This window comes from Triticum aestivum, chromosome 7A (genome assembly GCF_018294505.1).
Source record: "Triticum aestivum cultivar Chinese Spring chromosome 7A, IWGSC CS RefSeq v2.1, whole genome shotgun sequence".
NCBI lineage: Eukaryota > Viridiplantae > Streptophyta > Magnoliopsida > Poales > Poaceae > Triticum > Triticum aestivum.
Window position 1 is genome coordinate 52,870,607 of NC_057812.1, and position 72,089 is coordinate 52,942,695.

A 72,089-nucleotide genomic window follows, 5' to 3' on the forward strand; every position below is an offset into this window, starting at 1 on the left:
GCCCAGAATTGCTGTTTTTTGCCTATTTCAGTATTTCGAGGAAACAGAATATCAAACGGAGTCCAAACGGAATGAAACCTTCGGGAACGTGATCTTCTCACCAAACGTGATCCAGGAGACTTGGACCCTACTCCAAGAAGTTTCCGGGGAGGTCACGAGGGTGGAGGGCGCCCCCCTGGGCGCGCCCCTGCCTCCTGGGCCCCTCGGAGCTCCACCGACGTACTCCTTCCTCCTATATATACCTACGTACCCCCATTAGACTAGAGAGGGGAGCCAAAAAACTAATTCCACCGCCGCAACTTCCTGTATCCACGAGATCCCATCTTGGGGCCTGTTCCGGAGCTCCGCCGGAGAGGGCATCCATCACGGAGGGCTTCTACATCAACACCATAGCCCTTCCAATGAAGTGTGAGTAGTTTACTTCAGACCTTCGGGTCCGTAGCTAGTAGCTAGATGGCTTCTTCTCTCTTTTTGGATCTCAATACAATGTTCTCCCCCTCTCTCGTGGAGATCTATTCGATGTAATCTTCTTTTTGCGGTGTGTTTGTTGAGACCGATGAATTGTGGGTTTATGATCCAACTTATCTATGAATAATATTTGAATCTTCTCTGAATTCTTTTATGTAAGATTGAGTTATCTTTGCAAGTCTCTTCGAATTATCCGTTTGGTTTGGCCAACTAGATTGGTAGTTCTTGCAATGGGAGAAGTGCTTAGCTTTGGGTTCAATCTTGCCGTGTCCTTACTCAGTGACAGAAAGAGTTGCAAGGCACGTATTGTATTGTTGCCATTGAGGATAACAGGATGGGGTATTTATCATATTGCATGAATTTATTCCTCTACATCATGTCATCTTGCTTAAGGTGTTACTCTGTTTTTAACTTAATACTCTAGATGCATGCTGGATAGCGGTCGATGAGTGGAGTAATAGTAGTAGATGCAGGCAGGAGTCGGTCTACTTGTCACGGACGTGATGCCTATATACATGATCATACCTAGATAACCTCATAAGTATGCTCAATTCTATTAATTGCTCAACAGTAATTTGTTCACCCACCGTAGAATATCTATGCTCTTGAGAGAAGCCACTAGTGAAACCTATGGCCCCCGGGTCTATTCTCATCATATCAATCTCCATTACTTTATTTTACTTGTTTTGCTTTTACTTTTCACTTTGCATCTTTATACCAAAAATACCAAAAATATTATCTCTATCAGATCTCACTCTCGTAAGTGACCGTGAAGGGATTGACAACCCCTAAGCGTTGGTTGCAAGTTGCTACCATTTTGTGCAGGTACGAGGGACTTGCGCGTGACCTCCTACTGGATTGATACATTGGTTCTCAAAAACTGAGGGCAATACTTACACTACTGTGCTGAATCACCCCCTCCTCTTCGGGGAAAACCAACGCTAGCTCGAGACGTAGCAAGAAGGATTTCTGGCGCCGTTGCCGGGGAGGCCTACGCCAAGTCAAGTCAAGATTTACTCTCCCGTCAACGAGCCATTTCTGGCGCCGTTGCCGGGGAAACCTACGCAAAAGTCAACATACCAAGTACCCATCACAATCTCTATCACTCGCATTACATTATTTGCCATTTGCCTCTCGTTTTCCTATCCCCCACTTCACCCTTGCCGTTTTATTCTCCCTCTCTTTCCCTTTGCCTTTTGTTTGCTCGTGTGTTAGTTTGCTTGCTTGTCGTGATGGCCCAAGATGCAACCAAATTGTGTGACTTCACCAATACCAATAACAATGATTTCCTTAGCACTCCGATTGCTCCTCTTGCCAATACTGAATCTTGTGAAATCAATACTGCTTTGTTGAATCTTGTTATGAAAGATCAATTCGCCGGCCTTCCTAGTGAAGATGCCGCTACTCATCTAAATGGTGTGATATGCAAAAGAAAAGGGATGTCAATAATGATGTCGTTAAATTGAAGCTATTTCCTTTTTCGCTTAGAGATCGTGCTAAAGCGTGGTTTTCATCTTTGCCTAAAAATAGTATTGATTCTTGGAACAAGTGCAAAGATGCTTTTATCTCTAAGTATTTTCCTCCCGCTAAGATTATCTCTCTTAGGAATGATATTATGAATTTTAAGCAACTTTATCATGAACATGTTGCACAAGCTTGGGAGAGAATGAAATTAATGCTATGTAATTGTCCTACTCATGGTTTGAACTTATGGATGATTATACAAAATTTTTATGCTGGATTGAATTTTGCTTCTAGAAATCTTTTAGATTCGGCCGCGGGAGGCACTTTTATGGAAATCACTTTAGGAGATGCTACTAAACTCCTAGATAATATTATGGTCAATTATTCTCAATGGCATACTGAAAGATCTACTAATAAAAAAGTGCATGCTAAAGAAGAAATCAATGTTTTGAGTGAAAAGATGGATGAACTTAGGAATTTATTTGTTAAGAGTGTTTCTTCTGATCCCAATAATGTGCCTTTATCTACTTTGCTTCAGAATAATAATGAATCTATGGATGTGAATTTTGTTGGTAGGAATAGTTTTGGTAGCAACGCGTATAGAGGGAATTTTAATTCTAGGCCTTATCCTAGTAATCCTTCTAATAATTATGGAAATTCCTACAACAACTCTTATGGAAATTTTAATAAGATGCCCTGTGAATTTGAGAGTAGTGTTAAAGAGTTTATGAATTTGCAAAAGAATTCCAATGCTTTGCTTGAAGAGAAATTGCTTAAAGTTGATGATTTGGCTAGGAACGTTGATAGAATTTCAAAGAAAGAACCGCTAGGATGCGTGCTTACAAAGATGCCTTTATTAAAGCGTGTTCTTCTAAATCCTATGAAAATCAAGATGAAGATCTGAAAGTTATTGATGTGTCCCCTATTAAATCTTTATTTTGCAATGTGAATCTTGATGAATCTGATTATGATATGCCCTTACCTAGAAGGCATTCTAAGAATTCTGAGTTTTTAGATCCTGATGATGAAATTGATAAAAAAGGGATTGAAAGAAATAAAAATCTAGATATTGCTAAACCCATTATTTTGGATCTCAAGGAATTTAACTATGAAAATTGCTCCTTAATTGATTGTATTTCCTTGTTGCAATCTGTGTTAAATTCTCCTCATGCTTATAGTCGAAATAAGGCCTTTACCGAACACATTGTTGACGCCTTAATGCAATCTTATGAAGAAAAGCTTGAGTTGAAAGTTTCTATCCCTAGAAAACTCCATGATGAGTGGGAACCTACAATTAAGATTAAAATTAAAAATTATGAGTTTCATGCTTTGTGTGATTTGGGTGCTAGTGTCTCTACTATCCCCAGAGCTTTGTGTGATTTGTTAGATTTCCGTGACTTTGATGATTTCTCTCTAGACTTGCATCTTGCGGATTCCACTATTAAAAAGCCTATGGGAAGAATTAATGATGTTCTTATTGTTGCAAATAGGAATTATGTGCCCGTAGATTTTATCCTTCTTGATATAGATTGCAATCCTTCATGTCTAATTATTCTTGGTAGACCTTTCCTTAGAACGATTGGTGCAATTATTCATATGAAGGAAGGGAATATTAAATTCCAATTTCCCTTAAAGAAGGGCATGGAACACTTTCCTAGAAAGAAAATAAAATTACCATATGAATCTATCATGAGAGCCACTTATGGATTGCCTACCAAAGATGGCAATACCTAGATCTATCCTTGCTTTTATGCCTAGCTAGGGGCGTTAAACGATAGCGCTTGTTGGGAGGCAACCCAATTTTATTTTGTGTTTTTTGTTTTTGGTTCTGTTTAGTAATAAATAATCCATCTAGATTCTGTTTAGATGTGGTTTTATCTTTTAATTAGTGTTTGTGCCAAGTTAAACCTATTAGATCTTCTTGGAAGATAGTTATTTGATCTTGCTGTAATTTCCAGAATCTTTGCGCTCAGTGCCCGAATTGTCAAAAATCACCAGAACGTGATAAAATAGTGATTCCAATTTCTGCTGATCAATAAACAAATTTCCCAGGTCGTCTAATTTTGGTAGAAGTTTTGGGTTCCAGAAGTTTGCGTTAGTATCAGATTACTACAAACTGTTCTGTTTTTGATAGATTCTGTTTTGCGTGTGTTGTTTGCTTATTTTGATGAATCTATGGCTAGTAAAATAGTTTATAAACCATAGGGAAGTTGGAATACAGTAGGTTTAACACCAATACAAATAAATAACAAGTTCACTACAGTACCTTAAAGTAGTCTTTTGTTTTCTTTCTCTAACGGAGCTCACGAGATTCCTATTGAGTTTTGTGTTGTAAAGTTTTCAAGTTTTGGGTGAATTCTTTTGATGGATTATGGAACAAGGAGTGGCAAGAGCCTAAGCTTGGGGATGCCCATGGCACCCCCAAGATAATCCAAGTACACCAAAAAGTCAAAGCTTGGGATGCCCCGGAAGGCATCCCCTCTTTTGTCCACTTCCATCGGTAATTTACTTGGAGCTATATTTTTATTCACCACATGATATGTGTTTTCCTTGGAGCGTCTTGTATTATTTGTGTATTTGCTTGTTAGTCTACCACAATCATCCTTGCTGTACGCACCTTTTGAGAGATCCATGTATGAATTGAAATTTGTTAGAATACTCTATGTGCATCACTTATATCTTTTGAGCTTGATAGTTTACTCTATGTGCTTCACTTATATCTTTTTGAGCGTGATAATTTTTGCTCTAGTGCTTCACTTAGATCTTTTAGAGCACGGTGGTGGTTTGTTTTAAAGAAACTTGATCTCTCATGCTTCACTTAGATTATTTTGAGAGTCGTTAATAGCATGGTAATTTGCTTAATGTTAATATACTTGGTATTCAAGATATGTGAAACTTTCTTTTTAGTGGGTTGAATACTAAGATAAGTTTGATGCTTGATAATTGTTTTGAGATATGGAGGTGATAATATCATAGTCGTGCTAGTTGAGTAGTTGTGAATTTGAGAAATACTTATGTTGAAGTTAGCAAGTCCCGTAGCATGCACGTATGGTTAAAGTTGTGTACCAAATTTGAAGCATGAAGTGTACCTGGCTTGTGCATCCTTATGAGTGGCGGTCAGGGACGAGCGGTGGTCTTTTCCTACCAATCTATCCCCCTAGGAGCATACGCGTAGTACTTGATTTTTGATGACTTCTAAATTTTTGCAATAAGTATATGAGTTCTTTTGACTAATGTTGAGTCCATGGATTATACGCACTTTTACCTTTCCGCCATTTGCTAGCCTCTTCGGTACCGTGTATTGCCCTTTCTCACATTGAGAGTTGGTGCAAACTTCGCCGGTGCATCCAAACCCCGTGATATGATACGCTCTTTCACACATAAACCTCCCATATCTTCCTTAAAACAGCCACCATACCTACCTATCATGGCATTTCCATAGCCATTCCGAGATATATTGCCATGCAACTTCCATCATCATCATCATCATCATCATCATCATGACATGCTTTACTTTTGTCATATTGCCATTGCATGATCTTGTAATTGACATCGTATTTGTGGCAAAGCCACCATGCATTATTTTTCATACATGTCACTCTTGATTCATTGCACCATCCCGGTACACCGCTGGAGGCATTCATATAGAGTCATATCTTGTTCTAGTATCGAGTTGTAATCATTATGTTGTAATCAATAGAAGTGTGATGATCATCATTATTAGAGCATTGCCCAAAAAAAGAGAGAGAAAGGCCAAAAAGAAAAAAGAAAGGCCCAAAAAAAGAGAAAATAAAAAGGGCAATGCTACTATCTCTTTTTCCACACTTGTGCTTCAAAGTAGCACCTTGTTCTTCATGTAGTGAGTCTCATATATTGTGCTTCAAAGTAGCACCATGATTTTCATATAGTGAGTCTCATAAGTTTTCTTGTTCATACTAGTGGGAATTTTTCATTATAGAACTTGGCTTGTATATTCCAAGATGGGCTTCCTCAAAATGCCCTAGGTCTTCATGAGCAAGCAAGTTGGATGCACACCCACTAGTTTTCTTTTGTTGAGCATTCTTAGCTCTAGTGCATCCGTTGCATGGCAATCCCTACTCCTTGCATTAACATCAATTGATGGGCATCTCCATAGCTCATTGATTAGCCTCGTTGATGTGAGACTTTCTCCTTTTTTGTCTTCTCCACACAATCCCCATCATCATATTCTATACCACCCATAGTGCTATGTCCATGGCTCGCGCTCATGTATTGCGTGAAGGTTGAAAACGTTTGAGATTATTTGAGTATGAAACAATTGCTTGGCTTGTCATCGGGGGTATAGAAGTTGGGAACATCTTTGTGTGACGAAAATGAAGCATAGCCTAACTATATGATTTTGTAGGGATGAACTTCCTTTGGCCATGTTATTTTGAGATGACATAATTGTTTGATTAGTATGCTTGAAGTATTATCATTTTTATGTCAATATGAACTTTTGTCTTGAACCTTTCAGATCTGAATATTCATACCATGATTAAGAAGATTTACATTGAAATTATGCCAAAGTATCACTCCGCATCAAAAATTCTCTTTTTATCATTTACCTACTCGAGGACGAGCAGGAATTAAGCTTGGGGATGCCTGATACGTCTCCAACGTATCTATAATTTTTGATTGCTCCATGCTACTTTATCTACTGTTTTGGACTATATTGGGCTTTATTTTCCACTTTTATATTATTTTTGGGACTAACCTATTAACCGGAGGCCCAGCCCAGAATTGTTGTTTTTTGCCTATTTCAGTATTTCGAGGAAACAGAATATCAAACGGAGTCCAAACGGAATGAAACCTTCGGGAACGTGATCTTCTCACCGAACGTGATCCAGGAGACTTGGACCCTACTCCAAGAAGTTTCCAGGGAGGTCACAAGGGTGGAGAGCGCCCCCCTGGGCGCGCCCCCCTGCCTCGTGGGCCCCTCGGAGCTCCACCGACGTGCTCCTTCCTCCTATATATACCTACGTACCCCCATTAGACTAGAGAGGGGAGACAAAAACCTAATTCCACCACCGCAACTTCCTGTATCCACGAGATCCCATCTTGGGGCCTGTTCCGGAGCTCTGCCGGAGAGGGCATCCATCACGGAGGGCTTCTACATCAACACCATAGCCCTTCCGATGAAGTGTGAGTAGTTTACTTCAGACCTTTGGGTCCATAGCTAGTAGCTAGATGGCTTCTTCTCTCCTTTTGGATCTCAATACAATGTTCTCCCCCTCTCTCGTGGAGATCTATTCGATGTAATCTTGTTTTTGCGGTGTGTTTGTTGAGACCGATGAATTGTGGGTTTATGATCCAACTTATCTATGAATAATATTTGAATCTTCTCTGAATTCTTTTATGTATGATTGAGTTATCTTTGCAAGTCTCTTCGAATTATCCGTTTGGTTTGGCCAACTAGATTGGTAGTTCTTGCAATGGGAGAAGTGCTTAGCTTTGGGTTCAATCTTGCCGTGTCCTTACTCAGTGACAGAAAGAGTTGCAAGGCACGTATTGTATTGTTGCCATCGAGGATAACAAGATGGGGTATTTATCATATTGCATGAATTTATTCCTCTACATCATGTCATCTTGCTTAAGGCGTTACTCTGTTTTTAACTTAATACTCTAGATGCATGCTGGATAGCGGTCGATGAGTGGAGTAATAGTAGTAGATGCAGGCAGGAGTCGGTCTACTTGTCACGGACGTGATGCCTATATACATGATCATACCTAGATAACCTCATAACTATGCTCAATTCTATTAATTGCTCAACAGTAATTTGTTCACCCACCGTAGAATATCTATGCTCTTGAGAGAAGCCACTAGTGAAACCTATGGCCCCCGGGTCTATTCTCATCATATCAATCTCCATTACTTTATTTTACTTGTTTTGCTTTTACTTTTCACTTTGCATCTTTATACCAAAAATACCAAAAATATTATCTCTATCAGATCTCACTCTCGTAAGTGACCGTGAAGGGATTGACAACCCCTAAGCGTTGGTTGCAAGTTGCTACCGTTTTGTGCAGGTACGAGGGACTTGCGCGTGACCTCCTACTGGATTGATAGCTTGGTTCTCAAAAACCGAGGGAAATACTTACGCTACTGTGCTGCATCACCCCTCCTCTTCGGGGAAAACCAACGCTAGCTCGAGACGTAGCAGCCGGATGGATTTTCCTTTCTATTTTATCAACAATTCTGGGACCTTATTAAAGGAGACCTGTTTGCTTTATTCCGTGATTGGGAGAGTGATGAGTTAGATTTATATAGACTCAACTTCTCTTTATTAACCCTAGTTCCTAAAGAAGTTGATGCTAGCAAGATAGAGAAGTTTAGACCTCTTGCCATGATCAATTGCCGCTTCAAAATCTTTGCTAAGTGTGCCACTAATAAGTTTGGCCCTATCTGTAGAGATTTAATTTCTTTAAACTAGACTGCCTTCATTAAAGGCAGATATATTGCTGAGAGTATAATCACAGCTCATGAAATTATTCACTCTGTATACTCCAGTAAACAATCTGGTTTTATTTTTAAACTAGATTATGAGAAAGCTTATGACATGATCAACAGGGATTTCCTGCTTGACATGATGAGCAAGAGAGGATTTAGCCCCAGGTGGGTGAAGAAAGTTTCTTCTCTACTTAATAAAGGTTCTGTTGGGGTTAATATAAATAATACCAACAGTGATTTCTTTTTAACTGGTAAAGGAGTCAGACAGGGGGACCCTTATTCCCCCTTCTGTTTAATCTAGTAGCTGATGTCTTTACCAAAATTCTTGCTAAAGCTGCTAGCAATAACATCCTAGAAGGACTGTTCCCTAGCTCCAATCCAGCCGGTGTCATTAGTATGCAATATGCTGATGACACTCTCCTACTCCTGAGTAATAACTCTGCTCAAGCCAAAAACCTTAAATGGTTATTATCCTTCTTTGAGCAAATTTCTGGGATGCGCATAAACTTTCATAAATGTGAACTAGTTCCTATCAATGTAGATAGAGAGGAGGCAAACATATTTGCTCAAATTCTGGGATGTAAAATTAGTTATTTCCCCATTAAATATTTAGGAGCCCCTCTCCATCATAGAAAGCTGAAGAAATGTGAACTTCAGCCTACTGTGGACAAGATCATTAAAAAAGGAGCTGGGTGGAGGGGCAGACTACTGTCCTCTGGAAAGAGACTCACTTTAGTGAAAACTTGCTTGGCCACTATACCTAGTTACCTTATGAGTATTTTTAAATTTCCCAAGTGGGCTATTAAGTTGATTAACTCTCAGCTGGCTCATTGCTTCTGGGATAACTATGAGGGTCACCACAAATATCACCTGGCTTCCTGGGGGTGTGTGGCTCAACAAAAACAGCATGGGGGCCTTGGTGTCCCTAATATTGCTGATATGAACTTGTGCTTATTAGCTTCATGGGTTAAGAGATATTTTAGATCAGGGCAAGATTTGGCAACAAGTCATTGATGCCAAGTACAACACTCATAACCCTAATATTTTCGCTTGCTCTAATCTTGGTGCTTCCCCCTTTTGGAAAGGAATCCTATGGGCTGCTAAAGCTGCAAAAATAGGCTATTCCTGGACAATAGGAGATGGAAAAAGTAGCAGGTTTTGGAGAGACCATTGGATAGGGCATACCACCCTAGCCACGAAGTATTGGAATCTATATAGTATTGCCAACGAGCAGAACATCACTATATATGAGGCCTGGGATGGTACAAACCTGAAAATCACTTTTAGGAGATGTTTTTCTCCGGATATGTTAGCTGAGTGGAACGATCTTTTCAATGATGTCAAAAATACTGTCCTGGTGGACAAGAGAGACACTGTTTGTTGGGATTTTGACTCTAAAGGTGTATACACTGTCAAATCCTTTTACAATATTATCAACTTTAGAGGGGTCTCTCCTGGGAATAGTGTAGCCATCTGGAATATCAAAGTTCCTCTTCGCATTCATATTTTTCTTTGGCTCGTGTCTAATAACAAATTATTGACTAGGGATAATCTGCAGAAAAGACAAACAGTAGATAATACTTCCTGTCTTTTCTATAGTGATCCTGAAACTGTAGAGCATTTGTTTTTTGATTGTGTTGTTTCTCTGGAGCTCTGGAGAGTGATTGGGGACATTTCAAACAACCATTCTGGGTTGTCCGTGAATGACATGCTAAAATGGTGGTCCCTAAATAAAAATCACCCAGCAGATTGTCTATTACACTCTGCTGTCCTATGGGCTTTATGAAAATATCGTAATGATATGTGTTTCAATCATACCTCCTGGTCTGGGATGCAGGTATTGTGGAGGAGGATAGCTGCTACCTTAGACAGCTGGGCAGTTCGATGCTCATATCCTGTCAAAGGAAAAGTGCTGATCATGGTGCGGAAGCTAGAACAGATGGCAAGATCCCCGCCCCTCCTACTATGGCCGGACCCTGGCTAGGACTGAAGAAGTGCTCAAAAGGGTCTGCGAGCGAGTGATTGCTTAGTATTAGCTTGCAGCTCCACTGTGTTTATCTTTACTTCGTAAACATTCAGTTCTATAGCGACAGAGGCCCTATGGGCTCAGTCTGGTGCTTTTGCTGGGGCAGCGCGTGTGCTGCCCCCCCCCCCCCCCCCCCCCCGTGTTCTTGTAATCGTACTGAATCTTGTCTGCTTTCTTTTGGCAATCCAATTGGAACCGGGGCTTTGAGCCCTTTTCCTCTAAAAAAATGCATTTCGATGCATTCTACAAAATTAGGGCATTATTTAAATTAGTTTATTGAGTTATGGGTATTATTAAATAATATTTTGTTCCCGTTGCAACGCACGAGCCATTTTGCTAGTTTAACATAACTTGTACAATACTAGGTCAAGTGACGAGCTCGCTGAGCTAAGGTAGGTAAGCGACTTTCCACCACACCAAGGTCGTTTTTCTTCATTTTGACACTATCTCCATGTTTAAATACAAATTCTTCCTGATTTTCTTAACGGTATCATGGTTTCCAAGGGACAACAAGATTTCTGGTAACGTCAGTTATCAGAAATTCCATCTAGAAAATGTAAATCTCCCGTCGGCGAGATTGTGGAGACGGTGCCCGTTATGGTCCTGTAGCCGAAGCTAAAGCTAGAATCTGGATTGTGACAACTTAGGACGGATTTGGTGCTGCAAAGAGGACAATGTTGTCATCTCGTCACCCTGCAATGGAGCCAACATGTGGCACGTTGCACCGCCGGAGCATATTGATTCAACCTAGGCTTTCGCGGAGGGGATTGCTGGATCAACTGGCTTGGACAGCAGAGTGTAGCAATTGGTCGTGGCTCCCTACCATTCGTGATACTACTGCTCCTTGTTTTTCCTTTATCTTCTTCCTATTCATGTTGGCTTGTGCTGGTGCTGATTCTTGTGCCTCTATGGCGTCTTGTGTTCTGGCTGATTGGGTAGAACATTTACCTGGAGAGGTCGAGGCGGCACAGGGAATATATGCGGTGGCTGTAATCATGCTATTGTGTACGACATGATTCTGAACCGTTGAGGACTCATCCTGTCTAGCCAAATGTAAAAGCGGCGACGGTGGGATTATGATCTAATTAAACCCTAGTTACAAATAACTATTTATTTCCTTATTTGTGCATGGCTTGCCTTTTTGGAGCTTGGATCATGTATAATCGTTTAGATTCGGGTTTGCAAATTCACACTAGAACACAATAATGATCAAGATCATCATAAGAAGTTCAAACTACTTACATGCAATGTTTTAAATAGAGGGCTATGAAAAATAGTGGCGGGCCTTCAAATCAGCTATAAACTCACACCCAACCCAATAACGGTACAAGTATAAAGTTGGCTTGCCATAGGCAAGAGTGAGTCTAGTGCGAGAGAGGATATGAGGAAGGAAAAAAGCTAAAATTAATCACCATATCTTGACCAATATTTGGATGGGAGCCAAAAATGTTACCAGGCTGTGAGCTTGAGAGCATCTAAAACTCAATGATCTGTTGCATGAGGCACATCATAGGTTGGATTGGTGATGCCTGTAGTGTTTGGCTATCACCTTTGGCTCACGAAAAACCATAAAACTTTGACTCGTCATTGGAGAGGATGGATCTGACCTCGTCATGGCTCACCGCTCAGGGCATATGGCAAGGTGCACTGGGTGTCTCATGAGTTGGCAAATGATTTCACACTCTGATTGGTTCATGAGCGGGGCCTTTTCTCTCCAGTTTTCAAAACACCAGTTGATGGCACAGTTGCAACCGTCAATCTCGTATGTGTTTCACTATAGATGAGGGCTTTCCTTCAGTCGGTACCTACAAGGCTTCTAGTGGCAACAATAAGATATCCATGACATGCATGTTGCTACGATGTTACAATCCTCCAGAGATTTTGTGTTGACTAATTCGAGATACGATGGCTGCAGCCCAATTGTTTTTTATAAGTTTGCTACTTATAAGTTTCAAATAAGTATTGTGTTGCGTGCAAATGGGACGAATAAATAATTGACTACAGGTCCACGTTAGAAGCAAGCAAAACCTTTTGTATGGGACATGAATGATAGGAAAAACATTCTTTTGATGATTATAAATCTTCCGAGATATATCAAGACAAGAACAACTCTCTCGTTATGCACTGGTGAAAACAATTGTTCGCTGGCCCTGATGGGCCCTTCACACATTTCACACAGGTGCCCTCTCCCTGTGTTGTTGCTCTTGGCATCGATGGCTCATGCTCAGCCGCTAGCTTCCAAGCCCTTCCTCCCCCGGTTGCACCGGGCTACAAATCTGAAGATGGCGACCTTTGCCCTACAGACTCTACTGGTGGCCACCGATCCATTTCTCTCCATCCCCCACCATCTCATTGGTGGTGCCGCCTTCCCTGGATCCTCGCCCATTGGTAGTGCTAGCTCGTGGAGGAACGGGGCGCGAAAGAGAAAACCAAAGACCCACTTTGGGTTATAGGTATGATTGGAATATTAGAGATGTGTAGGACTGAATATGCATTGTGATGGAATGCTAAATCCCGTGTTTATAGACAGGATACACCAATATTAAAGACAATAAGTTTACAGATGATTTTTCACTCGATAAAAAGTCAGATCATGAGTTTTGTTAGGTGGGTCAGCCCAACAACCTCACTCTTTTGTGACTCTACATCCCATACAAAAATAAAAATAGCCCGGTCACTCGGGCATGCCTATATGTCACTTATCTTACAGCGCCTCGCTTTAGTAGGTCGACATAGGGGTGTTTCCTATATGGCGCCCGTTGTGCCCGTTATAGACACCCGCAAACGGGGACACACCCCCCACCTTTCATAAATGCTATTTCCATTTACCTTTTCTGTTAATTTTCAAGAAAGGGTGTGGCCGAAGGATTCAAACTCCAGACCTTATCAAGGACATCACCAGTAACAACAAGGCTACCTAGCGGTTTGTGCCTATTTACTTTGTTTCTCCCTTTTATTATTTATTCAGTTCGGCAGAAGCTATGTTCCTAACCGGTTTCTTTTCCTTTTTTTGATCTGTTTTTTTGGACCAGTGTTATTTGTTTTTCTTTCTTTTTCTACTCTATTCCTTTCTTTTCCTTTTATTTTTTTTTCTTTTCTCAAAATGCACATTTTTTTTCAAAATCAATGAACTTTTTAAAAATTTGGTGAATTTTTTAAAATGTTTGAAATTTTCTCGAAATCAATGCTGTTTTTTCAAATTTTATGAACTTTTTCAAATTCAGTGAACTTTTTAAAGTTCGATGAACCATTTTGTAATTTGATGAAATTTTTCCTGAATCAGTGAACTTTTTATCAAATTTGATGAACCTTTTTCAAATTTAATGAACTTTATTTCAAGTTTGATGAAATTTTATTCAGAATTGATGATTTTAAAAAATCATTAACTTTGCTGAAGTTTGCAAACATTTTTTTCAAAATCCATGAACTTTTTTGAATTCATGGTTTTCTTTTTCTTTTGAATTTCCTTTTTCTCACTCTTACCATATCTTTTAAAGTCAACGATTCACCGGTCAATTGGTCAAACGGGCCCAGTGAAATTGCGGTTGAGTAGGGGAAACCGAGCGCTCGCCTTACATGCGTTGGCTCAGCGCGGAGGCGCAGTGTTCCTCCAAGTGGCGCTCCCGATATAGGAGCCCTGATCTCCTATACTATGCACCCTCACCTCGATGTATCATATGTTGGTCATTTTTTTATGAAAAGCTTCAGATCTATTATAAATATTCACCGGAAAATAGAAAGCTTCTCAAATATATTAAAAATTAAATTGAGACTTCCCGCTCGATCACTATTGCTCCCAGAACAAGCCGCCAACTTGCCGCTCCCCTATCGGCAATGACATCCCTCACCTCCTATACCGTACACCCTCACCTCGATGTACCACGTGTTGGTCTTTTTGTGTCCATGCAGTTTTTTGTTGTCATTTTTGTACGAGACTTGCTCCTTAGACTGGTCGAGCATGCCCATTTTCACTTCCATTTTCGTCTCTTTTACTTCACTTTCTTATTTTTATTTTTATAGCTTTAATATTATTTTTCCCTCTTCCTTGCACTTTTTTTCTATTTTCTATTTATTTTATTTCTCTTTTTCTTGTATTTTTTCGATTTTCCATGTTAAATGTTGCCGCTTTCCTTTCCTTTCCTTATTTATTTACTTCTTCTTTTGTTTTTTTCTGTTATGTTTATTGTCCATATTATTTTTACTTTTACCCTTTTATGTTTCCTTTTTTATTGTTTCTACTATTCTCTATTTTTTTTCCTTTTCTAAATATATGTTGGACATTTTCCAAAGTAAGTTTTGAAAAATTGTTAAATATACGTTAGGCACTTCCTAAATACATGGTGAACAATAAAATATTTTTATCACTTTTTTCAACTTCAAAAAATGCACTTTGAACTCTATTAGATAGACATCGCACATTTTTAAATACATAAATACACGTTGAAAATTTTCTGAACATAAGATGAACATTTTTAAGTTGCACATCTTTTAAATTACTGTTAATTTTATTTTTAAATATGCCACATCTTTGTAAATAAATGTTGAATTTTTTGATAAACGTTGAATATATTTAGGTAAACAATAATCATTTTTTAAATGCATGGTAAAATTATTTTAATACATGATAATAATTTTCTAAACACATGATGAACATTTATGAAATAAACCTTCAACGTTTTCTATATATAGTAAAATAAAAATATGTTTCTGAAGTAACTTTTAGTATAGTTTGTGAAAATATTTACCCATAAATAGAAAAAAATTGTCCATATCTTCTGTGTGGCCGAGCACCGAGTAGCCCAATAAGGAAAAAAAAGTCTAACTGGCATTTCTAGAAGGAAATTTGTCGATGCATCCTCTCAATTGGAGATGATCATTTAAAATGTGAGTAATGGAAAATGGGCAACCTAGCTTGAAAATAAGAATACATATACATGTAACATACGACTAGTCTCCGCATGATGAAGGCAGTTGTACTAGTTGTTCAGTGCTGAAACAATAAGTCGTGGAACTAAAGGAAATTTATTAAGTGGACATAAAAATTAAGGAAACAACAAAAGCACCCACAAATTAATGTGAGAACTATTTAATGTACATGCATTTGTTAAACAACAAGCAGATTGCAGAACAATTCTATCATGTATAGACTACAAGCATGACTATCGGGGGTAGCTTGCTGAGAACATGACCTCTTCTTCCTGGGTATATTGCCTGCTCGCGTTCTCCAAGCTTGATCTTCTTATAGGATATGAATATCTTTTTGTGGAATAACTCCCCTCATGTGTTTCTACTGGTAGATCATCCCTAACCCGAACATACTCCTTAGGTCCTCGGAGGGCTTCTAGTGTCATCTCTACTAATGTCATGGTCGGTCGCTCCTCTGCTATAAGTTTTGTGCATGATACAGCTAGAGCAGCTAATTCTTCCACTTGGCTCCCTCCCTCCTCCATGACCTGCTGATCTAGTATTTCTACCAATTTACCTTCTCCAAGTAGTTCAATGAAATGTGCAACAAGCCCGTCATCTTTGGGGGATCTATATATAATTGGCATCTTCCTCGTTAGCAACTCAACAAGAATTACTCCAAAGCTATAAACATCACTTTTTTCTGTTAGCCGGCCACAATAAAAGTATGTAGGGTCTAAATATCCTAAAGTTCCTTGCACCGCTGTTGTTATCCCCGTTAGATCCTTAGGGATGTGTCTTGAAGCTCCAAAGTCAGACACCTTTGTAGTCAAGGCATCATCAAGAAGTATATTAGTAGACTTGATATCTCTGTGTATTACAGGGACAGAAACACGTGAGTGAAGGTAAGCAATAGCTTTGCCAATTTCATTTGCAATCCTTAATATGTCTTTCCAAGGTATTGATCTTAGTGGTTTCTTGTGAAGATAATCACATAAGGTTCCATTAGAAATGAACTCATAAGCCAACAACGGGACTTCTGTCTCAAGACAACATCCAAAAAGCTTTACGATGTTCCTATGGTTGATCTGTGAAAGCATAGCAACTTCATTTATAAACTCTTTAATCTCACAATTGACCACAATATTTGACTTTTTGATGGCCACAACATGCAAGTCTGACAAAATCCCTTTGTACACGGTACCTTGCCCTCCACCACCAAGTTCACGAGTTGGATGAAAGTTGTTTGTAGCCTTTTCCAGCTCCTTTAAAGGAATAATCATCCTCTCTGCAATGTCTGACCTATGAGATACCAATTGTTGCAACAATTGTCCACGATTTTGATGGAAGAACTTTTGCCTCACTTTTTGTTCCTTTTGACGCTTAAGCTTGCTGATTATTATCTTTGAGCTGATAAACAAAAGTATAATAGTTGGTCCACTAGAAACTGATAGACCAATCATTAAACCTGCAAGAAATAGATCAATTTGGTAGGAAATTAGGGTCTCATATGACATAACTCAAATAGATGAGGGTAAAGATACAAGGTTGAATTTAGGGCTTAAATTCTTGGTAACGGGAGAGATACAGTCGTGGGGTCATGATACCTACTAAATATGTGTATAATTTTTTACATGTTTCATGTTATAATCTTTTTTAAATGTGCATGTTTTATTTTTATTTTTGGACTAACATATCTACCAAGTGCTGGGAAGGAAACTTTCTTCTTTGTGGATTTAAGGGAGACAAGTATTTTCCGTAATTTAGAAAAATATGATAAATCGGGACATATTTTTAGGTTGAAAGCACATATTCACTAGAAAGAGGCACTTGAGAATGGTCCGAGGGGCCCAAATGTCCTCGCCAGGTGCCTTGGGTATATAGTACATGAGCCAAGCTTGTGGGGCCATTAGGTCCTCCCTCTAATAATTTCTTCCCGCTGGCTTATATATACCCAAAAAGTCTGTCAGAATAATATCACAATTTTAGTCGCCGCCACTTCGTGACTCGAGGCGAAAACTGTTGCTGGAGGCGGGAACTATTGCCTTAGCCATCTCCACCAATATTTGCTTCTCCCATGATGATGTGGGAGTTTTCCACCCTCTAAAGTGTGGGTTTGCATTAATAGATATGCAACAATCTCTCCCTTGCTGTTCAATATAAATATCACATGAGCCGCCTTACATGATTGATTGTGATCAATCTGACGTAGTTCTTGCAATTACCTTTGATATGAGAGAAATTATTACTTTCTGATCATATTATGTGTGGTGTTTTGCAAGGCTTATAGATCCATATTTACTCTTCCATTTGTTAGTATAATCATTGCCCAGTTTAGATTAAAGATCAATAGTAGAAGTGGATTGCATCATATGGGGTAAATCTTTATAAGGAAAGTATTTTGGTAACGGTACTAGAGAAAAGGTTTATAATTGTCTTTGCGCCATTAAGGGTGTAACATAGTTGAATTGTTTTCTCGGTCATGAGTTGAAGGTGAGGTCACATGGTGACCCGCACATTCGCGCGGCTAGATCTGTCATGTATTACCATATACTATGTTAATTATCTCATGTCAATTGTGTTTATCTCCCATCTACTTATTAATTGATTTTATTTTTCTATGGAGTTAAATCTTCAGCTTTTTAGTACCACAACCAGATTTAAGTTTAACTGTTAAAAAATAGCCAACATGCATAGCTGGGGAACTCATGATTTGTTGTTTAGGCAGAAAATATAGCAGAAAGCCTCATATATTTTTAATCGTGTGTATTCATATGTTCTCTTTTACTCGTGTCTACATCAGTAGTACATTATTTGGTTAGACATTGACTATTATAGGGAAGTTTATATTATAAGTATATGATGCATAACTTATTCTGCACGACTTCTTAGTTGGTTACTGAACCCACGCAAATGTATTAATTGAATTGGGAATCCACTTTTGAACCTCGACCTATTGTTTCCCAAGTTAGCATCTTAATAAAAGAAATACAGAAGATCGGGACAATTATTACTGGATGGAGAAAATGTAACACTTATGTACATTACTAAAATTATTTCTTTTTTCTTCATTTGACTATTATAAATTGCCTAAAAGTTATAATAATTTTATTCACTAAAATTATTTATCAGCATTAAATTTATCTTGTCCTATCCTTCTCCATTTTTTCATTTATTACTACTTTACTTAAGTTACTAACGTGTATCAATCATGCCACATATTGTATGAATCGGAAGAAAACACCTAGTGATTGAGCTAAATGCCTATTTTTTGGTTCCTTGGTCTATGTCCAGGGTGGCATGAGGAAAAATATGGTGAAACTGAGGGACTGCCTTTATGTCTCTTCCACTCATTCATTGAGTTATTTCCGTACACATTTTATTAGGAGATTTTCAGCACAAGTTAAATCTTACTATTTTCTTCTTCTACGTCTTACAATAGTCGCATCTACATGTACATCCCGAGTCGCCCCCCGCGTGGGCGGCCGGGAGGCCCCCCAGATCCCGTCGGCCGGCCCTCCCCCACTCCTCCTCCTCCTCCCTCGCCGCCGCCCAAGGGCGCGTCCAGGCGAAGCCTAGTCGTTGCCGGCGGCGGCGGGGACCCGAGCCCTCTCGCTCGCGTGGGGCTGGCGCGGGCCGGCGCCCCCGGGCCGGAGCGGGGCGGCGGGCCGGACGCCACGGCGGGTGGTGGCGGCGCCTCGGCGACTTCGCTCCCCCGTGGCAGGAGGCCTCACGATCTGGTGCGTCGCGGTCGCCAGGGACGTCGGTGGCGTGACTAGATCGGGTCGCGGCGGCGCGGCCGGATCTATGCCCAAGCGTGGGCCTTGATCGCTTGTCTGCTATCGGCACGGTGGTGGGTGCGACTCGTCGGCAGCTGGGCAGATCCGCCGGGATTCTACCCTTGTCTGATCCTTGACAGCGCAGGCATCTCCGGGGGAAACCCTAGATCTGCTTGGGATCGAGCGATGACGGCGATTTTGCGTCGTAGTCCCTCTTTAGGGCATCGTTTTGGAGTTTACTCCGGTTGAAGGGACCAGCGACGTCGGTGGCGCACGTCTGGTGGAGCAACTGCATATGAAAATCGCGCCGACTACGGTCATGGCAGACGATGACAGCGTGTTAGATGGTGTTCCCTTGTCGAGGCAACGTCGTTGCAGTCTGCGTCATCAGGCTCGGGATGCTCCGGGGGAAACCCTAGATCTGGGTCTTCCAGATCGGACGATGGTGGCGTTTTATCGCTTTCCCTCCTGGGGGCATCGTTTTGGAGCAAGTGATGGCTAGGGGGATGGTGGAGCAGTACTTCATCTCACACATTGATGGTGGCGGAGATCGGCGGCATGGCGCTGTCGAGGCTCGGCATCCGATGCGCGGAGATGGATTCGCGCAGGAGGAGGTAGCTGTCTGGTCTCATGGTGACGTCAATGGCAGAGTGGCCAGACAAGGTAGAAGCCTCAATATGATCTGAAGACGGATCTGTGGAAGATGGCGGCGACGACACACGAGTGCGTCTGACCGGATTGTGCCCCAGACCAGGTATGTGGCTCGGCTGGGGCTTCCGCCTTTTGATGTTAGTCTTAGGTGAGTGGTTTGGGTAGTGACCCAGCTAGCATCCCTTCATCATATGGATAGGAGTAGCGGCATATGTTGCCAAGATGGTGGATTCAGGTATATTGTTTGTAATACTTTGTAAGGTCCTCGAGAATAATCAATAAAATGGCTGTATGCATCTCCCAGATGCAGAGGCCGGGGGTCATCCTCCTTTTCTAAAAAAAATAAACCTTGTTTTCCTGTGTTCTCCAACACTATCCTCATTTGCCGTACTGTACTCATGGATTTTATTTATTCTATTTCATGTCAAGCGTACTTTTCACTGTGATCATCTTCTTAGGATGAGCTTTGTTGCTTAGCTATCTAAGTCACATGGAATATCTATATTTAAAAAATGCTAAAATATTATATTTCATTCACTCTTCTGACATGTTTGTATTGAATGATGATGTGCATGTGGATGTGCATACGCGAGATAAATAGGCCGGAAGGCTGGAAATAAAAAGTACGGAAGCGTTCATAAGTATGTATGTAGCCATAGATGTGTAATAGATGGAAGAAACATATATATAATGTCCTGTGTGTGTCAGATCCATTGTTCAAATATGCTTGGTTCCACCTATCTATATTAACTTGCTTTTGTTTGATTCTAACCTTCAGTAATATTCATGAAATCGTTCTTTTTGTGTATGTGAAGTGCATGCTTACACATTTACATAGTGAAAATATAGTTTAAAACAATCTTATAGAAGTTCTACTTCCTTGTTTTGAAGCTAATTCTTATTTTCAGAAGCATCTTTTTAGAAAGATGAGAAAATACGTACACATGTCAAACATACCTTGTGCATTCGGCTCCATGCAGCTGGACGGATGATGTACGTAATCATAAGGCTTATTTGACGCGACAGATGTTATATGTATTTTCATCTTTTAATCTCGATCATTCTAATTAGACACATTGTAAAATATTTTGTACATGTATCTATTTTCCAGCAAAACATATATGTATGTATTACTGGTGTCCAGTCCAACCGATATTATTCTTCTAGAATAGTCTGGGTGATATTCTTTTTATATTAGTGCAAGGACATATGTCTTTTTTTAGATCAATGCAAGGACGTATGTGTAGTGAAGTTTTAAGAGAGGCTCTCTTTAAGGGAGACACTAACTTAGATATGGCCCATCAGGACTGTCCAATCAATTTAAAGAGAAAATTTCCTCGGAAATGCTAAAAATTCGACATCAGTTTTTTAGGCATGGAAAATCAAACATTTTTCATTGCAATTTATGTTGGACGAGGACGGAAAATTTAGTAGACAAGCACGGCGATTTTCTGACAAAAAAAATAAACCGGTGTGGATTCGCCGTGCTCATCAACTAAACCTGCTGCCTTCAGCAAACATAATTTTTCATAAAAACGTCAATTTTCCATGCCTAAAAATCTGATGTTCGCCAGAATACCGGGTCCAATTTCTTTGGAGCAATTGCCTTTGATTAACACATATACATTAAGCGGTATTGATTTTTCCCTTCCAAAACAAAGCATGTACGCGAACCAACCTGTGGTTGGATGGTTAGAAGGACGGTGGTTTCCCCAGCACACCAGGGTTAAAGTACTGGTGCTCGCATTTATCCTATATTTATTTCAGGATTTTCGGCGATGCGCGTTTAGTGGGAGGAGACATTTCAGTCGACTACGAGGCGCCTGCGGTGACTTCATAAAATCTCAAAATAATATGTCGGCTTAGTCTCTCGAAGGTGCTCATAGGGATATGATGAGCGTGTGTGCATTCATATGGTGAGTGTATGCATGTATTTATGAGCGCTTGCGTCTGTATTATGTTAAAGAAAACAAAGCATGTACGTCCAAAAGTGGAGTGTTTTTTCAAAAGGCATGTATATGTAGCACCTTTGGAAAGCCACCTTGTTGGTGCACCCTGTTTCTGTACTTGTCCGAGCCAATACGTGTGTGTTTGTCCAAACTAAATGTATTTTATACAGATCTAGTTCTAAATCTCGACTGTTAATTTCATTGGTTAACGGAGATTTAGCAGATTAGATAATTTAGCCTATGTGAAAGAATATGATGACTAATTTGTCTTTTGTTTTAATTATATAATAGATTGCTAATTGATCTTACTTGTTGTAGACTATTTAATAGTTGTATTGTGCGTAGACATCGGGATCAAATAGTGGAATATTAGCTATACATGTTTGCAGACGGATGTCGGTCTATAGACACGCTACCTATACAATATCGTCACACTATATCTTAGGATTTGACATATTTCTATCAATCATTCACTACACATAATTATGCTTACATTTTTACAATGTTTTTACTTGGGCAGATGTTATTAGTGAACCTCTGAACCCCATTCCAGTCCTCATCATAAAAACCATCAATTTAGTTTTACATGCAATTTTACTTTCTAAATGTTTTTGTTGCAGAAAAAAAAACACTTCCAAACATATGAGACACTCATAACTTGTTGCAACTAGCAAAACTTGGAACATTAACAACCTCACTGAAACCATTAGAGACAGAAATAAGTTATTAATTGTGTGGAAGGGCTAGTCATTGAATCAAAAACCTTTGTTTCATAGATTGATAATATTGGTTTCTTAATCGAGGGAAAACATGTTGCATACTTCAAACCCTTGTAATTGGGGCCCAACAGTTGCTATCTAGTGTGACAATTGTAGCACCAAGTAGCCCAGTACAATAATAGTGAATTGGCTATACTGAATTCTAATTGATAAATTTCGAAAGAATGAGCTAAATTTATCTCATATTCTGATAACCAACGAGTCACCAAAATAATAGGTAGATCACAAGAGAAAGGATGCAAATAAGGGTGTGGCATGCGAAAGGGAGTGTCGAGTTCTATTTCAAAAATTTGGACATGAATTTTGTATATTGTTGTGGCATATTCAATCATACATATATTATAGTACCTATGCTTGTTTCTTCTATACTGATCCAAAAAACCTGCTTATTTATCTTGGATCCTCTTCTTATTTCATTTTTTTCTACATAAGATGGTGGCATTCCATTCTTATATAACTAGGTGATACCACACACACTGTCGCAAAAATGTTTTGCAGAATATTGCAATGAAATTTTTTGAACGGAACATGAATATTTGAAGTAGTAACATATGATTTATTCTGTTTGATTATTGTATAATATAAATATCATAACAGAATGAAAATTCCCATGCATGTTTCATGTTGAGGTGGCCTTTTCTTATGCATGGTTGCATGTTGAGGTCAGCCTTTTCCTATACAAGTTGAGCGTTGATTTGACATGCTTGCATGTTGAGATAAATATGTTAGTGTAAATTAGCTATTGAGATATAAAAGATTGTGTGGCAGGATGCATGGTTTATTTAGGGATTGTTGGCACTTGCAATAACATATTTAAAATCTAAATTTCATAACAATCTATATTGCATAACAGATTAGATTTTTTTCATGCAATATACTCATATAGAGCTAAATCATGTGAGCACATTGATCACGTTTACAACAACAAAGGAGTCTATAAATAGGATTGAGAAGAAACAAATATTGTCACAAAAAATGTTACTTGCTGTTTACCATGGCTATTGAGAAATATACCAGCATCTTTGACACAAAATAAATACACCATGTTAGCCTATTTCATAGTTGTTGTGATGGAGCTAATTTGTTGTTATAGATATTGGTCTATTTTTATAGACTTGGTCAGACTCATAGATGTTTTACTAAGGAAAAAAACAAATATTTGCTCCATAACAAAATGTAAGATGTTTTTGATGCCTTGTGCAAAACCAAAAAACGTCTTACATTTTGGTACAGCGGGAGTAGCATTTTGGAACGAAAATGAGAACTTGCTTTAAGCCAGTTGTGCTTGACATTAAGAGAGTTTATATACATTCTGATCTGATCCTAAAGAAGGTAAAAGCTACTCAGTTGTTATGGTGCTCACTTGTGTTTATGGACTTCACACATCCATTAGGTTCACTGGCATCGCCGTTGTATCCTCGTGGGCACCTGCACTCGAAAGATCCATCCATGTTGGTACATTTGCCGAAGCATGGATATAATTGTGGCTGTTTGCAATCATCGATATCTACATAAAACACAGAAGCATTAAGCCAAGTTGGGCATAGAAATATATACTTTTTATGCGATGAATATGAATAACCCTTTGATAGCAATAACATTGGGTCGGTCCGTGTCCCTTACCTGTGCATCCACTATGAAGGTATGGGTTCCCCTGGTAGCCTTTCGTGAATATGCAGAAATATCCCATCCCATTGGTTGAATTCGCGCACTCGCTGGACTTACTCACGCAAGCGTATCCCAGCGTCTCTTTCGCCCGGGGGCACGACAGGGAGTTACTGTGGTTGCGGATGGCCCAGTCAAGCCAAAGCGGCATGGTCCAGCGCCTGGCTGGGTCTGACTCTGGGTTCCTCCTCAGGTCGGCGGCCTTGAAGACGTAGTGGCCCCTCTCGACGATGAAGGCGTAGTTGCAAGGGCTGAACTCCACGCCGGCGTGCGGCCACTTGCCGAACCTCATCCTAGTGTTGGTGAGCGCCGGCGGGATGTCGACGCGGCAGCATCCGATGCTGTCACATATGCCATCCCGCGCGCTCTTGGCGCTGTCGCAGTAGGCCACGCACCCGCTGAAGTAGGCATAGGTTGTCACGTTCTTTCGCCGGAGCGCCGGCCTCCCTCTTCCGGCGTATATGAAGGTACTGCAGCCCAGGACAAAGAGCTCATTGGCGGTGCTGGAGATGCGGTACACACCGACCGGGTTGACCGTCAGCCTGCGGTCGAAGCTGCCGGTCGTCTCGTTGCCGGCGGCGTCGAAGCACTGGTACGCCACAGGCAGCAGCACCCGGACCTGCGCTTGCGGCATGACGGTCAGATTGAGCACGGGCACGGGCTCGGGGCGCGAGTGGCCGACGGTGGCATCCGGCAGAAATGGTATCATGTTGTCGCAGGTGATCTCAAAGCCCGGGCGGAAGCAGCCAGCCCCGATGCCAAACGGGTAGGGGATGTCGACGCCGCCGCATCGCGCCGGGCAGCCTGCCTTCGCCAGGGAGCTAGATGCAGTGGATGCCCATGTAGCTAATGGCAAGAGAACCAACAACCATGCCATGGCCACCATTGTTTGTTGATAATCTACAGCTTTGCTTGTTTGTTCGTTCAATATTGGTGGTTAAGCCTCTGTACACTCTACACTCTATTAAATACACAAAGGGCGAGCCCTGCACTTACCATTAGCAACTGGGTAAATTGAAAATTGTATTTCTCTTCTGAAAAAAAACCCGAAAACAGTGACATGTACTCCACCCAGAAATCAACATGTCATGTTCATCCAAAAATTTGCAATCATAACGTATATTTTATTAACTACGTACAGCAGGGAGTTGATATATAGCTTGTTGCCCTCGAGGGAGGACTTAAATTCGAAAATGCTAAACGCTACGGGCTGAATCCTGCGGGTTGCTATCTACGGACGTGGCTTCCAAACTCGGAAGTCTCCGAGACAATGATACATTTCTAGTTCTATTCTATACTTGACCTCATTACCTAACTCGGAAGTAACTTGCATTGGTCCGTGAACATATTTTAACAATCCCGGACTGCAGGCCAAGGCGAACGATTCAACGATGATACTATGATCTTTGGATGATTGTGACCGAAATTATTCATACATCAAATGATAATATTTGGAGCAGACATCGTTTCAAGGACTGTGCATATCTAGACGTGGAGGAATAAAAATGCTCACACATCAGCAGTTTCTTACGTGTGTCGATTATTTTCAACGGCCTCAGTTGTGTGGATAAGCATGTGTCGTGCAGATGAAGCACATACCGTCGCAGGTTCATATGGTACCAGAGAAACAGCCGAGTCCTCGCTCAGTACATTCCCCAAGATAGATAAATGCACAAACTATTCATGCATAGAGACGTTGTGTGAAGCCAACGCTGCGTATCAACGATCAGCAAACGGGCATCGCACGACAGAGCAAACGGTTCCATCTTATCAATCCGTTGCGCCGGTGGCACCTACACCTACACACATCCTCCCGACAAGCCCAACAAGCGCAGGCTTACCATCGCCGGCGACACCCCCATAGGCACCAACGGAGCACCGAGACCACGCGGTTGATCTGGTGGTCAGTGTTGCTTTCCGTTGCTCTGGGTTAACAAGAACTGAAGCCAACCAACAGCACCTACGCAGTCTACAAACCGCCGAAAGAACAAAGGAGGCTCAACGTAAGAACCAGTGGATAGGCATGCCCATGTAAAGCATTCTAAGCACCCATCCTAATACACACATACACGGACAATATTAATCGGATTTAAAAGACACCCTTATTTAGGAGAACATCATACATGAACAGACGTATCCTTTTCCTATACATTAGATATCACAACTGCCTAAAGAACAATAAATAAAAAAGATAAGGCCAGGGGCCTGTGACATGTCACCGAGGAGCACCTCTGAATGTTGCTGGCAGTCGGCAGGATGAAAAGGCTTCGTCCGCGCCACATCCTCCACGCCAGCTTAGACCTTGGTTCGAGGAGGACGCCATCACCTTCCTGGACAAGCTCCAGCCCACGCGCCAGGCAGCGCGACACACACCAGCCTCACCAGGCTTCACGGTGATAGCCTCCTACACATCCTCAAGGCCCTGCGTCTGGCCACCGTTACGCCGGAGAGCGTCAAACTTGAGGCTGCGTTCTGACACCGGTGGTACCAAAACAAAGCGAGAGAAAGGCACTAACCAACGTGCAGCATAACACAACGAACTTATATGAAAACAGAACAACCTCAAGGAAAAGAAATAAATGCCCATGAAGAATCCTGACACTGCCTTGACCCGATATGTGGACGGTCCCCGAAAAAACCCTCAGGGATCTCGCACGAGCGAAACAACCCTGCTGGCGCCGTGTGAGACCACGTGCCCGGCCTTGTGGTATTGCTACCCTTGTCCGGATAGACCCGGTGGCCGTCTGTTGTAATTGATTAAGCCAACACCGGTTGTAAAAAAATGCATGCATGGATGTATATTTGCAGCATATCTTGTCCGATAGACCCTTGTGGTATCGCTACCCTTGTCCAGATCAGTATCAAAACTTGCATCAATGTAACCATTTACGATGAGCTCTTTGTCACCTCCATAAACGAGAAACATATCCTTAGTCCTTTTCAGGTATTTCAGGATGTTCTTGACCGCTGTCCAGTGATCCACTCCTGGATTACTTTGGTACCTTCCTGCTAGACTTATAGCAAGACAGACATCAGGTCTGGTACACAGCATTGCATACATGATAAAGCCTATGGCTGAAGCATAGGGAACATCTTTCATCTTCTCTCTATCTTCTGCTGTGGTCAGGCATTGAGTCTTACTCAATTTCACACCTTGTAACACAGGCAAGAACTCTTTCTTTCCTTGATCCATTTTGAACTTCTTCAAAACTTTGTCAAGGTATGTGCTTTGTGAAAGTCCAATTAAGCATCTTGATCTATCTCTATAGATCTTAATGCCCAATATGTAAGCAGCTTCACCGAGGTCTTTCATTGAAAAACTCAAGTATCCCTTTATGCTATTCAGAAATTCTATACCATTTCCGATCAGCAATATGTCATCAACATATAATATCAGAAATGCTACAGTGCTCCCACTCACTTTCTTGTAAATACAGGCTTCTCCAGAAGTCTGTACAAAACCAAATGCTTTGATCACACTATCAAAGCGTTTATTCCAACTTCAAGAGGCTTGCACCAGTCCATAAATGATCGCTGGAGCTTGCACACTTTGTTATCTCCCTTTGGATCGACAAAACCTTCTGGTTGCATCATATACAACTCTTCTTTCAGAAACCCGTTCAGGAATGCAGTTTTTACATCCATCTGCCATATTTCATAATCATAAAATACGGCAATTGCTAACATGATTCAGACAGACTTAAGCATCGCTACGGGTGAGAAGGTCTCATCATAGTCAATCCCTTGAACTTGTCGAAAACCTTCCGCGACAAGTCAAGCTTTATAGACCGTAACATTACCGCCATCGTCAGTCTTCTTCTTGAAGATCTATTTATTTTCAATTGCTTGCCGATCATCGGGCAAGTCAACCAAAGTCCATACTTTGTTCTCATACATGGATCCCATCTCAGATTTCATGGCCTCAAGCCATTTTGCGGAATCTGGGCTCACCATCGCTTCTTCATAGTTCGTAGGTTCATCATGATCTAGTAGCATGACTTCCAGAACAGGATTACCGTACCACTCTGGTGCGGATCTTACTCTGGTTGATCTACGAGGTTCAGTAACAACCTGATCTGAAGTTCCATGATCATCATCACTATCTTCCTCACTAATTGGTGTAGGTGTCACAGAAACCGGTTTTTGTGATGTGCTACTTTCCAATAAGGGAGCAGGTACAGTTACCTCATCAAGTTCTACTTTCCTCCCACTCACTTCTTTCGAGAGAAACTCCTTCTCTAGAAAGGATCCATTCTTAGCAACGAATGTCTTGCCTTCGGATCTGTGATAGAAGGTGTACCCAACAGTCTCCTTTGGGTATCCTATGAAGACACATTTCTCCAATTTGGGTTCAAGCTTATCAGGTTGAAGCTTATTCACATAAGCATCATAGCCCCAAACTTTAAGAAACGACAACTTTGGTTTCTTGCCAAACCATAGTTCATAAGGCGTCGTCTCAACGAATTTTGATGGTGCCCTATTTAACGTGAATGCACCCGTCTCTAAAGCATAACCCCAAAACGATAGCGGTAAATCAGTAAGAGACATCATAGATCGCACCATATCTAGTAAAGTACAATTACAACGTTCGGACACACCATTACGCTGTGGTGTTCCGGGTGGCGTTAGTTGCGAAACTATTCTGCGTTGTTTCAAATGTAGACCAAACTCATAACTCAAATATTCTCCTCCACGATCAGATCGTAGAAACTTTATTTTCTTGTTACTATGATTTTCAACTTCAGTCTGAAATTCTTTGAACTTTTCAAATGTTTCAGACTTATGCTTCATCAAGTAGATATACCCATATCTGCTCAAATCATCTGTGAAGGTGAGAAAATAACGATATCCGCCACGAGCCTCAACATTCATTGGACCACATACATCTGTATGTGTGATTTCCAACAAATCTGTTGCTCTCTCCATAGTTCTGGAGAACGGCGTTTTAGTCATCTTGCCCATGAGGCACGGTTCGCAAGTACCAAGTGATTTATAATCAAGTGGTTCCAAAAGTCCATCAGTATGGAGTTTCTTCATGCGCTTTACACCGATATGACCTAAACGGCAGTGCCACAAATAAGTTGCACTATCATTATCAACTATGCATCTTTTGGCTTCAACATTATGAATATGTGTATCACTACTATCGAGATTCATCAAAAATAGACCACTATTCAAGGGTGCATGACCATAAAAGATATTACTCATATAAATAGAACATCCATTATTCTCTGATTTAAATGAATAACCGTCTCGCATCAAACAAGATCCAGATATAATGTTCTGTCGTGACGCTTATATCTATCCTGTTGTGGCATTTGCGATCTTTATCTTAGCCACGCAACAACTTCTGAGATTGATGATGCCATCTATATTTGAACTTGTATCCTGTATTTTCACAACTTATCGGGCACGGTTGTGCATGTGGGATGAGGCAGATATCTCTCTCCATTGATTGTTTCAACTTTGAAATTTTAAGTCCTTGCATGGCAGTCACATGTTGATGTTCAGGTCCATGTGAGTTCAGGAGCCAAAAAAAGTCAAGTCGTCAACAAGGGCCAAGGTTCAGGCCTTGCCTACACAAAAGAAGGCCCCTTTACTTCTGGTGGCATCTTTTCAGAAGGAAGAATTTTCTATCTCCCATCTCACTATAGCAACCAACAAAACAGTACGCTGGTACAATTTCCCTCTCGTTAGGGTTTGTGTTTCTCCCGGGGCGACTCCACCATGCCGATGTCGAGATCGTCTTCCCCTACCCCTGTTTCTGCCTTCCTCGACCCATGCGCTGGTACGGGAGGGGCTAGGACGGCGGGGGATTAGGGATCCATCAGGAAGGTCCGATATGTATGCACATCTAGTGCCGGCACTTGCGGCCAAGATCGGAGAAGTACTCTTTGCTGAACCACCTTCACAGGACTTTGCAGGAAACTTTTACCGAGTTTGGGTGAGAATCGATGTGGTGAAACCACTGAAGAATGCAGTATCAATGATACGCGACGGAAAGCGCCAGATTTATCGGGTCAAGTATGAGAAATTGCCCGATTGGGGTGTGGTGTGTGGCTTGCTGGGGCACCTTTTCAAGGAACACGACACTGGGATTCACCCACCGTCATCGTTGATCTTTAAGGACCTGCGTGCAACATGGACAATGAGAACCGGGAGCGGACCTGGGAACGGGCGTGGCCGCAGAGGAGGACGCAGAGGAGGGCGTGGTGCAGGTCGTGGAAGGAAGCACCAGAGAGTTCGCGCTATGAAGGCAATGAGGATGACCTGGAACATGGAGAGGATCTTGATGTTGATATGCATGATGCTGAAAATAACAGGAAGAGAGCGTCCGAACTAGCTGCTAGAACAAGGTTACCAGCGCCAGAATCAGGTAGCAGTGAACGGACGGGGCCATTGGCACTACCTTCCTCACAAGTGCCACCTAGCCCAAGTGGCAAACAGGATCCGAAGAGGGCAAAGATGATTCGGGAGATAGAGAAGAATGCCTTGGCAAAAAAACAGTGTACAAGGGAAAGGAGACCTAAAGTTGGCGGGCCCGAACGACGGGCGCCGCCGAGGCCAATGAGTGCTTTCTGCTGGAACTGTCGCGGTGCGGGCAAAGCCGCGATAGTCCGAGAACTTCGCGATTTCGCAAAAAAAATTTGTCCCAACCCTACTATGCATAGTTGAAACACAAATAGAGGGGTCTAGGGTAGAAGCATTGGCAATTACTTTAGGGTTTGATAATTCATATGCTGTTAGTAGTCAAGGTCGAAGTGGTGGTATTGGTCTTTTTTGGAATAATGCAATAAAAGTTGAGATTCTTGGTTACTCTTGCTATCATCTGGATGTTTCGGTGGAGGAAGGTAACGATGATATATGGAGGTTAACGTGTGTTTACGGTGAAGCTCAGACGCATTTGAGGCATCACACTTGGACAGTTTTAAAGAATATTAGCACTTTGAGTACCCTCCCATGGTTATGCATGGGGGATTTTAACAAAATATTACGTCCGGAAGAACATGAAGGAGTGGGGGAGCGTAGTAACGCCCAAATACAGGCTTTCGGAGACACCACGGATATTTGCATGTTGCTAGACTTGGGCTTTAAGGGTAATTTTTGGACTTTTGAGAAGAAAGTCACAGGGGGAAGCTATACAAGGTGCAGGCTTGATAGAGCTTTGGTTAACACTGCGTGGATGGCCAAATTCCCTCTGGCTTCTGTCACACACCTAACAGGTTCCACGTCAGACCACACCTTTATTAATTGAGTTTGGAGGTCGTGAGGATGCGCGTATACAGCGACCTTTCAAATACGAACTGATGTGGGAATCACATGAGGGGTTCAAAGACCAGCTCACATCCGGCTGGTGCTCGGGTCAACCATGCTTATCAGTACAAGAGATGCGCCAGAAGTTAGATAACCTGTCTAAAGGTCTGAATACTTGGAGCAGGGATACTTTTGGCAATGTTCGGAAAGAAATCAAGAAACTGAAGAGTTTGCTGGAAGAACTCCGGAGCGATCCAGCAAGGACAGGGCCAAATCATGTGGAACTAAAAATCAATGAAAAGTTGATTGAGATGTATCATCGGGAGGAAATCATGTGGGAACAACGGGCAAGAGTTGAGTGGTTTTCAGCGGGGGACCTGAATACAAGATTTTTTTTCATTTACGAGCTAGCATACGCAGGAAGAAAAACATGATAAAGGCTCTTCAGAACTCCCTTGGAGCGGTGATAGCTGATCCTGCGGAGTTAAAGGCGATGGCTAATGAATTTTATCAAACCTTATATTCATCTGAGGGGGTACAGGATATGGGGGCTGTTTTGCAGCACGTGCCACGGAAGGTGACTGATGAGATGAACACAGCTTGGTGCGCCCCATACACTAAAGACGAAGTTAAAAATGCTTTGTTCCAGATGTTCCCAACGAAAGCGCCGGGCCCTGACGGCTTTCCAGCTCACTTTTATCAGCGTCATTGGGACATATGCGGGAACAAAGTCATGGATATCGTTCTAAGGATCGTACGAGGGGAAGAAAGCCCAGAGTGCATCAATGACACTGTTTTAGTGCTAATCCCAAAGGTAACAAGCCCAACGATTTTATCCCAGTTCCGGCCAATAATTCTTTGCAACGTCTTATACAAGATAGCCTCAAAGGTGATAGCAAACAGGTTGAAAATTATCTTACCTGATATAATCTCAGAGGAACAGTCAGCTTTCGTCCCGGGAAGATTGATAACTGACAACATCATATGTGCCTATGAGTGTCTACATTTCATGAAGAGGTCTAGGTCAAAAGCAAATTCCTTCTGTGCATTAAAACTCGATATGATGAAGGCCTATAACAGGTTGGAATGGACATATTTGAGAGACATTATGGAGAAGCTTGGCTTTGCAGGGCAATGGATAAATATTGTAATGAGCATGGTGTCTTCGGTAAGTTTCTCGGTGCTTTTCAATGGTGAGAAACTAGAATCATTTAGACCAACAAGAGGTATTCGGCAGGGAGACCCTATCTCCCCCTACTTATTCTTGATTGCAGCAGAGGGCCTTTCGTGCCTCCTCAAATCCAGTTCTTCGTCATCGTTTGTAGGCATTAAGGTGGCTCCGACGGCACCCGATGTTAAACACCTTCTGTTTGCAGATGACAGCCTGTTGCTTTTCAAGGCGAGTGTAGAGGGGTCTGGAGTGGTGTCAAACCTACTTGGTACTTATTGCGGTGCATCAGGTCAGAGGATAAATCATGACAAGTCATCCATATATTTCAGCGGCAGGATATCTGGCTGGCCATCGCGACAATTGTCCGGAGAGTGAAGTCTGATTTAAACATTGAGTTTATAGAGCTCGTTGCAAATGAACCCTCACCTCTAAGTCCCTGAAGTTTACACCATGTCCTCTCTAATCCCGGTCGTTTTCAACCCTAAACGAAGCCTAGACCTGTTTGGAAGCATAATCCCGGTCAAAATCATTCGTTTCCCTCACTGACAACCCAGGCCTACATGTCATCTCCATCTTCTTCATCTATCTCTCCTATTCTCCTTCTCTCTTGGCATGAGTCCATACCAACCGTGCAGCAAGGCAGCATACGTAGGTCATGTGTGAACTGGGTGAGTGCGCCGGCCACACGCAACCACATGGGAGCGAAGTGAGCCGGACACCTCGCCCTACACGAACTGCGGCATCCATGGAGGGCTATCCTCGCGGACGGTAGGATGCCACAAGGAGCACGGTAAGCCTCCCTTTGGTCGGATACGGGAGCACAGGATACGGTGGACAACTCACTGTACATCAACGGCGGCCGCGCGCGTCGATGGTGGAAAACCTGCTGCAATTGCCGCTCCACATGTTCCCCCTCCACTCTACATCCGCCTCCAGGGGCCATAGCAAGGCGGCAGTGCCGCCGGTGGTCCCGAAAACCATCGCCCAACAACCGGCCCGCACAAGCAGAGGTGCCAAGGGAAAGTTAGCACTTAGCAGGATCAATTTCATGAAACAATCTACAGATTCAATCTACTGAAAGAAATTGGAGACGGACGAAGAGAAAAATATGTCAAATTCAGTCCTGCACTTATCATATGAAGTGTTGTTTGCCTCGTGGGAGACCATAGCCGAGATTTCATAATGATCAACAAGATGGGTTCATGATAGGCATGAGCAACTAAATTCAATGCATGATTGGGAGAACATTCTGTCACAGTAGCGTCTATGAGTTTGTATAGGTGTCAGCCATACTAGTGAATTTGATGAGCTGAGTTGAATTCGTTTTATTTTAAAGTTAATGTAAGTTATGTAGTGGTTTTAGTGTACGAGGTTTCAAGTGCCGAGAATAACTACGCATGTCTTGGATGTGCAAAATGATCTTTAAGAAAAAAGAAAATATATGTACTTGGGCAAGAATGGAAGACAACAGAAGCAATCAATCATGTGCTTTGTGGCCATATAAGCAATCAAACATGTGCTTTGTGGCATATTTCCGACAATGGAACAAACAATTAAGACATGTTTGGTTTTTTACATATGCTTTTGAGAATCAATTGCATTTATTTGTGAATCATTATACACTCTCAGCCAACCCAACAGTAGTAGGAGTATAAAAGGGGGCTTAGCACAGAGAACTATAAACCTAGTGCGGAAGAGAAGAAGAGGAAGAAAGAGGGGTTGACATCTATCACCATGTTTCGAACATTATTTGGATGGGAGCCAAAAATGTCACAAAGTTGTGAGCTTGAGAGACATTGGGAACTCAATGATCAATTGCATGAAGGCTATCCTAAGTCGCACCGTTGGAAGGCGTAGTCTAGCACTATCGTCTTTTGTCGTTATTTTTCATCCTATCAATATTGGTGAGGATGCACATCCTGGCTCGCAGTAACCAACTGCTTTGTTGTCGTTATCGTCTAAGTTTCAACTGAGGGAGCGTTAACCCTAACGTTTAGTACCTAAGAGATTTTTATTTTGGGATATCCATGGAATGTATGTTGCTACCACATTATGCTACCTTGTAGAGATTTGTGCTATCTAGTTTGAGTTGCAAAGGTCATTGTCAATTGTTTCTTGTTCACATGTGTGGTTGCTACTTAGTTTCATATACTGATTCATTGGTGCTTCCAAGCAAATGGAACTAATTTATAAACAATGGGTCCATGGTGGAATCATGGGAAACCTCTTGCGTTGGACATGACCTCGATGGGATGAATTGTTTTGGCTGATTGTAAATGTACGGATCGTATATCACACAAATTTTTTTTCCGTTATGCACCGGTGAAACATTTATGATGTTGATGTACCTTTTTCGCATTTCATGTGGGTACCCGCTCCCTGCGTTGTCATGTTAGGCCTTGTACAATGTGAGTTACTGAGAGAAACAAATCACTTACTTGGTAAGCATTGAAGCTTCTTGTAGAAGGTAGACGTATAATTAAGTACCCCACCGGTTGAGAGAAGAACTAGTGGTTAAAAGGATTAGGTTTATTTTACGAAGCACAATGCATTGTACAAGGCCTTACTTAGGAACCTTTCCTAGCTAACGCATCCATACATGGGAATGCCGTTTGGTCCAGCACATCGACTAAGGAAAAAGGCGAGGCTATATGTGAAAGACCTACCGCTGCCACATACGAATACCCAGGAGAAGGAAATAGCTATGCATCCGACCGCGACTGAAATGGCAGCCGTCTCTTATCTCTTCCACCTTGTCTCTAATCTTCTTCCTTCTCAGGTTCCCCCCTTTAGCTCACCGGTGCTTGTCATCAAACTACCAATTACCTTTCATCTAGTGCATTTGAGTGAATCATAGATCGGGACTCTAACATGCTGCTTCGGGCATCGGCGGGAGATGTTTGACCGCTAACTTCAGATCTAACCACCCTAATAGTAAGGGTGACCCTTCCCTGCACCCTCTCTCCTAGTGGGCACCAGTAGTTTTCCCTCCATCCGCACTACCTTGTTGGTCGCGTCGCCCTTCGCGTGTCCTCGCCCACTAGTAGTGATCGTGGAACCGAATTCATTGTTGACAATGTGTAGCTGTGTTGAGTGCCTACCTGAGAAGCATGCATGCGGTAGCTGGGCTAGACATAGGTGTCGGGGTTAGCAACATAGCGCCGTGGTGATGTGTTCGTTCCACCACGGTGGCATTCTAGACTTGTGATCCCCATTAAGAAAAGTTTCCCTGAGATTGTGTTTGGGCCGATCACAATAGCGTTCCGAGCATCGTAAACCTCCTTGGAGGCCTAGCTATGGAGTTTTACCTACACTCTAACTCTCGGGTTGGATGATTTCCGAGTGAAACCCTGATATCTGATCATCCAAATCAGACAAAGTCGGTTTCTTTGACACCACTATCTTGATGGATGTGTTGCCTTTGAGTTATCGCATGGTCTTGGTTTGTATCATCCTTTCACGCTCTGGACCTCTATGTGTCTACAAGGCGATTCCAGTAGTGGTTCCTTACACAGTCACAGAGCTGCATCTGCACCCTCCCCCCCTTCCTTCATGGTGTTTGTGAGGTGCCTTCAACTACGTGTCTCTGTTGACGATTACCTTCACCTCTGTCCGATGTTGATTGAAGCATTTAGTATTGTGTCAACTTCTTGTTCCCGAAGCTTACACCATTCAGTGGCACTCTTTGACGGTGTACGTGGCGGAACTTAGCAGCAATGTTTTGAGGATCATCCTTGTGGCCGAGGTTCTAGTCAATGTTCGTGTTGGCTAGGCCGATGCTACCTGTTGACTCAAATAGCTCCTGATTGCTGGCTAATAGAAGGCCGCCAAACAAGTGGGTGTTGTGGCTGCAATCTCCCGGCTCTCGGTATCGAGGCATCCATTGATGGCGTGAATGACACCCCGTGGTGTTGATCGTTATCTTTGCAGGATAGTTGGAGCTTCATCAAGTGTCTACGACACATACTTTTTATTTCATTGGGCTTGCTTTTATTTTCATTTGATTTCAATTCTTGTTGTGATGCCAATATTTCTTGCAATTACTCAAAATAAAAGACTCCTGTAAGTCTTCACTCCTCCTTTGCTGATGGCAACCTAAAGTCTTTTATGTCGTCGGTGATTCCGGTGGGTAGAAACATTATAGATGGGATGATCACGCCATTGGTGCTTGCTCCCCTGCCATCTTCAGCATGGTTTTTCCCTGTCAAAGTATAACTCCTCGCCCAGCCTGCTTGCTGGCTTGTCCAGTGCTTCCTAATGGAAACTAAATATAACCCACCACTATGTAAAGTTCTCGGCTTCAAACATTCCTTGTGTCTTTGATTATATGCATTCTGGTCTACTGACATATCATATATTATTTGAGTGTATTCTGTCACACTGGCGAGGTGTGCCACCGCCGTGTGCGACAAAGGGACCAGGTCCAAGTGTAGCGAATGCGTTGGGTCCACTTGTAACGCCAGCTGGCCAAGGGCCGCGCGAGTGAGTCGTGTACTTAAGCTCATGGTGGGCGCGTGTGTTGGACATGCTGTGTAAAACTGAATTCTGAAATCCTCACCTAACCTGTTCCTCCTGCTCAGCCCCTTCCCCACGCATCTCATCCCCTTTCTTTGCTACTCCACCTACTCTAGATCGGCCATCTGATTTAGATCGGGGTGTGACAATTGGTAATCAGAGCCGCCGAATCCCGCCCCAAAAGTTTTTCTCCGCTGCTCCGAGATCCTCTTGGCCTCGATCTATAACATCCACCACCGCGGGTGCGAATTGCTCCGGCGACTTGCCCAAAATCCCCGGTGGGGTTTGATCAGTTCGAAGAGGAGCAACGACGCCTTCCAAGCCATCGGTCCAGACGCGACAACTGCTGTCCGCCATGGACGACAACAAAAGGACTCTCAAGTCCCTCATGGAGAGCATCATCGCCCGCCTCGACGAGCGGAAGGCTGACAACGACAAGCGGCTTGAAGCCCAGGCCGCCTTCAACGCCCAAGTTTCGCAAGATCTGCGGGCTCTTTCCAAGCAGGTGGATCTCACCGAAGCCGATGTCGACGACACGCGCATGACGCTCAAGCGGTCGCCGTCTCCGCACGGATCGGGATCCGCCACCGTCATCAACCCCTTCCCACCACCACCACCGCCACCACCCCTGCGTCCAGCTCCCATACCATAGCATCATCAATAAGGGCCACCGCCCTCGCCTCGCCTCGAGGACCAACGACCCCCTCTACTGCATTCGCCGCATCACCAGCCGGCGGAGGTGCATCACCACCAACATACCGACGGCTACATCAAGCCGCCCAAGCACAACTTCCCCCGATTCGACGACAGCACCCCCTACTTGTGGTTGGATCGTTGCCGTGCATACAATGTCACACCGGCGAGGTGTGCCACCGCCGTGTGACGACAAAGGGACCAAGTCCAAGTGTAGCGAGTGGGTTGGGTCCGCTTGTATGGCCAGCTGGCCAAGGGCCGCGTGAGTGAGTCGTGTACTTAAGCTCATGGTTGGCGTGTGTGTTGGACAGGCTGTGTAAAAACGAATTATGAAATCCTCACCTAACCTGTTCCTCCTGCTCATCCCCTTCCCCATGCATCTCATCCCCTTTCTCTGCTACTCCACCTACTCTGGATCGGCCCTCTGATTTAGATCGGGGTGTGACAATTGGTAATCAGAGCCACCGAATCCTACCCCCAATTTTTTTTCTCCGTTGCTCCGAGATCCTCTTAGCCTCGATCTGTAGCATCCACCACCGCGGGTGCGAATTGCTCTGGCGACTCGCCCAAAATCCCCGGTGGGGTTTGATCGGTTCGCAGAGGAGCAACGGCGCCTTCCAAGCCCTCGGTCCAGACGCGACAACTGCTGTCCGCCATGGACGACAATACAAGCACTCCCTAGTCACTCATGGAGAGCATCATCGCTCGCCTCGACGAGCGGAAGGCGGACAGCGACAAGAGGCTTGAAGCCCAGGCCGCCTTCAATGCTCAAGTTTTGCAAGATCTGTGGGCTCTTTCCAAACAGGTGGATCTCACCCAAGCTGATGTCGTCGATACGCACAAGGCGCTCGAGCGGTCCCCATCTCCGCGCGGATCGGGATCCGCCACCGTCATCAACCCCTTCCCACCACCACCACCGCCACCACCCCTGCGTCCAGCTTCCATACCACAACATCATCAACAAGGGCCACCGCCCTCGCCTCACCTCGAGGACCAGTGACCCCCTCTGCTGCATACGCCGCATCACCACCCGGCAGAGGTGCATCACCACCAACATACCGACGGCTACATCAAGCCGCCCAAGCACGACTTCCCCCGATTCGACCGCAGCACCCCCTACTTGTGGTTGGATCATTACAGCGCATACTTCGACCTCTACCACGTCCCACCGTCCACCTGGGTGACCACGATGATGTTGTACATCGAGGGGCAAGCGGCGCATTGGCTGTAGGCATTTCGACAAACACATAGCGGCCTGGCATGGGAGGCGTTCTGCGCCGCGATCACCGAGTATTCCGGCGTCGATGAGTTTGAGCTTGAGATGCACAAGCTGCTCCAGCTAAAACAGAGTGGTACCGTGGGCGAATTCCGCCAGGCGTTCGACACCCACATGTATCGCCTGCTCGCACTCGACCTGTCAATCTCCCCCAAGTTCATCGTCACGTAGTTCCTTTTGGGACTCAAGGACGAGCTGCGAGCTGCCGTTCGTCTGCAGGCACCGACAAGTATCACGCTGGCGTCAATCCTAGCGAGGATTCAGGAGGAGGAGTTGAACACACCACGGGCGCGCCCACGCCCACAACCTCAAGGCCGACCTCCGCCAGCGCCCCCAACACGCCCTGGAGCGGCACCTAGGCAGCAGCCTGACAATTACAACCGCGAACGGCAACTGAAGGAATTTCGTCGCGCCAATGGGCTCTGCTTCAAGTGTGGCGATCGGTACAGCCGGGAGCATCGCTGCAACCAACAGGCGCAGCTGCCCACGATCCAATTGGGGGCCTACGGGGAAATGCTCTCCGATGACACCGTCCGCGAGCTCGACCTGCTCAACGCCCCGGAGCAACCAGTTCCGCCACCTGAGTGTTGTACCATCTCCGCGCATGTGTTGGACGGCTCCGAGGTGCGCGGTACCATCCGACTTCGGGCCCTGGTTGGCAACCAGGTCATGTTGCTGTTGCTCGACTCCGGCATCACACATAGCTTCGTGGACTAGGTCGGCGCATCCACTCAGGAAATTGTGCCACTCGATATGCGTGTGGTCAACGGGGATCACCTTATCTGCTCGCGTCAAGTCCCAGAGCTCAAGTGGTGGATGCAAGGGCACGCATTCTCGAAGCCCATGTACGAGCTCGACACCGAAGCATATGATGGCGTCCTCGGCATGGACTGGCTTGCTAAGCACAACCCCATGACATGCCACTGGCAGGACAAGTTCATCTCCTTCATCCACGAAAGCGAAATGGTGACCCTAAAAGTTGTTCGACCCAAGATGTCGACCACCACCCTTGCCGCAGTGCAACCAGCCGAACTATGCAAGCTCAACGCCGGCAACGATATCTGAGCCATGGCCATGGTATATATGCAACCATCGGCACCAAAGTCTCGCAAGCCCTCCCTGACACCGATCAGCGATCTTCTGGAAGAGTTCGCCGACGTCTTCGCCGCGCCCAATGGCCTTCCTCCGCATCGACAGTATGACCACGTGGTCACTCCGGAGGACGGGGTGCAGCCAACGAACACTCGTCCGTACCGTTACTCACCTCTCTAGAAGGATGAAATTGTGCGGCATGTTAAAGAGATGCTCGATGCCGGCGTGATCACTCATTCGGTCAGTCCGTACGCCGCGCCTGTGCTGCTCGTGAAGAAGAAGGACGGCACCTGGCGGTTTTGCGTTGACTACAGACGCCTCAACAACGTCACAGTGAAAAACAAGTTTCCCTTGTCGGTCGTCGATGAGCTCCTGGATGAGCTGGCCGGCGCGGCCTACTTCTCCAAACTTGACCTGCGCGCCGACTACCATCAAATTCGCATGCGCGAGGAAGATGAACACAAGACAACGTTCAAGACTCACCACGGCCACTTTCAGTTTCGAGTCATGTTGTTCGGGTTAACCAACACCCTGGCAACCTTCCAGTGCTTGATGAACACCATCTTTGCCAAGTATACATGTAAGTTTGTCATCATATTCCTTGACGACGTCCTTGTTTTTAGTGAGACCTTGGAGGAACACATCGAGCACCAACGACTCGTCCTCAACCCGCTCCGCGAGCACCAGCTTTATGCCAAGACGTCCAAGTGCTCGTTCGCCCAGGACCACATCGACTACCTGGGTCACGTCATCTCCAAGCAAGGTGTGGCTACCGATTCAGAGAAGACAGACGCCATGGTGCAGTGGCCCACGCCAACCAACACCACCGAGCTCCGCGACTTCTTGGGGCTTACCGGCTACTACCGCAAGTTCGTGCCTCATTACGGGATCATCACCAAGCCCCTCACACAACAACTCACCAAGAAGGGCTTTGTGTGGCCAGAGTCCGCACAGCTCGCGTTCGACACGCTCAAGAAGGCGATGGTGACCACGTCGGTGCTGGAACTTCCCGATTTCGACAAGCCATTCTCCATCGAGACTGATGCTTGCGATACGGGCATTGACGTCGTGCTCGTCCAAGAGGGCCACCCCATTGCCTACTACAACAAGGCATTGGGCGTGAAGAATCAGAAGCTATCGACCTACCAGAAGGAATTCTTGGCCATGATGATGGCGGTGGACAAGTGGCGCTCATATCTTCAACGCGGACCATTTATGACCGTCACAGACCACAAGAGCTTGTGCACGCTCGGTGATCAGCAGCTTGTGACCGATGTCCAGTGCTGCGCCATGTCCAAGCTCGTCGGCTTGCAATTCAAGTTTGAGTACAAGCGCATTATCGACAATGGCGCCGCGGATGCCCTGTCCTGCGTGGGCAGCCATTTCAGCACCAACGCCCTGTCACTCTGCCATCCGGCGTGGATCCAGGAGGTGGCCAACTCCTACGCGATGGATCCTGACGCCCAGGAGCACCTACAGCAGCTCGCCCTGCACAGCCCCGACGCCGACGGGTACAAACTGTACCGCGGGGTTATCCGGCGCAATGGGCGGCTATGGATCGGCGCTAACATGGAGCTCCACACCAAGTTGATCAGCGTCATGCATGACAGCGCAATTGGTGGCCATTCCGACGCAACGGCCACCTACCACCGCATCAAGAAGCTCTTCTAGTTGAAAGGACTGAAGCTGGCCGTCGACGACTATGTGCAGCAGTGCCAAGTTTGCCAGCAAGCCAAGCACGAGCTGCGCAAGCCCGCGGGCAAGTTGGCACCCCTTCCCATTCCCACGGCGCCGTGGCAAGACCTGACGATGGATTTCGTCGAGGGTCTACCCAAATCTGAAGGTCATGATACGATCATGGTGGTGGTCGATCGATTCACCAAGTTCGCGCACTTCGTTCCCCTGTGGCATCCGTTCATAGCTCCACGCGTGGCCAAGGCGTTCTGGGACAACATCATCAAACTCCACGGCATCCCCTCCGCCATCGTCTCCGACCGCGACAAGGTGTTCACCAGCGTGCTCTGGCGCGAGCTGCTGGCCGGCGTGGACACCAGGCTGCTCTACTCCACTGCCTACCGCCCCAGACGGACGGACAAAGAAAGCACGTCAACCAGTCCATGGAAATGCACCTGCGCTGCGCTGTCCATGACACTCTGCAGCAATGGCGTCGCCGGCTGCCCGCGGCAGAGTTCTGGTACAATTCCTCTTTCCATTCCTTGCTGGGTTGTTCTCCATTCAAGGCACTGTATGGCGTTGAAGCAAATGAGGGGAACATGGCGACCTGGCAAGCAGCCCCTCCTACCCTGCTGAACGGCGAGCAATGGGACTGGGCAATACACAAGGAAAACTTAGGAGCTCAACTGACGCGGGCTCAAACCAAGTACAAGAAATTCACAGACTTGCAGCGAACCGAGCGCAGTTTCCAGGTGGGTGATCAAGTTCTTCTGAAACTGCAACCCTATGTGCAGAAATCAGTGATCAGCCGCCCCTGCCCCAAGTTGGTGTTCAAGTTCTTCGGGCCCTTCTCGATCCTCGCCAAGATAGGCCCTGCAGCTTACAAGTTGGATCTGCCAGCTGACAGACGCATCCACCCCGTCTTTCATCTGTCACAGCTGAAGCCGTTTACACCCAATTACAGTCCAGTCTTCTCTGAGTTACCTGCTACCACCGACATGACGACAGTGAACACCATGCCAGTGGAGATTCTGGACAGTAAGATGTCGAAACGAGGCGATGCACCAGTGATTCAGATACAAGTGGTTTGGGACACAACACCACCATCAACTACCTGGGAAGATTATGAAGTGCTCTGTCAGCGCTATCCGCAGGCAACAATCTGGGAAGTCGCCACCGCCGAAGAGGAGGCTCATTCTCAAGAGGGGGAGAATGTCACACCGGCGAGGTGTGCCACCGCCGTGTGACGACAAAGGGACCAGGTCTAAGTGTAGCGAGTGTGTTGGGTCCACTTGTAAAGCCAGCTGACCAAGGGCCGCGTGAGTGAGTCGTGTACTTAATCTCATGGTGGGCGCGTGTGTTGGACAGGCTGTGTAAAACTGAATTCTGAAATCCTCACCTAACCTGTTCCTCCTGCTCATCCCCTTCCCCACGCATCTCATCCCCTTTCTCTGCTACTCTACCTACTCTGGATTGGCCCTCTGGTTTAGATCGGGGTGTGACAAAACAACATTACACGTGGTGATCCTTAGAAGTTCATGAAAGATTGTAATCCATATTTGCTATGAATTGGTGCCCACCGAAGGTCATATATTGATCTGATACAAAACCACACGGTTGCAGACATAAACGGTTAAACTGATTTAGGTGTTGTTCTCTCTGCCTTGTCTTCAAAATAAATCGATTTATACTAATATAATTATCTATAGCCCATCTCATACAGCTGTAGTTGAGAAATTGTAATCGACCTACCGAGACAACACAACACACCTGAGGATGGAGACGCGATTGCTGTGTGGTGATTAGCCAGAGATGCAAGATGCAGGTATGGAAGTGAAGATGAAAGACCACTTGAGTTCAATTGGTATGAGCAAAATACTAGAGATGGAGGGTTCAAAATGTATTGCACGTGCACCGCTCAACCCTGTTTTACCGGCAAGATACACCTGTTGAACAAAATTATTTTTACACCTGAAATTTTACTCTAGGAAGAAACAAGTAGGACAGATCAGGTGCTTTTCAGGTGGAAACAGTATCCGATGAAATGCATCCAATATTTCACATATGATTTTCTCGGCCCCGGCCTAAGTTTAAATTACCATCTTTGCCTAGAGCTGGGCATCAGGAAGAGGGCAAGCGCCTACCACTCCTGAGAATCCTCCATGAACTGCTCGGCATCGGCATCGTCACCACCTGGCGCCGGCACATGGGGCAGCTCCCCTTGGCCTTGAGCCACGTCTCCACGCACCTCCCGTGGAACCGGTGCCCGCACGGCGTCTCCTTCCACACCAACTGGCCGTCGTCCATGCAGATCGGGCAGGCGCGGCCGTCAGACGACGCGTCCACCGTGGTCAAAGTCTGTACCACCGCCGCCGCCAACTCCGAGTCGCGTGGAGCCCCCGCTACGCCGACGCGTGGGATGATGTCGGCCGCGTATGCCGCGGCGCCTGGCGGCCGCGAGGATAGGAAGAGCAGCACCTCCAAGGAGGAGAGCGCTTCGGTCGTGTACTCGTCGTGGTCGCTGTCTCGCGGCAGATGCAGGTAGTCTTCGCCGATGCCCATGCCAAGCGACACCATCAAACTCGCAGTTGCTCCGCAGATCCACCGGTTGATGCCTGGACGCGCCCGCGGTTGTATTGGTATTAATCCATGCCAAACCGTGTCGGGGCCGGAGGACTGCAGGGATTGGCTTTCTTGTTTTTGAGAGAAACACGGATTACCTTTTTTTAGGGTAGAAAGTAGAAATACGGATTACTGTTTCGTATCGGAGTGGCAACGATGTTTTCTTTCTTCGAGGAGAAGAAAGAAAGGCGATCTCGCCTCGTGCCGCCAAGGCCGCCTTCCTTCGCCGCCGTGCTCCGGCGGCTCCCCTCCGCTGATGACCTCGGTCGTCGGTGGTGAGAGGGGCCGCCGGATCCGCGCGTGTGGATTGATTTAGGCATTAGTTTCTTAGGATTTTGGGTTGTTCATCGTGGCTTCGGCTGTGACGATGGCGGCGCCGACTAATAAATCTTCAAATCCTTTCCCAACGAAGCGGTCTGCTTTTAGGGTGGATTTGGAAACCAGACTGTTCAAGCAAGGATGGTGCGGCAGCGGCGGTATCCTCGTGGTGGACCTGTGTCCTCGGGCTCCGCTGTTGCGACGACGTTTGCTCCAGCGCCGGCGTGGAGCTTGGGAGGTAGTCCAGGAGCGGATGCAGATTGTGATCTGCATCGACGACATCTGAAAGATGGTGGATCTGGGTTCGTGGTTCGTGGCAGGCAGGTATGGTTTCCTCCTCCAACGTCTTAGTTGGGGGGTGCCAGATCTGGAGTTCGATGGCGTGTCCGAGGTGTTGCCCCGGTCTGATTCGTTCAACGACAATGGTTGCGCCTTTATTGGCGAGCCACCTTGGAGGTCCGCAAAGCTGCATATCAGCGATGGAGCCGAGTCGAGCTCGGGTGTGGAGGTGACCCGTCATTTTCTCCTTTGGTGGCTGCTATGATGGTGCCAGAGGCAGGTGACGGTCGTTGGTGTCAAGCTCAGAGGATTCTTCAGTCTTGTTTGTAAATTTTACTTCTTGGCTGATGTTCCTGTGTGCAAAGGCTAGCGTTCTGCTGTCTTTTCAGTTTTGTCAGGTCGCTATGTACGTGACTTGTACTATGATCCTTATAATATAAATAACACGTATTACCATGCAAAAAAAAAAGATGGTTGCGGACTGATCGGCCCATGCTACTTCTATATGGGCCTCTCAATATGTCAAAATCTTCTTCTCTTTTATTATTACTTTATTAAAAAATGATAAAATAATAATTGTTAAAACAGGTTTAATAAGAATTAAAATGTAAATTCATTTTTACGGAATGTATTTGAAATTGTTCATCCTGTATAGAAAACTATTCATGGCAGGTCAAAAATGTTCATAGTGTACATGGAAAAACGCATCGTGTGTTTGACAAATGTGCCGAAAAAGTTCATAGTATATTGAAATGTATTTATCATTTGTTCGAACGATGTTCATTGCATATGATCAAGTGCTTTCAGTCGAAATAATATATCCAGCAGTCTGCGTACGTTTTCTTCTTCTTTTGAAAAGGAGCATGACCCCTGGTGTCTGCATGAGGGCGATGCATTTTATTGATTATTCATCAAAACCTTACTAAGTAATACATCAATAAGTCTAAAGCCATCATCTTGTCAACATCTGTCGCTACTCTTATCAACTTGATTAAGGAATGCATATTGTGAGGGTCGCCTGCCCAGACCTCACACAAAAGCCCCACATCTAAAACCGAAGACCTCAACTAAGTTGCAATCGCCGGGTCTAGGGCACACAACGGTCCAGCACACTCTCAGTGAGCACCGCAGGCGCACGTTGTAGAGGCCGCCGCCACCATCTTCCATCGATCCATCTTCAAAACAGGTACCGACACATCTATCTTGCCATGCCTGTCGTCGACACCACCATGACACCAGACAACACCACCTCCCTGCGCACGTCCATCATCATGCATCCGTCCCCGAGACCCTCCAGCGCCATGCTGCCGAGACTCCATGTCGTCGATACATCATTGGAAACACCGTTCAACCATAGAAATCGCCCACTGGTCCCTCGAGCCAATGCAGTCCTCCAAAAAAGACACCCACAAAGGGAGAACGACACAAGAGCGCCGCCTTCATCCGATCGGTGATACAGGTCTAGAGCTTCTCCGCGGCGATGCTTTCAAGAAAGGAACGACACAGAAGAGCGCTGCCATCACCGGCCTTGGCTACTAGCTGAGAGCAAGGTTTTCACCCTGCTCGAAGAACCTCCGTCTAGCATCGTGTGCACGGGCCGTCACCGATCTCTTCTACCGCACAATGAGCAGGCCACATCGACCAGATCAGATCTGATCGAAGGCCAAATCACGCATGCCACCAACCTGTCCACCAGGTCCTCCACGCCTTCGCTGATCCGAGGACTGATGGCCCGTCGCCGCAATCCGAGGTGCCATGAAGACCCAGATCCGTGGAACACACTCCCGCTTGTCAAGATGTCCCACGCCACCCCGCGCCGTGTGAGGAAGGAGCTCCTCCGCCTCCGGCATCAGCTGGGCTTAGCCTGGCGGCCTCCTCCATGGCAGCGGAGGGGATGGAGAGAGCTGCGGCAGGGCGGCTCGGGCGGCACCGGCTTGGGTGTCGCCCGAGTCGCCCGAGTGGGAGGGCGATGCGGGGGCCTACGCGAGTCTCTTAGTCGCCCCTAGTCTGTTCCTTGAGGACAATCAATGGTTTAATCTGCAGCAGTCTGCGTACGTGTTGCATCCATTATTTGGTCACCAATTTTCCAATTTTCCAAGCAGCCCTTGACCGAGCCCTTGAACAATGCGGCGGCCTGCGCGAGTCTCTTAGTCGCCCCTAGTCTTCTGGCCACCAATTTGATGAAAACTGTTCAAGGGCTCGGTCAGAACATATCTCAGGTGCTGAACTTCCGCATCTGTTTCTTCCATTTCTGAGTAATTACCATAGTTAATAGAACATGATAAATAACATATGTGAACATCTGAATAAACATACGATTATATTTCCCAACATAATCTCCCTATGCTGTTTGCCAATCTAACACATTTGTGTGTGTGTCATCACGAACTTAACCAGCCAAAGCAGCATTAATAATCTCCTAGAGAGGCAACTGCTGCTCTAACTCCGTGACAACATCCTGGCCATACGCCTCGAAGATATCCGCCAATGCTGAACGCAGGGATGCAACACTACTAGTGTCAGGGATGGTGGGCTTCATCACCACCTGGCGCCGGCACATGGGGCAGCTCCCTTCCGCGTGCAGCCACCTCTCCACGCACCGCCCGTGGAACCGATGCCGGCACGGCGTTTCCTTCCACGCACCCGCCCCTGTTGTTGCGTCGTCGTCGTCGTCATCCTGCAGGCAAATCGGGCAGTCGCGCTCGTCTGCCGGCGCGTCGACTGTCTTCAGCGCCTTGGCCACCACCGGGTCGTCCGGAGCACCCGTGACGCTGAGGGGAGGAACTATGTCGGCCTCTTGTAGCTCTGCGAGACTGTAGAGACGGGCCTCGCGCGCCACCAAGATCCAGACGGTGGCTAACTGGTTGTCCGCGTGGATTTCTTCTTCGTGAAGCTGCAGGAAGCTATTCTCGTTGTAATCTTCTTTTTCTTCTTCTTCTTCGTGATGTTCTTCCTGTTCCTCATCTTGCTGGTCAGGTAGCCCGTGCATGTAGTCATCACCGCACTAGTGGAAAAAAGGCCTTTGGTCGCGGTTCGCAACTGCCATTAGTCGCGGTTGCGCAACCGCGACCGAACGGGCGCGACTAAAGGCCCCACCCTTTAGTCGCGGTTGCTTAAGAACCGCGACTAAAGGCCCGTCCACGTGGGCGCCAGGTGGCCGTCGGGGCGGAGGACCTTTAGTCGCGGTTCTTCTGGCCAACCGCGACTAAAGGCCGCCGCAGGTTTAGGGTTTTAGCCCCCCCCCCCTAACCTGTTTTCTGTTTAATTTGTATTGTTTTATTTCTTTTGTGCTTTATTTTAATTTTGAAGGAGTTTCACATATTCTACGGTACTACATACATGCATATGAATGTACAATTTCAAACAAATTTGAAATTAGAACCAAAAAGAATTCAAGAGGAATATACAATATATATTCAATATCATCGGATGACCATATACAATTTTGAACAAGTTTCCATACATAATTTAATGCATATAAAGTTCTACGTCCTCGTAATGGTGTTCTCCTTTAGGATGGAGGACTTCCCTCCTGAACCATCCAGCTAGTTCCTCTTGAAGTGGTCGGAAGCGAGCTTCTGGACTAAGCATCATCCGGAGGTTATTCCTCTGAGCATTGGTATCACTCGGAACCCGCTCAGAGGTGTATCTCCGAATCATCTCACAGACATAGTATGCACATAGATTGGTCCCCGCTGGCTGAATATCCTCACCATTCTTAGCCTTTGCCCTTTTGAATTCTAGCTCTTTTTTGAATTCACCGACCTTTGTATCTACGAACCGTCTCCAAACCCTACGAGGCAAAGAAAATTAAATGAACAAGAGAGTTATTAGTTACTTGATATTAGGAAATGAACGAAATAGGCCGATCGATATAGAGCGCAAATGAATGAAAATAATTACTTCTGCAGCATTCTTCTCATGTCGACCCAAAGTTTTGGATCCTTATTCAGAGAGTCGTGGATGAGACATTCTGAGGTGTCAACTTTAATTACTAGCAGAATCCAGTGGAACCTGCGGACACGATACATGCACAGTACGTCATGCATAACTCATCGATTAGCCAGCCACATACCATGCATGGAGTAAACAAAAGAGAATGTGCTCAAGACAGAAACACTCACCCAAAATGGTAAGGAAATAGAATATCACTTTTGAGTTCCTGCTTTGTAAGAAACTGCCACAGGTCTGCCTCCATGTCGGCAGGGTGATGCTTCAACACATATCCATTAACGATGTGTGGGTCAATGAACCCAACATCATGGATGTTCCTTACTCTGCATTCCTTAATCTTCATTCTGCATGTATAATAGCGGACACAACAATATAGTTAGGACATATATATAGTGCAGGCAATATGAACGAGATGGGGTAGAAATAAATCACTTACAGAACGTAGCAACTGATGATAGATTTGTCGAGCTCGCGCAGATTGAAAAGCTGGAACAATTCACTCAGATGAATTTGTACATAGTAATGTTTGAAGTGATGCTCATATCTAACTTCCGCATAAATATATTCTTTGGCGTTTTTATTTTTTATGTAACCCTTATACCATTTCAGCAGACCTTTCATTTGTGAAGGTAGATCCTGTTCCTGCGCAGGCTCGACGAGAGGCCCATTCTTCACATATGTAATTACTACCTCCTTCACTGGCGCCTCATCAAGGCCTAACAGTTCACGAAGAGTAATACCTAAGTTGGCCGCTTGTTCTCTGGCACTCGTTACAGTCAATCCATGTGCTGCCGCAGCTGCTATGATATCGGGGTCATCCGGACCGGCGGCTTTCACTATAAGCGGGGCAATCGATTGTTTACTTTGTTCCCCGAGCTGGGCAACTCGTTTCCCGCTTTTTTTACTTTCTAATTCCGTTTTCTCGGCCTCCTTCAAGGCTTTGTTCTCCTGGTTCTCCGCCCGCTCTTTCTTCTCCTTCAACATGAGTGCCTGCCTACGAAGTTCACGTGCATAGTCGTCAGGCAGATTCTTCGCGGCTTGGGACGGTGTGCTCAAAAATGACTTAGCCCACTTCTTTTGCTAGGTGAACCAAGAGGTGCGTCATAATATTTAAGAAGGATGGCGGGAACACCAACTCGAAACTGACAAGACATTGGATCACATCGTTCTGTAACCGTGGTAGATCTTCTGGATTGATTACCTTCTGAGAGATTGCATTGAGGAATGCACATAGCTTGACAATGGCTACTCGAACATTTTCCGGCAGGAGCCCCCTCAAAGCAATCGGAAGCAATTGCGTCATAATCACGTGGCAGTCGTGAGACTTCAGGTTTTGGAACTTTTTCTCCGCCATGTTTATTATTCCCTTTATATTGGACGAGAATCCAGACGGGACCTTCATACTGCTCAGGCATTCAAAAAAGATGACCTTCTCTTCTTTGGTCAGAGCGTAGCTGGCACGACCTTGAAACCATTCCGGATGCCGGTCATCAGGGTCTTTCAAACGTTGCTGGTCCTGCCGTGCTTCCTTTGTATCATTTGTCTTCCCATACACGCCCAAGAAGCTTAGGTGGTTCACGCAAATATTCTTCGTAACGTGCATCACGTCGATTGCAGAGCGAACTTCTAGGACTTTCCAATATTCTAGCTCCCAGAATATAGATTTCTTCTTCCACATGGCTGCGTGCCCGTCAGCTCCCTTTGGAACTGATTGTCCGCCAGGACCCTTTCCAAAGATGACTTTCAAATCCTTGACCATATCAAATACCTCAGCACCAGTGCGTTCCGCAGGCTTCGGCCGGTGATCTGCCTTGCCGTTGTAATGCTTGCCTTTCTTTCTTACTGGATGAATTTTCGGAAGAAATCGACAATGCCCAAGGTACACGTTCTTCTTACAATTTGGCAAATGTACACTTTCAGTCTCATGTAAGCAGTGCGTGCATGCATTGTATCCCTTATTTGACAGTCCCGAAAGGTTACTAAGAGCAGGCCAATCGTTGATGGTTACGAAAAGCAACGCTCGTAGGTTAAATTCCTCTTTTTTGTGCTCATCCCACACACGGACACCAGGTCTGCCCCACAGCTGTAAAAGTTCATCAACTAATGGCCTTAGGTACACATCGATGTCGTTGCCGGGTTGCTTCGGACCTTGGATGAGCGCTGGCATCATAATGAATTTCCGCTTCATGCACAACCAAGGAGGAAGGTTGTAGATGCATAGAGTCACGGGCCAGGTGCTATGGCTGGAGCTCTGCTCGCCAAAAGGATTCATGCCATCTGTACTTAGACCAAATCTTATGTTCCTTGCGTCAGCTGCAAAATCTTTGAACTCTCTGTCGATCTTTCTCCATTGCGTTCCATCTGCGGTGTGTCTCAACTCCCCGTCCGACTTACGGTCCTCTTTGTGCCATCGCAACAACTTGGCATGCTCTTTGTTCCTGAACAGACGTTTCAACCGTGGTATTATAGGAGCATACCACATCACCTTGGCGGGAACCCTCTTCCTGGGTTTCCCGCCCTCAACATCGTCACCAGGGTCATCGCCTCTGATCTTATAACGCAATGCAGTGCATACCGGGCATTCATTCAAATTCTCGTATTCACCGCGGTAGAGGATGCAGTCGTTGATGCATGCATGTATCTTCAGAACCTCTAAACCTAGAGGGCAGACAACCTTCTTTGCTTCGTACGTACTGGCGGGCAACTCGTTATTCTTTGGAAACATATTCTTCAACATTTTCAGCAAGTTTTCAAATGCCGAGTCAGCTACACCTGCCTGTGCCTTCCATTTCAGCAAATCCAGTGTGCAGCCCAGCTTTTTCAGACCATCATCGCATCCAGGGTACAACGACTTTCTGTGATCCTCTAACATGTGATCCAAATTCTCTCTCTCCTTTTCAGTTTCGCAGCGTCTCCGTGCATCAGCAATGGTCCGACCAAGATCATCAACGGTCTCATCACGTGCCTCTTCTTCACCTTCACCTTCACCTTCCCCTTCACCTTCCCCTTCACCTGCCCCTTCACCTTCCCCTTCACCTTCAGCATCCTCCATGAAAGTATCACCGAAATGAGCAAGATAGCTTTCATCGATGAAATCATCCCCTTCTTCATCTTCTTCCACTATAACCCCTCTTTCTCCATGCTTGGTCCAACAATTATAGCTTGGCATGAAACCGTGCCGAAGCAGGTGCAGGTGAACTTCTCTTGAGGAAGAGTAACCCTTCTGATTCTTACAGTCAACACATGGACAGATAACAAAACCCTTCTGCTTGTTCACATTAGCCACTACGAGGAAATCTTTCAAACGCGTAGTGAACTCGCGGGAGAGTCGGTTACCGTACATCCATTGCCGATTCATCTGCATTATTATAATATAAAATATATAATTAACCATCATGCATTTGTTAAAGTAACTAGCTATAAACAATAGAAATTAAACAATGAACAACACACATGCATATTTTATCAATGACACACATGCATGAAAGGTTCAAGTTGCTAACCGCGATCGAGGAGGAACCTCAAGTGTGGCTCCAACACTTCATATCATGTTTGTTTCACGCTGTTGGGCATTTCATCAAACACCTTGTGTGCATAAGAGGAACCAAAAGCAAACCTACACCCCCTTGTGAAGAGAAGTGGCACCAAATGGCTAAGTGAGTGCGCTGAACTGGTATATATAGGGGAGGAGCTTTAGTCGCGGTTGGCCAGGCCAACCGCGACTAAAGGCCTTTGGACACTTTTAGTCGCGGTTGGCCTGGTCAACCGCGACTAAAGCCCCTCACGTGCACCAGCTGGCCACCGAGCGCCCTGGCCCAAGCCTTTGGTCGCGGTTCGTCTGCCGAACCGCGACTAAAGACTTCATTAGTCGCGGTTCCTACAGTTTCGCGACTAATGGGGCTGGACGGAAGCCTCTTTTTCTACCAGTGCCGTCAGCTTCCTCGAGCGGCAGATCGTCGTCGGTGGCGGTGTCCACGGCGAGTGACGACATGAAGCTAGCTAGCGTTCCGCCCCAGAAGTTGTGAGAGGAGTTGTGCCTACGTCTGGGGAAGAGACGCGCGTAATTGTAGTGGTCTGGCCTGATACGTCTCGGGTGAATCGACCGAGAATCACATGTCCGTGTCGGACTCGGACTGCAGTGGGATAGGGTATTGTTTCCTTTTTCGAGATGGGAGTAGAGTAGGACAACAAGTGTACGTGCGTGTTTTTTTTACCAAGAAGAGTCGGTCTGGAGTAGGGAAACAACCCCAGCCGGTCCTCCCACGTCGCGCCACGAGTCCCTTCTGGCCTGATACGGTCAGCCACTCGATTTTGCTTCCCTCAGCTTATAGTGAGGTTAGGAAGCCGTCCAAGTGCATAGAGCATCTAATAAAAAAAATTATATTTCAAATATATAAATCACCATGCATGAAAAGAGTTCCGCATTCCTCGTGATCAATAATTTTTTACTACCTCCGTTTCAGTTTACAAGTTCTACGCGTATACCTAGGTTGTCAATTTTATCACCTTAATATAAACTATATAACACAAAAATTATACAGTTTGAAAATAGAACATCTGAAGTTTATATTGATATATTTTTTGTAATATATATGACTTGTATTAGGTTGGTCAAATTGACGACCTAGGTGCACGCGCACGCCCTGTAAACTGAGAGAGAGGTAGTATTTTGCATGCTGCTATTTTAATTGCCTGATGCATTATAGGATTTGCATCCTGCGCTTTAGGAGTTAATGATATGGGAAGTGGTTGACTCCTCCCAATTTTCCAAGCAGGCCAAATAGGTGTCATTTTTGTCATTGATTTTTTTATTTAATATCCTTCATCCAATCTCCATGCACCTTGGGTCCGATGTAGCTATGCCCTATGCACCTAAACTGAGGGAGTATCATGCATATTACACTAATATACTCACTTTGTTCTTGAAAGAGTGTACTTTCAACTTTGTTGAAGAGTCAAACTCTCTCAATGTTTGAGCGAATTTGTGTAAAAATATATCAATGTTTGTGAAACCAAATAAGCATATGATGAAAATATATTTTACCATGAATTTAATGCTACTAATTTGATGGCATAAATGTTGGTATAGTATCATATAAATACGGCCAAACATATTTTTTGACTTTCTAACAAAATTGAAAATACACTCTTTCTAGGATGGAGAGAGTATAATACTATCCTCATAGTGCATAGTATCCTAAATTAGTATAATAGAACATCTTATTTATTGAAATGCATGACACATAGTAGCGTAACATTTATTATAATACGGTATCACCTATGTTCTCTTTCTCTTCCTTAATTGCCTGCCACATCAGCATGTTTGCTAGTCTTGAATGCATGATACCGGTTAAGATATCACCACTGTAGCCAGCCTCAGGTCGCCTCTTTTCCCTCTCCCCAATCTTTTCTTTTTGTTTTGGTAAAGGGAGTTTCCTCTCCAATTTGTATTATTATAGAAATCATCACATCAGCATATCGTACGATGCGCACTCCGTGAAGATGATGGCATCCCCCCCCCCCCCCCCCCCCCCCCCCACCCACACACACACCCACCCTTAAGAATGCAGACCTCCCAGCTGCATGGTGGGGCAGCTCCCATTGGCCTCGTGCCACGTCCCGATGCACCTCCCGTGGAACGGGTGCCCGCATGGCGTCTCCTTCCACACCATCTTGTCGTCGTCCATTCAGATCGAGCAGCCGCGGCCGCCGTCAGACGGCGCGCCCACCGTTATCAGCGTCTATGCAACCGCTGCCGCCAGCTCCGAGTCGCGTGTGGGATGATGCTGGCCGCGTATGCCGCGGCGGTCGCCCGCAGCGAGTGTTGGAACAGCAGCGCCTCGAAGGAGAGCGCTCCGCTCGTGTACACCTCGTGGTCGTTGTCTCTTGGATGTCATCAAACTTGCAGTTGCTCCCCAGATCCATAAGTTGATGCCTGGACGCGCGGTTCAAACCGTATCGGGGCAGGACTGCACGGTTGGTACTGTTTCGTATCCGATTGGATCACGGATTGCCATGGTGATTGACCCATCCTACTTCTATGCGGGCCTCCCACAACACGGCTCAATAAGTTAAGATCTTTATGTTTTTATCCCTAAAAAAGATCTTTATGTTTTTTATTATTTTATAAAAAAAATCCTAAAACATATTTTCGTGTAAAATTTATCAAATCAGGTCTACAGATTTAAATTTGAATTCTTTTTACAATCTGTATTTGAAAATGTTCATCCTGTATAGAAAAATATTCATCATGTACTTGAAAAAACCGCATTGTTTGCTTCACAAATCTTCCAAACAAATTCATAGTTTGTTCAAATATATTCATGTTTTTAAAAAATGTTCATAGTGTTTTGGAATATAATCATCTATATCAAAAATGTTCATTGCATATTTTAATTATGTTCATCTTGTGTTGAAAATTGTTCATCGTGTGAATAAAAGAATGTTCACAATGTATTTGAAAAACATTCACATATAAATTACATTACTAAATGGAAAACCAAAAATGCAGAAAGAAAAGAAGAAAAGAGAATGCAAAAACCAAAGAACACAATAAAAACAAAAGGGAAAACATGTGTTGCGCCGAGAAACAGAGGCAAATTGTGCGTGTTTTGCATACTATTTGCAGGAGCGGGTGTCAAATAAGCCCCAGTCCCCTCCTTGCTCCCACCTTGAGTGATAAGGGAGAGTATTCGGGTGAAGGGAAAATTTGGATGGGTATTTACAGTGGTCGATAAAACCGATTTCTCATATATATTCCATGTCACCTAGAAAAACAATGCATATATATTTTATGTTTCCGTTTTCAAAGTAGTGTGTCTTAGATAAAATTATTGTTCGAAATCGTTCTACCTCGGGCTACTGTCTGTGTCTACTCGTTCTACCTCCTTTTTTCACCTAGAAAGCCTTGCTATTCAGTCATCCTACATGTAATTTTGACACTTGGAAAAAAATGTCACCTAGAAAGCCTTGTATTCTGCTTTACTTGATAATTCTCCTCGTCAAAATTTACTACCATGGCTGGTGTTACATTTCTTTTATGGAGGACTACATGACCAGTGTAAGACACATGTAGATTTTTCCTCTAGAGGAGTTTTATGGAGTACATTGTAGCTCAAACTTAGTGGTTATTGCATAAAATCCCCATGAATGATGAGGCATGGGCATTAGATAAAGGGGCTGATGGAGGACTTAATTATGATTGTAGAAATCTTACTCCACGTCCAGGAAGATATAAAAATTAATTGGCGATCTACATCTTGACTCTTGAATTTGAATTTGAGTATGACTTAAATTCTGGAATTAATGTGCTTCTCACTTTTGTGCTGCCAACTGAATAGAATGGCCGAACTAATGCAAACCTACAATATGTGTTAGAACCAACCACGTTGTAGGCCGTCTCGTCACATCATTATTGAATCAGTGTAATAGATCACTCCTTCATACGTTAACTAAATTAAATGCTTCGTAGCCATATTTTGGTAGCCAATAGCAATTCCAGGGACAGTTCTCTTCAGGCGATTCTGGAAAATCCTGGTTGGAGAATCAATAAGCTGAAAAGAACTTGATCGAATTCACCAAAATCATCCGAGAATCGCTAGAGTCGCCAGTGCAATCGAAAAGCATCTGCAAACCACGATTCTGGCGATTCGCATCGCTCCCACAAAATAAGATGGTTCAATTTAAGTCCCTATCCTTGTTACTGCACCGAATTACATCCAAACTGCCACTCGGGCCAAACAAGAGCGCACCCAGAAAACGAATTTGGCTAGTTCGATCCCATGCAATGGCTTCGGCCCAACCTCGCCTGAGATCGCCCAGGCGCCCATCCCTCACGGGCCTCACCCGAGCTCGCATGAGGCGGCCTCGTCCCTCCCCGCTCTCAGTTCAGCGGGTTTTCTTCCTCATCTCGTTATCTCCTTTGACCCCCCCCCCCCCCTCCCTTTTCTGCTTTTTTTACAATGATAAGAGAGTTTTATTCCATATGAATAGGGTTACAATCGAGATGCACCAACTCCTCAATACATGGTGGACCTGTACCAAGCCATACAACAGTAGTGCTCTCTGTACGGCTATACAATGCCAACTGATGTGCTACCCTATTTTGTTCCCGTTTAATTTTTGACGGAATAAACTCCCGCTCCATCATGTGATGCCGAATCTCCGCTACCAGATGGACATATGCCGATCTGGTTAGACTTTCCCCCTTCATGGCCGCCAGTGCCTCCACGGAATCAGACTGAACGATGATAGGTAGCGTACAATGCTGGATAGTTAGTGTCGTACCCTACATTATCGCATGTAGTTCCTGAAGGAAATATGCCCTAGAGGCAATAATAAAGTTGTTACTTATATTTCCTTATATCATGATAAATTTTTATTATTCATGCTAGAATTGTATTAGCCAGAAACTTAGTACATGTGTGAATACATAGACGAACAGAGTGTCCCTAGTATGCCTCTACTTTACTAGCTCGTTAATCAAAGATGGTTAAGTTTCCTAGCCATGGACATGTGTTGTCATTTGAGGAACCGGATCACATCATTAGAGAATGATGTGTTGGACAAGACCCATCCGTTAGCTTAGCATAATGATCGTTCAGTTTTATTGCTACTGCTTTCTTCATGACTTATACATGTTCCTCTGACTATGAGATTATGCAACTCCTGAATACCAGAGGAACACCTTGTGTGCTATCAAACGTCACAACATAACTGGGTAATTATAAAGATGCTCTACAGGTGTCTCCAATGGTGTTTGTTGAGTTGGCACAGATCAAGATTAGGATTTTTCACTTCGTCTATCGGAGAGGTATCTCTGGGCCCTCTTGGTAACGTACATCACTATGAGCCTTGCAAGCAATGTGACTAATGAGTTAGTTGCGGGATGATGCATTATGGAACAAGTAAAGAGACTTGTCGGTAACGAGATTGAACTAGGTATGATCATACCGACGATCGAATCTCGGGCAAGTAACATAGAGATGACAAAGGAAACAACGTATGTTGTTATGCGGTTTCACCGATAAAGATATTCATAGAATATGTAGGAGCCAATATGAGCATCCAGGTTCCGCTATTGGTTATTGACCGGAGATGTGTCTCGGTCATGTCTACATAGTTCTCGAACCCGTAGGGTCCGCACGCTTAACATTCGATGACAATTTGTATTATGAGTTATGTGATTTGATGTACCGAAATGATCGAGGAGTCTCGAAATGGTCGAGGCATAAAGATCAATATATTGGAAGGCGATATTCGGTCATCGGAAAGGTTCTGAGTGATTCGGGTATATTTCGGAGTACCGAAGAGTTACGGGAATTTGCCGGGGAAGTAATGGGCCACACGGGAAAGGATAGAAGGGCCTCAAGGGGTGGCTGCGCACCCCCCATGGGCTGGTCCGAATTGGACTAGGGAGGGGCGGCGCCCCCCTCTTTCCTTCTCTCCCTCTTCCCCTTCCTTCTTCTCCTAATCCAACTAGGGAAGGGGGGAAACCTACTCCTACTAGGAGTAGGAATCCCCCTTGGGGCGCGCCATAGAGAGAGTCGGCCCTCCTCTCCTCCACTCCATTATATAAGGGGGAGGGGAGCACCCCATAAACACACAAGTTGATTTCTTAGCCGTGTGCGGTGCCCCCCTCCATAGATTTCCACCTCGGTCATATTATCGTAGTGCTTAGGCGAAGCCCTGCGTCGGTAACTTCATCATCACCGTCAACACACCGTCGTGCTGACGAAGCTCTCCCTGACACTCAGCTGGATCTAGAGTTCGTGGGACGTCACTGAGCTGAACGTGTGTAGATCGCGAATGTGTCGTACCTTCGGTGCTAGGATCGGCCGGATCGTGAAGACACACGACTACATCAACCGCGTTGTCATAACGCTTCCGCTTACGGTCTACGAGTGTACGTGGACAACACTCTTCCCCTCTCGTTGCTATGCAACACCTAGATGGATCTTGCTTGTGCGTAGGAATTTTTTTGAAATTACTGCGTTCCCCAACAGTGGTATCCGAGCCAGGTCTATGCGTAGATGTTATATGCACGAGTAGAACACAAAGGAGTTGTGGGCGTGGGTATATACATATTTCTTGCTGTCACTAGTTGATTCTTGATTCGGCGGTATTGTTGGATGAAGCGGTTTTACCGATGTGCTTCGCACACACGTGGCTGGTGGGTGTCAGTTTCTCGAACTTTAGTTCAATCGGATTCAATGAACAGGGTTCTTTCTGAAGATCAAAAAGAAATCACTATACCGCGTTGTGGTTTTGTTGCGTAGGTAAGAACGGTTCTTGCAAAGCCCGTAGCAGCCACGTAAAACTTGCAACAACAAAGTAGAGGACGTATAACTTATTTTTGCAGGGCATATTGTGATGTGATATGGTCAAGACGTGATGAGATATAATTTGCCGTATGAGATGATCATGTTTTATTGAAGTTATCGGCAACTGGCAGGAGCCTTATGGTTATCTCTTTATTGCATAAGATGCAAGCGCCATATAATTGCTTCACTTTATCGGTATATGATAGCAATAGTTGCAAAAGCAATAGTTGGCGAGACGACCATCTGACGACACATTGATAGAGATCAAGATGATGGAGATCATGGTGTCATGCCGTTGATGATGGAGATCATGACGGTACTTTGGAATGGAGATCAAAGGCAGAAGATGATGATGGCCATATCATGTCACATATTTTGATTGGATGTGATGTTTATCTTTTATGCATCTTATTTTGCTTAGTACGTCAGTAGCATTATAAGATAATCCCTCACTAAATTTCAAGGTATAACTGTTCTCCCTGAGTATGCACCGTTGCGACAGCCACATGATGATCGGGCGTGATAAGCTCTATGTTCACATACAACGGGTGCAAGCCAGTTTTGCACACGCAGAATACTCTGGGTTAAACTTGACGAGCCTAGCATATGCAGATATGGCCTCGGAACACTGGAGACCGAAAGGTTGAGCGTGAATCATATAGAAGATATGATCAACATAGAGATGTTCACCACTGAAAACTACTTCATCTCACGTGATGATCGGACATGGTTTAGTTGATATGGATCACGTGATCACTTAGATGATTAGAGGGATGTCTATCTATAAGTGAAAGTTCTTAAGTAATATGATTAATTGAACTTTAATTTATCATGAACTTAGTCCTGATAGTAATTGCATATCTATGTTGTAGATCAATAGCTTGCGATGTAGCTTCCCTTTTAATTTTGATATGTTCCCGTTTAATTGTAGATCAATAGTCATGCCCGTGTCGAGAGGTATGAGACCTCTGACAGTACGTTGCCTAAAAGATGGAGGAGAATAGCTCAACCAGTGAGTATGTGCTCACATTGTCTGGGTACTACAATTGCTTGAATCAAGTGGGAGTTAATCTTCCAGATAAGATAGTAATTGATAAAGTTCTCTAGTCACTATCACCAAGTTACTAGAACTTAGTGGTGAACTATAATATGCAAGGGATGACGAAAACGATTCCCGAGCTCTTCGTGATGCTGAAATCGACGAAGGTAGAAATCAAGAAAAGTACCAAATGTTGATGGTTGACAAAACCACTAGTTTCAAGTAAAAGGGCAAGGTTAAGAAAGGGAACTTCAAGAAGAATGGCAAGCAAGCTGCCACTCCCATGAAGAAGCCCAAAGATAGACCCAATCCTGAAACTGGGTGCTTCTACTACAAAAAGGAAATGGTCACTGGAAGTGGAACTGCCTTAGATACTTGGCTGATAAGAATGATGGAAAAGTGAACAAAGGTATATTTGATATACATGTTATTGATGTGTACTTTACTAGTGTTTATAGCAACCCATCAGTGTTTTATACTGGTTCAGTTGCTAAGGGTAGTAACTCGAAACGGGAGTTGCAAAATAAACAGAGACTAGTTAAGGACGAGGTGATGATGAGTGTTGGAAGTGATTCCAAGGTTGATAAGATCACCGTCACACACTCCCTTTACCTTCCGGATTAGCGTTGAACCTAAAATAAATGTTATTTGGTGTTTGCGTTGAGCATAAATATGATTGAATCATTTTTGTTGCAATACGGTTATTCATTTAAGTCAAAGAATAATTGTTGTTCTATTTACATGAATAAAACCTTCTACGGTCATACACTCAATATAAATGGTTTATTGAATCTCGATCGTAGTAATACACATATTCATAATATTGAAGCCAAAAGATGCAAAGTTAATAATGATAGTGCAACTTATATGTGGTACTGCTGTTTAGGTCATATTGGTGTAAAGCGCATGAAGAAACTCCATGCTGATGGAACTTTTGGAATCACTTGATTATGAATCACTTGATGCTTGAGAACCATGCCTCATGGGCAAGATAACTAAGACTCCGTTCTCCGGAACAATGGAGCGAGCAACTGACTTATTGGAAATGATACATACTGATGTATGCGATCCGATAAGTGTTGAGGCTCGCGGCGGGTATCGTTATTTTCTGACCTTGACAGATGATTTGAGAAGATATGGGTATATCTACTTAATGAAACATAAGTCTGAAACAATTGAAAAGTTCAAAGAATTTCAGAGTAAAATGGAAAATCATCGTAACAAGAAAATAAAGTTTTCACGATCTGATCGCGGAAGCGAATATTTGAGTTACAAGTTTGGTCTTCATTTGAAATAATGTGGAATAGTTTCCCAACTCACGCCACCTGGCACACCACAGCATAATGGTGTGTCCGAACATTGTAATCGTACTTTATTGGATATGGTACGATCTATGATGTCTCTTACCGATTTACCACTATCATTTTGAGGTTATGCATTAGAGACAGCTGCATTCACGTTAAATAGGGCACCATCTAAATCCGTTCAGATGACACTGTATGAACTATGGTTTGGTAAGAAACCAAAACTGTCGTTTCTTAAAGTTTGGGGTGGCGATGCTTATGTGAAAAAGTTTCAAACTGATAAGCTCGAACCCAAATCGGAGTAGTGCGTCTTCATAGGATACCCAAAAGAAACTGTTGGATACACATTCTATCACAGATCCAATGGCAAGATATTTTGTTTCTAAGAATGGATCATTTCTAGAGAAGGAGTTTCTCTCGAAAGAAGTGAGTGGGAGGAAAGTAGAACTTGATGAGGTAATTGTACCTTCTCCCGAATTGGAAAGTAGTTCATCACAGAAATTAGTTCCATTGATTCCTACACCAATTAGTGAGGAAGCTAATGATGATGATCATGAAACTTTAGATCAAGTTACTACCGAACCTCGTAGGTCAACCAGAGTACGGTCCGCACCAGAGTGGTATGGTAATCCTGTTCTAGAAGTCATGTTACTAGACTATGACGAACCTACGAACTATGAGGAAGCGATGATGAGCTGATACGTCTCCAACGTATCTATAATTTTTGATTGTTCCATGCTATTATATTATCAACTTTGCATGTTTTATATGCATTTATATGCTATTTCATAAGATTTTTGGGACTAACCTATTAACCTAGAGCAAAGTGCCAGTTTATGTTTTTTCCTTGTTTCAGAGTATTGCAGAAAAGGAAAATCAAACGGAGTCCAATTGACCTGAAACTTCACGGAACATATTTTTGGACCAGAAGAAGCCCACGGAGTATCGGAGATGGACCAGGAGAGTCCCGGGCTGCCCACGAGGTTGGGGGCACGCCCTGCCTCGTGGACAGCCCGGAGATCCACCGACGTACTTCTTTCTCCTATATATATATCCATATACCCTAAAAACTTCGGGGAGCAGAATAGATCGGGAGTTCCGCCGCCAGAAGCCTCCGTAGCCACCGAAAACCAATCTAGACCTGTTCCGGCACCCTGCTGGAGGGGGGGAATCTCTCTCCGGTGGCCATCTTCATCATCCCGGTGCTCTCCATGACGAGAAGGGAGTAGTTCTCCCTCGGGGCTGAGGGTATGTACCAGAAGCTATGTGTTTGATCTCTCTCTCTATCTCTCTCTCTCTCTCTCTCTCGTGTTCTTGAGGTGGTACGATCTTGATGTATCACGAGCTTTGCTATTGTAGTTGGATCTTATGATGTTTCTCCCCCACTACTCTCTTGTTATGGATTGATTTTTCACTTTGAAGTTATCTTATCAGATTGAGTCTTTAAGGATTTGAGAACACTTGATGTATCTCTTGCGTGGGATACCCGTGGTGACAATGGGGTATTCTATTGATCCACTTGATGTATGTTTTGGTGATCAACTTGCGGGTTCCGCCCATGAACCTATGCATAGGGGTTGGCACACGTTTTCGTCTTGGCTCTCCGGTAGAATCTTTGGGGAACTCTTTGAAGTACTTTGTGTTGGTTTGAATAGATGAATCTGAGATTGTGTGATGCATATCATATAATCATACCCACGGATACTTCAGGTGACATTGGAATATCTAGGTGACATTAGGGTTTTGGTTGATTTGTGTCTTAAGGTGTCACTCTAGTATGAACTCTATGATAGATTGAACGGAAAGAATAGCTTCGTGTTATTTTACTATGGACTCTTGAATAGATAGATCAGAAAGGATAACTTTGAGGTGGTTTTGTACCCTACCATAATCTTTTCGTTTGTTCTCCGCTATTAGTGACTTTGGAGTGACTCTTTGTTGCATGTTGAGGGATAGTTATATGATCCAATTATGTTATTATTGTTGAGAGAACTTGCACTAGTGAAAGTATGAACCCTAGGCCTTGTTTAAACGCATTGCAATACCATTTGTGCTCACTTTTATTATTAGTTACCTTGCTGTTTTTATATTTTCAGATTACAAAAACCTTTATCTACCATCCATATACCACTTGTATCACCATCTCTTCGCCGAACTAGTGCACCTCTTCAATTTACCACTGTATTGGGTGTGTTGGGGACACAAGAGACTCTTTGTAATTTGGTTGCAGGGTTGCTCGAGAGAGACCATCTTCATCCAATGCCTCCCACGGATTGATAAACCTTAGGTCATCCACTTTAGTGAAATTTGCTACTGTCTTCCAAACCTCTGCACTTGGAGGCCCAACAATGTCTACAAGAAGAAGGTTGTGTAGTAGACATCATGAGCCCAGATTCCGCAAAATGGCTTGGGGCCATGAAACCTGAGATGGGATCCATGTATGAGAACAAAGTATGGACTTTGATTGACTTGCCCGATGATCGGTGAGTCATTGAGAATAAATGGATCTTCAAGAGGAAGACGAACACTGATAGTAGTGTTACTATCTACAAAGCTCAAATTGTCGCAAAAATGTTTTCGACAAGTTCAAGGTGTTGACTACGATGAGATTTTCTCACTCATATCGATGCTTAAAAGTCTGTTCGAATCATGTTGGCAGTTGCCGCATTTTATGAAATCTGGCAAATGGATGTCAAAACTGCATTCCTTAATGGATTTCTTAAAGAAGAGTTGTATATGATGCAACTAGAAGGTTTCATCGATCCTAAAGGTGCTAACAAAGTGAGCAAGCTCCAGCGATCCATCTATGAACTGGTGCAAGCATCTCGGAGTTGGAATATATGCTTTGATAAAGTGATCAAAGCATATGGTTTTATACAGACTTGCGGTAAAGCCTGTATTTACAAGAAAGTGAGTGGGAGCACTACAACATTTCTGATAAGTATATGTGAATGACATATTGTCGATCGGAAATAATGTAAAATTTTCTGGAAAGCATAAAGGAATGTTTGAAAGGAGTTTTTCAAAGAAAGACCTCAGTGAAGCTACTTACATATTGAGCATCAAGATCTATAGAGATAGATCAAGACGCTTGATATATTTTCAATGAGTACATACCTTGACAAGATTTTGAAGTAGTTCAAAATGGAACAGTCAAAGAAGGAGTTTTTGCCTGTGTTGCAAGGTGTGAAGTTGAGTAAAGACTCAAAACCCGACCACGACAGAAAATAGAAAGAGGATGAAAAGTCATTCCCTATGCCTCAGTCATAGGTTCTACAAAGTATGCTATGCTGTGTACCAGACCTATTGTGTACCTCACCATAAGTTTGGCAAGAGGGTACAATAGTGACCCAAGAGTGGATCACTGGACAGCGGTCAAAAATATCCTTAGTGGAATAAGGAAATGTTTCTCGGTTATGGAGGTGACAAAGAGTTCATCGTGAAGAGGTACGTAGATGCAAGCTTTGACACCGATCTGGATGACTCTAAGTCTTAATCTATATACATATTGAAAGTAGGAGCAATTAGCTAGAGTAGCTCTATGCAAAGCACTGTAGACATAGAAATTTGCAAAATACATACGGCTCTGAATGTGGCAGACCCGTTGACTAAATTTCTCTCACAAGAAAAACATGACCACTCTTTGGGTGTTAATCACATAGTGATGTGAACTAGATTATTGACTCTAGTAAACCCTTTGGGTGTTAGTCACATGGAGATGTGAACTAATCACATAAAGATGTGAACTATTGGTGTTAAATCACATGACGATCTGAACTAGATTATTGACTCTAATGCAAGTGGGAGACTGACGGAAATATGCCCTAGAGGCAATAATAAAGTTGTTATTTATATTTCCTTATATCATGATAAATGTTTATTATTCATACTAGAATTGTATTAACCGAAAACTAAGTACATGTGTGAATACATAGACAAACAGAGTGTTGTCATTTGATGAACGGGATCACATCCTTAGAGAATGATGTGATGGATAAGACCCACCCATCCGTTAGCTTAGCATAATGATCGTTCAGTTTTATTGCTACTGCTTTCTTCATGACTTATACATGTTCCTTTGATTATGAGATTATGCAACTCCCGAATACCGGAGGAACACCTTATGTGCTATCAAACGTCACAACATAACTGGATGATTATAAAGATGCTCTACAGGTTTCTCCAATGTTGTTTGTTGAGTTGGCATAGATCAACATTAGGATTTGTCACTCCGTCTATCGAAGAGGTATCTCTGGGCCCTCTCGATAATTTACATCACTATGAGCCTTGCAAGCAATGTGACTAATGAGTTAGTAGCGGGATGATGCATTATGGAACGAGTAATGAGACTTGCCGGTAATGAGATTGAAATAGGTATGATGATACCGACGATCGAATCTCGGGCAAGTAACATACCGATGATAAAGGGAACAACATATGTTTTTATGTGGTTTGACCGATAAAGATCTTTGTAGAATATGTAGGAGCTAATATGAGCATCCAGGTTGCACTATTGGTTATTGACCGGAGATGTGTCTCGGTCATGTCTACATAGTTCTCAAACCCATAGGGTCCGCACGCTTAACGTTCGATGACGATTTGTATTATGAATTATGTGATTTGATGTACCGAAGGTTGTTTGGAGTCCCGGATGAGATCACGGACATGAAGAGGAGTCTCGAAATGGTCGAGACGTAAATATCGATATATTGGAAGGCTATATTTGGACATCGGAAAAGTTCCGAGTGATTCGAGTATTTTTCGGAGTACCAGAGAGTTATGGGAATTTGCCGGGGAAGTAATTGGCCTTAATGGGCCATATGGGAAAGGGGAGAAGGGCCTCAAGGGGTGGCTGCACGCCCCCCATGGGCTGGTCCGAATTGGACTAGGGAGGGGCCGGCGCCCCCGTCTTTCCTTCTCTCCCTCTGCCCCTTCCTTCTTCTCCTACTCCAACTAGGGAAGGGGGAAACCTACTCCTACTAGGAGTAGGAATCCCCCTTGGGGCGCTCCATAGAAAGGGCCGGGCCTCCCCTCCTCCACTCCTTTATATACGGGGGAAGGGGCATGCCATAAACACACAAGTTGATTTCTTAGCCGTGTGAGGTGCCCCCCTCCATAGATTTCCACCTCCGTCTTATTGTCGTAGTGCTTAGGCGAAGCCCTACGTTGGTAACTTCATCATCACCGTCAACACGACGTCGTGCTGACGAAGCTCTCCCTCGACACTCAGCTGGATCTAGAGTTCGTGGAACGTCACCGAGCTGAACGTGTGCAGATCGCGGAGGTGCCGTACCTTCGGTGCTAGGATCGGCCGGATCATGAAGACGTACGACTACATCAACTGCGTTGTCATATCGCTTCCGCTTACGGTCTACGAGGGTACATGGACAACACTCTTCCCCTCTCGTCACCTAGATGGATCTTGCGTGTGCGTAGGAATTTTTTTAAAATTACTGCGTTCCCCAGCGGTTCCGTCTCCAGAGCATCATTGCAGTTGAAGATACAACGGTAGGTAGCAAATGTCACGCTGCCATCCTACCTGCGCAGTGTCATTACCGCCACCGCCAATCCATCACATGGTGAGAACGCTCCGTTGACAAACAGCGTAGCCCAGTCAATAGGTAGTTTCGGCCATGGCAATGAAGAGGAGGAAGACCCCCGGCCTCTGCATCTAGACGATGCATGCAACCACTTTATTAATTGTTCACACACACTAGTAGAAAAGGGGGCTTTGGTCCAGGCCGGGTAACCCCATTAGTCTCGATTCAGTCTAGAACCGGGACCAATGGGGGCATTGGTCCCGGTTCGTGAGCCCAGGGGGGCGGCCGGGCCACGTGGGCCATTGGTCCCGGTTCATCTGGACCTTTTGGTCCCGGTTGGTGGGATGAATCGGGACCAATGGGCCTCGCTCCTGGCCCACAACCATTGGTCCCGGTTCGTGCCTCAAACCGGGACTAAAGATTAGACCTTTAGTCCCGGTTTGAGGCACGAACCGGGACTAATGGGGATGAGACCTTTAGTCCCGGTTCGTGCCACGAACCTGTACTAAAGGTCCCATTTTCGAACTCTACCCCCCCCCCCCCGTGGATCGCCTTTTCAGTTTAAAAAAAATAAAAGAAAATGATGGAAATGTCAAAAAAATAAAAGAAAATAAGTTTCCCATGTGATATGTGGTCTAGTTGTTGGGAAAATTTGCAAATGTGAATTTTGACTTTATTTGCAAAATCTCTCTGAAATTTGTAAAAATGGGCATAACTTTTGCATACTAACTCGGATGAAAAAGTTTTTTATATGAAAAGTCATCTACTCGAAAAACCTAATAGAAAAAAAGTTACGGGGCTTTTAAGATCTAGAGTGAAAAAATCGAAAAAAATTCAAACAGTGGGCAAACTGTGGTCAAACAATGGTCAAACTAATTATTCTAGAATATTAGTGTTACTAAATAATTATTTCAGTTATTTCAATTTTGGTCAAATCTGGTCAAACTGTGGTCAAACAATGGTCAAACTAATTATTCAAGAAATATTAGTGTTACTAAATAATTATTGTTTTTTAAAACAATAGTTTCAAAATAAAACTATGAAATGTGTCACTTCATGCTCAAGCAAAATTCCTGAAGGTTAATAGGATTGACATCTTAGTATTATCAGGAAAACAACAAGTGCAGACTTGGAGCGAGGAAGAATAGAACCCGGAAGTTAAGCTTGCTCAGGCTGGGGGAGTGGGAGGATGGGTGACCGTTCGGGAAGTTAGATGATTTGGAATGATGAGGGGTGATTAGAGGATAAATTGAGAAGTGATGAGGGGTGGTGATTACAGACTAGAGGTTAAAAAAAATTCAGAAATTTGAAAATAAAAAAAAAATTCAAAAAAAATTCAAAAAAAATTTTCCAAAAAAAAATCATAAAATTTCCTTTAGTCCCGGTTGGTGTTACCAACCGGGACTAAAGGTGGAGCTCCACGTGGCCGCGCCCTTTAGTCCCGGTTCTGGATTGAACCGGGACTAAATGGAGAGGCATTAGTACCAACATTTTAGTCCCGGTTCCAGAACCGGGACTAAAGGCCCTTATGAACCGGGACTGAAGGCCCTTTTTCTACTAGTGACAAGACTTTACAAAGTAATACAACAGTAAGACTAAAGACACCGTCTAGGCAATATCTATCGCTACTCCTATCCAATTGATGAAGGGATGCTGATAGTCTGGGCCTAATACCAAACAGACATCGCAGCCAAGCCTAACATCAAAGACCTGAGGTCCCATCCAGGACGCCTGCCGGGTATGGTTCACCCACTGGTCCGCCGAACTCCTCAAACAGGACGCCTACCGGGTATGAGGCCGCCGCAGTCACCTGCCACCAATCCATCTTTAGAGCTGTACTGCTGCATCTACCTTGCCCGGTCTAGCTGTCGTCGACGCCACCACGATGCCAGACCGCATCACCCTCCTGCGCGAGTCTATCTCCATGCACCGGACGCCGAGTCACCACAGCACCATGCCGTCGAGACCCGCCGCCATCAATGAGTGAGATTACGCACCGCTGCGCCAAAGAATCCGTCCTCTGGTCCCTCAATCACGTGTGTACCTCCAAGAATGACGCCCCCAAAGGGGGAGCGACACTAGAGCGTTGCTGTCATCTGATCATCCGATCTAGAGTTTCCCCCGGAGGTAGTAGAGAGTGGCCTTGAACTTCTCCACGGTGATGCCTTCAAGAAGGGAACGATGCAGATAGCGCTGCCAGTGCCGGCCTTGACAGTAGCCGAAAGAATGTTTTCACCTAGATCTGTTTGAAGGAATCCAACTCCCGTGCACGGCCACCGCCACCACCAGGCTGAGCACACGTCGCTGCCGGCACCTCCACGATGCCCAGAGGCCGCGAGATCACCGGCGGAGCCTGGCCACCAGATGCACCACCACCTCCATCTCGTAGGTCCACCGGCCACTCCCATCTCCAAAGCCTCCATCCCCGATCCAATCTAGGTGTACCCAGATCCGCCGCCAGGAGGCAGCGCCCATGCTAGGGACGCCGCACCACCGGAGGGGATGCCACGCCGTTGAGCTAGCAGGGCGTCAGGGGAAGGCGCTGGGGACGGAAGTAACCTACCGCCCTACGACGCTGTTGAGGAGAAGGAGTCCCGCATCCCACCTCGTAGACCAGGTGACGAGCAGCCCTACCGCTGCCAATGCCACGAGGGCTTTGCCCGGTGGCGCCCGTGCATCACCTGTCAATTCTAGGAATTCAACTCGGGCCACTAGACTGCACAACCGCATGCCCAACCACTGAGCCAAGGCTCTCTTTGCAATTAGGAGTGGATGGTTGCGTATGAATGCAAATTAGGGGAATTTTAAAGCTTATAATCGATGGGGACAACAGGATTTCAGACCACCGGCTAGCACGTGGAATCTATTTTCGTTGAAGAACTGCAAGATCCATTGTTGTTTGGCATGCATTTGAAGGGAAGAATAAGAAGCCCGTGACATATTAAAAAATTACTCCGTAGTTTAGATGTTGTGACCGTACAAATGTAAAAAATACAACTACTCCCTCCGTTCGGAATTACTTATCGCAGAAATGGATGTATCTAGACGTATTTTAGTTCTAGATATATCCATATCTGAGACAAGTAATTCCGAACGGAGGGAGTAGATGTGTATTTCATGCATGTTTAGCTCAATTTCAGTTGAGGGCATTATAGACATTTGAGCACACAACTCATCTCACAATCTTAGACAATAATATATTAAAAAAATTGATGGTTGATTCTACGGGAAGTTTCCTAGAATTTGATTCTGGAATCAAAAGCTGAAAAGAGGCCCTAGTATGTTTCTGAAGCCCAACCATGTTATGAGAATCACTTCAATAATTCCAAGCGTTTAGAAAATATAACTATACATATACTTGGGTAGGAACTCCAAGGGATAAGAGAAATGAACAATCACACGCTCCTTGATCATACAACCATATAGCCCCAACAAAAAATGGAATGGAAAGTGGCTATAACCACTTTCTTATCTGGACTTCACTAATGAATTAAATTTATCTAAGCAATACTTTTACGTCCTCACCCAACAAAACCATGTTCCAACATGAATGATAGTGCAAAAATGTGGAAGACTGCTGCGAGAGATCTAAGAAGAAAAGAATGAAGAGAGATTGTTTTGCAAAGAACCCTAGAACAGAATGAAGAGAAATAGAAAATTCACCACCGTGTTTTGAACCTTTGTTTCTATGTCGACTGAAAAACTTATCAAGTCGTGCACTGGGAACTCCATGATCCATCACTTGGATGCTGAGAAATGCAATACTAATTTGTTACTGTTGCAACTATCTTTAGACATGCTTCATGCAATTTTTTTTTACGACAAGTAGTGCAAAACCTACAATACATGTCCAGTGCCAGGCACGTTATAGTGTGTCTCCTCACTTGAATTCTCGCATCAATGTCCTTGATCTCCGCTTCACACTTACAAATAAACTAAATGCATTGTAGCTATATTTACTGCCCCCGTAGATTGTCTAAAGCCCATTAATGCTCAACTGTTGAGAATCACTTCAAGTATTTCTCACAAGTTGAAGAAACAACAAATATACCATACTTTAATAAGAACTTGATGGAGTGGGAGTGTGGTGGTTGGGAATGATCAACCACATGTGCTTTGTCAATATCACAATATAGCCACAACAGAACAATAGAAATAATAGCAGCCGTGTGATTCTTATTTGGACATCAGTAATGAATTAACTTTTAATGAAAAATATTACTTCCTCGCCCAACTAAACCATATTATAAAACACTTCCGCTTCGGTAGACCCCTTGTAAACACAAGGACGGCCGAGATTGCCCAATACCCCTTCATAACAGAGGGCAGGATGGGCATGTTTTGAAAAAGCTTCCCCCGCCAGCCCGACCGCCCGCAAAAAAAAACAGGTGAAGCAATACGTATATGAATACAGCCCGCCCGCCCGGGAGGGAAAAAAAATTAAACCGGCCGGCCGCACGCGCCTGGTGACGTGGCAGCACTGATAGAAAAAGGGCCTATAGTCCTGGTTCGTAAGGGACTAAAGTGTCGGTACTAATACGTCCCCCCTTTAGTCCCGGTTCAATCCAGAACCGGGACTAAAGGCCCTCCACGTGGGCAGTGCGCAGAGCCCAGTCAGGAGACCCTTTGGTCCCGGTTGGTGGCACCAACCGGGACCAATAGGCATCCACGCGTCAGCATTTCTGTCGCTGGGGCTTTTGTTTTTTTGAAAGGGGGGGGGGGGGGTTGGGGGTTTTGGGGGGTTAATTTAGGTGTTTCATATATTGTGTTAGCTAGCTATAATTAATAGAGAGAAGTGTCCTCTCTTATGTCCGTGCTTGGTCGACACTACGTACTATACATACGTATAGAGAGGACTAGACACGCTGGCTAGCTAGTAAG

At 44.5% G+C, this 72,089-nt stretch overlaps 1 protein-coding gene across 1 annotated transcript; it reads right to left on the minus strand.

The window, feature by feature from the left end:
- Positions 1–15,586: 15,586 nt before the first annotated feature.
- LOC123152988 (wall-associated receptor kinase 2-like) lies at positions 15,587–25,032 on the minus strand. The gene is made up of 3 exons (XM_044572325.1): positions 24,114–25,032; positions 23,854–23,997; positions 15,587–16,800 (listed from the first exon to the last, which is right to left on the minus strand). Exons 1-3 carry the CDS (start codon positions 25,030–25,032, stop codon positions 15,587–15,589), a joined length of 2,277 nt encoding a protein of 758 aa, XP_044428260.1.
- Between the last annotated feature and the right edge of the window lie 47,057 nt (positions 25,033–72,089).

What these genes read in the sequence shown, in the direction of transcription:
- LOC123152988 (XM_044572325.1), bottom strand. Translation starts at nt 25,032, where the DNA reads ATGGCATGGTTGTTGGTTCTCTTGCCATTAGCTACATGGGCATCCACT. An exon ending in CCTTCATAGTGGATGCACAG is followed by an intron (nt 23,998 to 24,113) that starts GTAAGGGACACG and finishes TGTTTTATGTAG; the next exon opens with ATATCGATGATTGCAAACAG. An exon ending in TGTGAAGTCCATAAACACAA is followed by an intron (nt 16,801 to 23,853) that starts GTGAGCACCATA and finishes TATTTCTTGCAG; the next exon opens with GTTTAATGATTGGTCTATCA.